The following is a 72,089-nucleotide window of genomic DNA, read 5'->3' as shown; positions in this document are numbered from 1 at the left end:
TATAAATATCTGTGCAGTTAGAACAATATAATAGGAAACACAATCTAATAATATATATGAGTATGTGTGTGTCTATAATTAAAAATTCCAGTTGCAGAAAGCTAAAATATATTAAGATTCTCCAAATAGCTAATTTTACCTCTTTTTGTCAATCCTGATTTTAAGCATAACTGGAAAGAAAAATTCATAGAAAATTTGATTTCCAGCTATTCATAGCATTTAGTCATTATTGTCTGTTTGTAAATTATCCATCAGGACATGTTTCTGGTTCAGTAATGATATTGAAATATTTTCAAATCAGTTGATCTGAGAATAGGATCAATAAAATTCTTTATCTTAAGATAGCTGTTTATATTGTACTCCGCTTGCATAGAGCTAAGATTATATTTTATATTTGGATAACCTATTTTTTGTTTGCATTTTGATGAGGGAATATTTTTCATGTCTACCTGGGGATGACTCAGTATCACCAGATGGTCTTTTACCATCCACAGGTTCCACTTTGCCTGTTTTGCAAGTTTGTGACAGCCCACAGGGACATGCTGAGGCATCCGTCCAGTCAATAATGTATCTGGGACAACTTTAATACTGCAAACATCTTTATGAGTTTAAACAGCATCCGTTTGTCCTATTCCAATAAAATCAGTTGCTATGATAAGGCATGGTATTCCATCCAGAAAGAATGCATTGTGCTAATTGCCCTGATCTGGGCAAGAGGATGGAATTAATTATCATCATTTTTACAGAGTTTTCAACTAAGACTAAAGAAACTCTTGTTTTATGTTGATTCTCAGCACAAGTACAGAAAATCATTTCAGTAAGATTAACCCGCATATTGGTAAAAATTATAATAGCAATGATTGTTATCCATAATAACTTCTGTCATTATTAGCAGTCCTGTTATTTTTAAAAATTAAAATCTATAATGTGATGTGTGCTGCATAGAACTTTTACCCTTTGATGAGTCTCTAGAGTCTTGTGCTATGGAGCAAATAATTTTCCATCTGTCTTTGGATTTTTCAAGTATCATGCTCTCTGATGACTTGAAATTTTCTGGGTTTTTCTTCTCCAAACTTCCAAAAAATGGAATTTTCCAGTTTACATAGAAAACAAACACACCACTTAACATATTTTGAAAGTAAGATTATTTTTATTATCTTACAAATTAATTTTGGTTCTGTTTGTAAATTTGTTCTTTAAAATGCCTTCTGAGACGTTATGCTTTAGGAATATCACTTATGATCTTTTTGAAAAAAATTTGGTTTTTGAATTTTATGGTAAATCTGACACTTATTCACTTCATGAAGAAGGAATGAAAGGTAAATACCCTGCTGAACACAATCAGTTATATTAAAACCCAAATTTAAATTTTGCTTGGTTATTGATTTTAGGCTTCTTCTTTATAAAATAGAAAGAAAAGTTGAATTCACAATGAAAAAATGAAGACATTATTGATGCTCACATTATAAAGTATCAAAGTATAAATGTAAGCATAATATAAAGTGAGTATATGTTGATCATTCAAAATAAAATGGGATTTTATTTTATATATTTTTTCTCATATATATTTTGTCATATCCTCTGTCTGCTTTTCTTACCTCATATCTCAGGAAAAGAAAAAAACCCTAAAAATAGATAATGAGAGGTAGGTTATTTCTGACATTCCTGGAAAAATATATATATTTATTTCTATATATTTAAATATAGATTTATATATATTAATATATAAATATATCAATATATATTAATATAGTATTATATATTAATATTAATATATATTTAATGCTTTGGCAAAATAAGAAACAGGTAGTATTTCCCATTATGTGAGATATGTATTTTAGGAATTCTTTAATAAGTAGATACAGAGATAGTCCTGCCAATTAATCACTTTTGAAGGATGTTGAATAGTGCTAAGTAATGATTCTCTTGAAAACTCATTGTTGAAAGTTCGCACAGATGAGTGCTATTAAAGTATATTATTCTAGATGTGATTTCGCTTTAAGCCAGAAAAGTGGACATTAATTTGTAGTTTTCTACATTGGTAATTTATCTACTTATGTAAGTCAATTCATTTACTATATTCTGACAGTTTGGTCTTAATGGAGCAAAAGCGAATACCACTTCCTTAACATATTTTATGAATTTTTAAAAAATTGAAAATCATATGATAATGTTCTTTTTAGTATTTCTTCTACTGAATGGCGTTTGGGGAGCAAAAGTATATGACTGGATAAAACTAAGTAATAGCCTTTCTCTATTGTGAGACTGGAGAATCTTTATTGTCATTGTACTAGCCCCCGGTTACTATCACACGATTGCAGTGTGACCTTATGGTGTTTAGACAATTATCAATGACATTCTTTTACTGTTGAAGTCTGACCTCTAGGTATATGTGTGTAGCTGCATATGAGAAGGTCTGTCCCACCCAAAAAAGGTTTATCCTTTTTCAATTCTTGAAAAAAGCCTCCTTAATTTGAGGATTTTCAAAGAGGGGATAAAATTAAGCTTGTACATATCTTTGAGAAAAAGCTAAATACTGCCTCTCTTTTTCCCAAAATACCACATATTTTAGCAAGTCCCAAAAGAACAATTTGTAGAAATTCAGTTCATCCCTTTTTAACTAACAGAGTCACTGTGAGAAAGAAAAGAAATAATAAAAACATATTGACAGTATAAAAACATAAGCAAAACATAGTTATTAATTTAATGATGAAGATTTGATAAGATGGAAGTGAAATGAGAAAGAATAGGGATCTGGTCCTGGCAAGTTGTTTGTTTGTTTGTTTGTTTTCTATTAGCATAAAATGTTTTGATAGAAACATTATGATAGAAATTATTATTTTTATAGTGAATATTTTCAGTGAGACAGTTGGGCATGGATTCTGTCTTTGTATTACTGATTTTTCTATTCTAGCTAGATTATATTGTAAAATAGAACACCAGACAAATTCTGCTGTGATCATAGGCACAGCGCTTTATCTGTCTGGGTCCGCTGCTCACATCTGTAATATGAAAGGGCTAGGTTAAATAATCTTTAGTTTTCTTGAAACTATGTATTTTAATGTATATCTCTTTAATATATCTTCTCTAGTCAGTTATGGAGATAAACTCTTCTTAACTCAAGGTGGGGTAGGGAGAGAGATCAAATATATTTAATGCAGTAACCAAAAAGAAATGGGCTATAGACACCCATTTGACTACTTCCAAGTTCTTCCCAGCAAAAGTCAAGTAGAAGTCAAAGTAAGTAAGCATTTGGTGCTTAGTGAGACAAATGCCCAAACTCAGAACAATGGAAGTGATTCATAATGAAGAATAGACACTAGGGAGATTCTGGTCTAAATGTGTAAAAATTATTCTACCTAAATCAGAACTCACACTTCAACATATGCTAGATGAGTTCTATAAATCTAAGCATGCCAGAAGTTTAAGGTAGTGGGAAGAAGATGGTATTACTGGTGTCTTGGCCCATGGACCTCTGGAGCCTCTGAAGAATGGTTTAAAATTATACAGATAAGTTATATTTTGTTTATTTTGATCTATTCCACCCCTAAAACTTTGATATGCCAATGCTCCAAAATTTGTATATCTGTTCCAGATATTTCTGTAGATCTCAGTATCTCTAACAGACAAATAAAAACATTGGTGACAATGATATTAAATACTTTCATAGGGCTTCTAATGTGCTACAATTTACTCAAGGTGCCTCACATATGCCAATCAATTTAATCCTCATGGCAACCCTTTGAGGTGGATACTATTATTTTTCCCATTTAATAAATGAAGAGACTGAGACCAGAGCAAGTAAGTCACTTGCCCCAGGTTACACAGGTCAGAGGAATCAAGATTTGAACCAAACAGTCTGGTTCCAGACTCTTTGATACTTACGGTTGTGCTATATTTTCTCTCGGCTATTCATACATCACTTAATTGCCATAAACACCAACTAAGAGTTTGACACTAAAAATCTGAACCTATAAAAGTCTGTTTCTTCATTTCTTATTGTCCTGGCAATCACATTCTGTTCAGTGGTCTTGCACGTAAACATAACTTACGTTTTCCTTATCCTCACATCTCATCAGACTGTGAGGCATTTCCCTCGGAAATAAATTCCTTTATCTGTCTCCTCCTCTTTTTTATTGCTTCTTCATTAAAAGCTTTGTGATTTCTCTCCCGAACTAGTAAAAGTTTTCTAATTTATCACCAGATACCCCCACTCAGTTCCTCCCAATCTACTTTCCATACACATGCTTAGGGTCGACTTTATAAAATACACATATACTCAGGTCATTTCCCTAATGAAACTTCTCCAGTGATTCACCTTCATCTTCAAGATAGTATGGACACGGGCGCCTGGGTGGCTCAGTGGGTTAAAGCCTCTGCCTTCGGCTCAGGTCATGATCCCAGGGTCCTAGGATCGAGCCCCACATCGGGCTCTCTGCTCCTCGGGGAGCCTGTTTCCTCCTCTCTCTCACTGTCTGCCTGCCTCTCTGTCTACTTGTGATCTCTGTCAAATAAATAAATAAAATCTTAAAAAAAAAAAAAAAGATAATATGGACAATGCATTAGAAGCTCCTGCTTGTCATTCCGAGGGCCATTTTTCCGAATTACCCCCTAATCCCCATCTCTTTCTTCTTCCTCAACCACACACACCCTCTCTTTCTAACCAGTCATCTTTTATTTTGTTCTTGGTCGCTTAACTCAAATGCCATCTCTCTTCATCCATTTAAAATGACTTATTGAGAGTGTATTAAGTTTCAGAAACTTAGCTACATATTAAGAATCCAGGGATACTCAACATGGAGATATGTCTTCTTTCCCTGAGTTTATGCTTTAGTTAACTATAAAGATGAACAAGTATTTAGAGTAAGTGCTGCAAGGTAGAAGAACCATGTTCTTTAAGCATGAATTTAGGAGGAGAAAATAAAGGCCTCCTGAAGTAAAGAATAATAGAATTGAGTCACAGAGTTGAGAATCTAACCTTCTGGCGTCAAAGACAATGTCTATAATGTTCTGGAGGCCTTTGGTGTCTCAGAGAAAAGATGAGTGCAATAGTGAAAACTGTCTACGAGAAGTTTCCTTGCACGCTCCTCTTCTGTGCTCTGGTGGGATGCCATGTTTCCCTCCATCCCGACAAAGTATCACTACCCGGACTAAATGCTTATCAACCCACTAAACCTAAAGCCCTCTAGGACAGGTCCTTTGCAAACATTCAGTATACATTGCAGAGATACACAGACTGATTTTTAAAGATATTGGGATCTCAGCATTGTTGTATGGTAATGAGGTTTTGTGTGTAAAGTTGATGGAGAATAAAAATAAAACCACAGATTTAAGGAGATTGAGGGGGTATGATCGATTCTGTGTGTCCCCATGTACAATAACAAAAATAACAAAATCACCACATAACCATACCATACAAGAAAAATGACCATGAGAGAAAAGCAGAGTGGTCGAGAGAAAGTTTCATTTACCATAAATATCTATCACACAAGGAACAGGGAACCAACAACAAGCTAGAAAATGTGTAGCAATATACCAGCTACTGTGGAAGGATAGAAGGGCGGGAAAAGACAAAGAAGTTCATGAAACATTGCTCATCCAGTTTACTCCAGGGGCTTACTGTTCATTTTTGGAGACACAATATCCCCCAAATAAATCCAGGGTGGCTATCAGCGAAATATCAGCAAGCTGCCAGAGCAAATGACCAGAAAATGACAAACCGTGGGTGTGAAGTCCCAGTCATTAATGAGCAGGCACTGAATATATTTTGTGATCACTTAGAGCTGTCACAAAAATGAACACCGAGCCTCAGAGAAATCTGAGCGGGCTCAAGGTAAAAAATAATCAGTAGAAGCCCCGAAACTTGGAGAGCAGAAAAAAAAGACTGGCGTTGGCAAACATGGTGTCTGTTGATTTGGTAGGTAGAATTACCTCCTCGACTCTGTGATATACGAGCGCTATTCAGTATTCACCCTTTCCTTCCGTGCTGACTGCATTTGTCTCCTCGTAATTAAAATCCCTCACTCTCCATTCACACATTACTTTATCCTGAACATTTTGTTCTCGACACGTGTATCTGTCTAAGTGTGCTTCTTTAAAGATCAGTTACCCAGAGGCCACACGTCGTTAAGGATTTAATAAAATAGATATTTTACGATAAAACGATTTCACTCCTCTTTATTTAGACTCTTTCTTGCCATAAAAATAAAATACCAATCTGTAACTCTTCAGTGTATGATTTTAAAGGTTCCTTTTAAACAAATCCTAGTTTATCCAAATTCAAGACATTCGTTAGCGCCGATTTACAGTGGAGTGTGTTTGAAAAGGGATGTTATATGCACCTGCCAAATGAATTCATTAAGGCCAGTGTGATTACAGTGAATGCTGCATGAATTAATAATAATGGGACCTCTAAGTGTTACTATTACTTTCACAGTGTGTTACTGTTCTTGGACTTATGAGCCCTGAGGATAAATGACACATATTACCCTCATATGTTAATTGCATCTGGATAATCAAAGGTTGTCCTAGGAATCTTGTGGGTAGTAAAATTCCTAGCCCCCTATATATGGAGAAATTACTATTATTTACAAGTTTCACTGAAGAGTGATTCAGTATTTTAGATTCCAATTATAAGTGGCATTCATGTGAGGTCTCCCACACATTCACTGAAATGGTACAGCCTTTAGACATATGTTTTCCATGGCCAGTATTTACAGTGACGAACTTAAATTGCTGAGGCCTTTTTCTGAGAGTTTGTATTTTCATTTGCTTGACAATAAACATCTTATTAGAGATATACATATGTACCTTTATGCTCATTTAATCTGAATTTTAATAGACGCGTTCATACAGGGGCTTACACATGGACAAACACACTCACTGTGGCTCAGTTCCTTGATTGTGGAATAATTTTATCTTTGACTGGATCTCCCTCATCAGCAAACTTATAATCATATACTTTTTAAAAACGAGCTTTGAAACATACAGCCATATAGAAGGTGTGCAACACCCCTCTTCCCTTCCATTCCTAACCCAGCTTTTCTTTCTTTCTTTCTTTCTTTTTTTAATTCTAGTGACAATTGTTTGAAATTGCAGGTGGTTAAGCTTTGGGATGGATGAAGAAGTAAGGGTTGAAATGAAAGAAAACCCATTTATTGGAGCTACAGTGAGGAATAGTGGATTTAATCCATAGAGAAAGTTTTCATAAGGTCCAGACTTTCAAAAATGGACAAAGAGAAAAATAAGGAAGGATCTATGAGAAAAAAAAAATAGGAAACTAGAATATGCTTATTCTTTTGTCTTGAAACATCAGTACCTAATGTCTTTTATAATTCTATAAATAGAAGACTTATTTACTTTTATAGTTCAATAAATAGAAGACTAATTTAAATGACTGAACATAGTAAATCTGCAGGCTCCTTCCCCACTCCTTTCTTTTTGCTCATTACTCTTCCATATTTCTCATTACTAACTAAGAATAAAGACAGTAAATATTACCTCTATTTCAGTGGTAGGTAGTCTTCTAAGAGAAACTGGATGATCTCGAAAACCATCGCTTATAATATTTTTTCTTTTTCTAATAGAAACATTCTGATTTTCAAACAAACAGTCACTTTACAAGCATCCTTGTGCAATGCAACAATTAAGAAATGGATACTCTTCTACCTGTTCAAAATTTCAGTCACTGCCTTAAGTGTCATTAATAGTATGCATCTCAAGTTTGTAGGTGATAGGAAGCTGTGACAAATAATTTTAATGATGGCAGCATCTAGATTCAAAAAGATCTGCATCAGTTTGAACAATAGGTATATACTTTAATAACAATAGATTCTGTCCTAAACTTATATTCATCCCACTCAAAAAATATTTAAACAAATCTCAGGAAAGAGTCAATGAAGCTTGGCAGAAATATTCATGAAAATTAATTTTAGTTGATGATAAATTCAGTTGATGATAAATTTAGTTGATGATAAATAAATTCAGCTGATAAATTTAGTTGATGATAAATGGTCAACTGTATGGTAAGACTAAAAATATTAATACTTTTGGACCATATTAATAGAAGTATGGTAACAAAATTAAGGAGCTGATAATCCCTCTTATACCCTAGTTTGGCAGGTCAAATATGAAGGGCTATACTCGGTTCTGAACATCCTATATCTGGAAGGCATTGCCATATTTGCTCCTTCCAGACAAGAGGTGGAAATGCTTAAGAGGGTTATGAAAGATGCCATGGGAGAAGTTGCCCTAGAAAACTGAGATGATAAAATTCAGTGAGAGAATTACAATGATCATCAAATACTTAAAGACCAAACATATGAAAGGGGAAAATGTTTAGTTTACAGTGCTCCAAAGATTAGAACCTCACCTAATAGGATACAGATACAGATTTTTGGCTCACTGTAAGAAAAAAAACTATTAGAACTGAAAGTAGAGTTGACTGTAATGTGAATAGATGCATTCATTACCTGTAACAGTCAAGTCCATGTTTAAATACCCCTGGGCAGGGAATCATAGAACATTACGTAGTGGAGTAAGGCATTACCTAGAATGGACAAGGTAGTGACTTTAATTTTTATTTTTTTTATTTTTTACTGTGACCCAGAGTAAGAAAGACATTTTACATTATGAGTACTTACACATATAAGTACATATAACTTAAAATGTTTACAAAAATACTGTCCTTATTACACAGAATTCATTCATATGTTCTCTGTAGTCTTGTTGGGTGAGTTTTAATTTTTTTAAGATTTTATTTATTCATTTGACAGAGAGAGAGATCACAAGTAGGCAGAGAGGTAGGCCGAGAGAGGGGGAAAGCAAGCTGAATTTTAATTTTTTAGTACCATTAAATTTTGTTAGATTGATTTCACATCCCAATAATGGATCATGTTCCCAGACTTGAAAAACACTGAACTAGATGACCACTCCCAACTCCAAGAGTCTGTTGTTCTGGTAGATACTATGGAGAGGGCTAAGCATCTGGATGCCCCCTATGTTAACTGACAGTTATAAGCAAGTAGATATCATTACTATGAGTTTTCTGGATCTTCACTCGTAATTTGTTTCAATTTAAATTCGGAAATGTAATCATGAGTAGAATACTTGGACCACTTTGTTACTCATGCACAGCCTACTTTGATTTCATGATCATGCCAGCAATAAGTCTACCACCTAAAAGAACAGGATACAACAAAGTTCTTACCTGTTTCTTGGTAATTTCACAGAATTCTATCTAGAATTCTTTCTATCCATCTATCTAGCTAGCTATTCTATCACTAACAAAGTAAGTGGGATACCGTGAGACGGCATGGCTGGTGACAGAGAAGGGTGCAGGTGAATGATGATTAGGGACCGTAAACAACTTGTATCTAGAATGAAGGATGACAGATTGGAGTGTAAGAGTTGAAAATCTACCTGTGACTTAGCCTGGCTACCAGCAAGTGTCTATGAGTATTGGATTCAATGACAACAATCCCACAAGGAGACTCTCAATGAGGAGGAGGCTTGCTGAAGCAAAGGGAGTTGTCCAAAGCCATGTAGTCAAAACTTGGTTTAATTGCTCTAGCATTAAGAAGATTATAAAAAAAAGAGTAGAGGCTTGGATGCATCCTTTATGGGCTTCAAGCCTCTGCCCCCAGCCCCACCCTTGGGATATAGAATAAGTAACTTTTCAGGTAGGAGATTTTTCCAGAGAGGGGGGAAAAGAACTAGAGAGGTGTTGCAGACTAGAAAGTTGGAGTCATCATAGTACTTAAGTACATCTTTCCAAGCACTTTCTATATTTGGTATTCAGGATTTTGAATGATATTTCTTTAAAGAGATAATTTTCAATGGAAACATTTGAAGAAACAAAATCCATACCTTATAGGGAAAAAAAAAATACGCAGGTTCCCAGATGCAGATAACTCTTAAAACATAACTCCCTCCCAAGTCACTGTGTAGCCATGGTTGAAGAGACTGCAAATCTGGACAGGTTGGTCTCTGTGTATAATCAATCAGATGTTCATACACTCGAGATGTTTATACCCTATAAATTTCAGTTGCTTCCATTCTGTAAATCAAATGTTTATTATATATTACTGAGAAACAGGTAGAGAGGAAACATAAAACAGTCATCTCTGCTTTACTTAGGATAATCAAATTTGTGCTCACAGATACCATATTCAGGTATTTATAAACTTTGTCCCTATATGTATTTATTTTTACTTATAACAGTAGACAGCTACTCTGCTCAGAAATGCATTTTTTATTCTTTCAGGAAACATGAGAACCGAATTGCTCTGGGTACCTTCCAGAGACTGCTGGTTTGTTCTATTAAGCTCATGCAACCCTGGCAGGGCCTGACCTTTTTGAGTCACTGGGAGATAGATTTATTCTCAGAGACAAACCTACACGTGCGGGGCTGGCCTGACAGTTCGGACACGGGGAATCCCTGCCCCACCTTTCAGTACCCCCTTATCTCTTGCTGGCACTTTTCACCTGGGGGCTTCACAGCTAATGACCTGTCCAGCTGCCCACACCTGGCTCCTGGCCTACCTCATAGAGTCACCAGCTGCCCTCTCCGGGCCAAAGAAAGAAAAGAAATTACTATAGCAGAGAATGACTTAGGGACTTGGCTGCAAGTGGTGACTTAAAGATTTGGCACCATGTTTGGCCCTTGCTGGTGCTGGCAGGTGCTAAGAGAAGGCAGCTGTTTTCAGATCACCCTCAGGGATGACTCTGGGGCCCAGAGGCAGTGAAGAAATGGGAGATGTCCCAACACCATGAAAGTAGATTTTCTTGCTCAGGCTCCAAGCCCGAAAACTTTCTCTTGGTGACAGGATAGGAATGAATTATTCCATCTAGGCATGGGACCGCTCATAATCATAAGCATCTCAGATATTTCCCTCAGTATCTGTGAGTTCACAGGGAAAACAGCAACTTAACTCATTGATCAGAAAAGCCAGCCAACTCAATGTGAAAATGAATTGAGCCTGTGATCATGAGCTCAATTATTGCAAGTTGTTGCTAGGGGGTCTAAGGACATGGGCGCCTGCAGCTTCAGCTACGGGGCAAGTTGGACATGAGGAAGAAGAGAAAAAAAGCAAGATGAGCAGCAGTTAGGTCCATCTGCAGGCTAAGCCGGTGCCTGATAACTTCAGCAGCTAGAGTAACAGGCCTATTCCTGGTCAGCCCTACAACCCTACTGGAATCCAAGAAGATGAGGGCATATTGGCCGAGATCTTGGGGCATCCTTGATTCTTAGGGGGTGACAGCATTCATATTCCAGGGGGACTCCATCAGTCTGATGCAAAACCTTATTGATAGGTGAAGCAAAAGAGGTTTTTAGGGAATGAAGCTATTCTGTATGACACAGGAGTGGTGGGTGCATAGTGGACGTTTGTCAACAGCCATTGGATGCATGACACCAAGAATGAGACTGTAACTCCAGTTGGTAATAATGTGTTGATTTCGGTTCATGGAGTCTAACAGATGTACCACACTGGGGCAGGATGTTGATGAGGGTAAGGCTGTATGGAAGGGGTGTTGGGGAAACCTTCCCTACTTTCTACTCAGGCCTGCTGTGGATCTAAAACTGGTCCAGGGGTACATGGGTGGCCCAGTCAGTTAAGCTTCCAACTGTTGATTGTGGCTCTAGTCATGCTCTCAGGCTCGTGGGATCGAGCCCCACAATGGACTCTGTGCTCAGCGGGGCACCTCTTTGAGATTCTCCCTCTCCCCATTCTCTCTCCAAAATAGATAAATCTTTAGAAAATTGATCTAAAATATAAAGTATAATATTATTAATAATTATTGTTATTTATAATTATAAAAGGTAAATGCCATACGATTTAACTCATATGTAGAATTTAAGAAACCAAGCAAACCAACAAAGTATAAAGAGAGACAAAAAACAGACTCTTAAGTATTGAGAACAAACTGTTGGTTACCAGAGGGGAGGTGGGGGGGGTGATGGGGAAATTAGGTGAAGGGGATTAAGACTATACTGTGATGAGCACTAAGTAATGTATCCAATAGTGGAACTATGTTGTACCCCTGGAACTAATATAACACTGTATGTTAACTGCCCTGGTTTGGTTTCTTTTCCCTTGGCTTTACTTAGTACAGAAAGTACTTACCTTTTGGGGGGCATAGACCAGGGGTTGGGGGCCCTGGCTGGTCTGCACTGTTCATAGGCTGAGACCACTTATAGCTTCCCTCTCTGATCTTCAGCTTCTTTGAAATGTGAAGGCCCCTTGGAAACTCTAATCCAAAGATGAATTAAACAGTATCATACATATACTAAGACATATTTTATAGGTCATGAACATTTTTCTGCTTTTCCCCATTTTGATGTGTAGGATTGCAAAAGCAAATGCGTGAAGTTGCCCTTAGAAAGAGTGATCTGCCAAGAACGAGATACCATCTCTAACTAAAGTGGATCGCCCATAAGGCAAATCATTAGGGCTTTTTTTCCTTCTTTCAGGAAACTGGACCGACCCAAAGAGAGAGCAGAATTCCCTGTAGCCCAACATGGGGGAGAGCATCTGATGTGGGGGCTCCCCTCTTATTTTCTGGTTCACCCGGAAATCTTTCTCCCCTCAAAGGCAGCAACACCCCCCTCCACCTCCCCAAATGCTCTGTCTATACCAGTGGGAACGGAAGTTTCTCTCCTACCAAGAGTTCTCCACTGAGATTTTAGCCCTGAAATCTTTTCTGAGGGCAGCTGCTGCTTTTCCTCTGCCGTGTCTGCTCAGAAGGAGGCAGTCAGATTCCTGAGAAACCAGCCCTTCCTGGGCTGGTAATGTCTCTTCCTGGGCTGGAGATGTCCTCAAGCAGTGGAGGGGACACCGTTTAGACCCTATTCTTGTCTAAGTTCCAACAGCATTTCCACTTTTCCTGCTGTTTAATCCAAGCTCTTAGTGACAAAGCAGGTTTCCCCAGAGCACTGGGCCTTCATCTTGCTGTAGGTTACCTGGTAACCTGAGCCACACGGGAGCAGGCATCGGAAGTGTTCACCGGGCATTTTCATGGTCTGCCCTCGAGGGCCTCACTGTCAAGTGCAAGGGAACCAGGGTAGCCATTCCATTGACCTGGAAGCACCCAACTCAAATTATCCACAACTGGCCCCCCTTTTGCTCCAGATTGCAGAATGCAGGCCCCTCCCCTCTGTGCCTTCCCCCCTTCCCCCCAACATGCACACTTAAGCCATACTTACTTGTCAGTCTTCCCTCCCCTGTTCTGCATTTCTTCCTTTGCTTATCTTACTCTTTCCTTATCTCCCTTTTTCTTCTTACTCTTGCAAACTAACTCCCTGGGACAGGCCCCTTCTGAAAGAGTAAGAGACTAATGCAGAAGGAAAAGGGACACTCTGCTGGTTTGAATCACTTCTCTAAGAAAAGAAGGAAAGGGAAGCTCTGCCCCTCACGCCCTCTCAACTTTCTCCTTCCGGCTCCTCCACTTCCCCCATGTCCTCACCATCTTTCTGCTGCTACATGACCTCCCCTTCTCAAGACCCAGAATTCAGGATAATTCTGGTAGCAGCACAGTTAGGTGCAATCCCATGGACTCAATGCACCTTGGGGCAACAGCCTAAGAACTGAGCCAGTTTTATAAGGTGGTGACATGGGAAATACCCTTCAAGTCGCAGAGGACCCAGTCTAAAGCTGGGAACAGCTTATAGTGCTATGTGTTTCTTTAATTTCTTTTTATTGAAGTATAGTCGGCATATATTACTATTAATTTTGGGTGTACAACATCGTGATTCAACAATGCGATGCTATGCTCGCCGATCAATGTAGTTACCATCTGTCGCCATACGATGTTGTTACAATGTTGAGTTTATTCCCCATATAAGGATTGCTTTTCATCCCTGTAACTTATTTTGTAACTGGAAGTTTGTACCTCTTAATTCCCTTCTCCTGATTTGCCTATCCTCCAGCGCCTTCCCCTCTGGCAAATATCAGTTTGTTCTCTGTATTTAAAATTCTGTTTCTGTTTTTTGGTTTCCTTGTGTTTGGGGGGTTTGTTTGTTTAGATTCTGCAGATGAGTGAAATTGTATGGTGTTTGTCTTTCTTTGACTTATTTCACTTAGCATAGTACCCTCTAGGTCCATCCACATTAACACAAAAGACAAAAATCTCATTTTTTGTGGCTGAGTAATATTCCATCATGTACACACACACACCATATTTTCTTTATCCATTCATTTATTACTGGACACATGGGTTGCTTTCATTACTTGCCTATTGCAAATAATGCTGCAGTAAACATAGAGGTGTGTGTATTTTTTCAAATTAGTGTTTTTATTTTCTTTGGGTAAATACCCAGTAGTGGAATTGCTGGATCCTGCAGTGTTTCTATGTCTAAGTTTTTGAGGAATCTGCATGGTGTTTTCCACGGTTGCTGCACCAATCGACATTCCCGCCAGCAGTATACAAAGATTCCTTCTTGTCTACATCCTCACCACCATTTATCATTTCTTGTTTTTTTTTTGTTTGTTTTTGTTTTGTTTTGTTGATACTAGCCATTCTGACAACTGTAAGGTGTTACCACACTGTGGTTTGGTTTGCCTTTCCCTGATAATGAGTGACATTGAGCATCTTTATACATGTCTGTTTGCCACCTGTATGTCTTCTTTGGAAAAATGTCTATTTAGGTCCTCTGCCTGTTTCATTATTTTATTTTATTTTATTTTGGCATTGAGTTGTTCAAGTTTGCTTTCATATATTCTGGATATGAACTCTTTATTTGATGTATCATTTGGAAATTTTGTCTCCTATTCATTAGGTTGTCTTTTTGTTTCATCAATGCTTTTCTTTGCTGTGCTAAAGCTTCCTCTTTCAGTGTAATGCCAATAGATTATTACTGCTTTTGTATCCCTTGCCTGAGCAGACGTCTAGAAAAATGTTATTAAGATTGGTGTCCAAGACATTATAATGTACCTATGTTTTCCTTAAACAGTTTTATGGTTTTAGGTGTCAAGTTTAGATGTTAATCCATTTGACTTTTTTTTCTTTGTATATGGTACAAAATAAGTGATCCAGTTTCATTCTTTTGCACACAGCTTTCCAAGTTTCCTAGCACCATTTATTGAACAGACTGCCTTTTTGCATTATATACCATTGACTCCTTTGTCATAGATGACTTAATCTTAGAAGTGTGGGTTGATTTCTGGGTTGTTTATCTCCTTATAGTTTTGTATTATGTTACAAAATCTGGGATTGTGATACCTCCAGTTTTGTTCCTCTTTCACAAGATTGCTTTGGCTCTTTGGAATCTTCTGTAGTTCCATACAAATATTAGGATTATTTGTTCTAGTTCTGTGAAAAATAATATTGGTATTTTGGTAGATAATCCTTTGAATCCTAGATTGCTTTAAGTAGTATGGACATTTTAAGAATAGTAATTCTTCTAATCCATGAGTATGGAATGTCTTTCCACTTGTCATCTTCAATTTCTTTCTTCAGTGTTTAATAGTTTTCAGAGTACAGATCTTTTCCCTCCTTGGTTAAGTTTATCCCTAGGTATTGTATTCGTTTTGGTACAATTGTAAATGAGATTGATTTCTTAATTTCTCTTTCTTTTACTTTGTTATTAGAGTATGGGAATGCAACAAATTTCTGTATGCTAATTTTGTATCCTATAACTCTACTGAATTAATTTATCAGTACTGGTTATTTTTTTGGTGGAGTCCATGGGGTTTTCTATTATACCATAGTTTCTGCAGAGTGATTTTTTTACTTCTTCCTTTTTGTTATTTTTCTTGTCTGATTGCTATGGTTAGGCCTTCCTATACTATGTTGAATAAAGTGTCAAGGGAAGACATTCTTCCCCTGTTTCTGATTTCAGAGGAAGAACTCTCAGCATTTCATCATTGAATCATTGAATATGATTTTAGCTGTGGGTTTGTCATCTATGGCCTTTATTATGTTCAGGTATGTTTCCTCTAAAACCACTTTGTTGAGAATTTTTATGAGTAGCTGTTACATTTTGCCTTTTATTTTTTTTGGGGGGGGTCTATTGACATGATTATATGGCTTTTATCCTTTATTTTGTTAATGTGATATGTTATATGATTGATTTGGAGATGTTGAACCATCCTTGCATTCCTGGAATAAATCCCACTTGATCCTGGTGAATGACCCTTTTAATGTATTATTGAATTGGTTTGCTAATATTTTGTTGAGGGTTTTTCATTTATTTTCACCAGGGATATTGACCTGTAGTTTACTGTTTTATACTTTCTTTATTTGGTTTTGTTTTCAGAGTAATGTTGACCACATAAAAATTAGAAGCTTTCTGCTTTCTTATGTTGTTTGGAATAGTTTGAGGAGAATAAATATTAAATCTTTCTTCTATGTTTAGTGGAATTTACCTGTGAATTTACCACCTGGTCCCAGACTTTGGCTTGTTGGGAATCTTTTGATTAGTGATCCAATTTTGTTACTAGTTAACAGTCTCTTCACATTTTCTATTTCGTCCTGATTCAGTTTTAGAGGACTATATTTTTCTAGGAATTTATCAATTTCTTCTAGGATGTCCAATTTTTTGACATATAATTTTTTTCATTGTAGTCTCTTATAATTCTTCGTATTTCTTTGGTGTTTGTTGTTGCTTCTCTTTCATTTCTGTTTTAATTGAGTGCTCCCTCTTTTTTCCTTGATGAGTTTGACTAAAGGCAAATCATTTTTGTTTACCTCTTCAGAGAATCAGCTCTTGGTTTTGCTAACCTTTTCTTTTCTTGTCTCTTCTTTCCTTTTCCCTTCCTTCCTCCTCAACTTCATTTATTTCCCCTCTGATCTTTATTTTTCCTTCCCTCTATTAATTTGGGGGTTTGTTTTCTTTTCTTTTTTAGTTCCTTTACGTGAAAGGTTAAAGTTTTTATTTGAAATTTCTTTGTCACTTGAGTTAGGCCTGTATTGCTACAAATTTCTTAGAATTGCCTTTGTTGTATCACAACGATTTGGGGCCATTGTGTTTTCGTTTTCATTTGCCTCCATGTATTTTTTTTTTTAAATTTCCCTCTTGATTTTGCTGTTGACCCATTGGTTGTGTAGTAGTATATTTTTTAGTCTCCATTTTTTTGTGTTTTCTTATTTTTTTTTTAGGTGGTTGTTGTTGTAGTGATGGATTTCTAGTTTCATACTGTTGTGTTTCAAAAACTTACTTGATAAAGAGTGCCTGGCTTGCCTAGTCAGAGGAACATGTGACTCTTGACCTCAGGATTGTGAGTTTGAGGCCCTTGTTGGATGTGGAGATTACTAAAAATTGAACAAATTTTAAAAAGAGATGCTTGATAGAATTTCAATCTTCTTCAATTTATTGGGACTTGTTTTATGGCTTAACACGTGACCTATACTCGAAAATGTTCCGTGTTCATTTGAAAAGAATGTGTATTCCTTCTGCTGTTCTGGATGGAATGTTTTACATATGTGATTCTAGTCTAATATATCATTCAGAATACTGTTTAGTTACTGATTTTTCTGCCTGGATGATTTGTCCATTCTGTAAGTGGGGTGCTACAGTCCCCTGCTATTATTGTATTACTGTCAATTTTTCCCTTGTTAATATTTCCTTTATATAATTAGGTGTTCCTATGTTGTTTGTGTAGGTGTTTACAGTTGTTATAATCTCTCGTTGGGCTGTTCCCTTTATTATTAGGTAATGCCCTTCTGCCTTTCTTGGGACAGTCCTTGTATTTAAAGTCTATTTTGCCAGATACAAGTCTTGTCACACTGGCTTTTTTTTTTTTTTTTTTTTTTGGCTTCCCTTTGCATAGAATATCTTTTTCCATCCCTTCTTTTTCAGTCTGTATGTTTCTTTAGGTTTGGCAGGGGTATCTTATAGGAAGCATATAGATGGGTCTTGTTTGTTATTGTTGTTCTTTTATCCATTTATTTGCCTTATGTCTTTTGATTAGAGTTTGTTTGTTTGTTTGTTCATTTTTCCATAGAGAGAGGAAGGCTGGTGGGGGGGGGGGGAGAAAATCTTAAGCAGGCTCCATGCCCAGCACAGAGCCTGACACGGAGCTCAATCTCACAACCCTGAGTTCATGGCCTGAGCTGAATCAAGAGTCATATGCTTAATGAACTGAGCCACCCAGGCATTCCTTGATTAGTGCATTTAGACCATTTACATTTAAAGTGATTATTGATAGGTATGCACTTATTACTATTTTGTTAATTTTCTTTTTTTTTTTTTAAGATTTTTATTTATTTATTTGACAGACAGATCACAAGTAGGCAGAGAGGTAGACAGAGAGAGAGAGGAGGAAGCAGGCTCCCCACTGAGCAGAGGGCCTGATGTGGGGCTCGATCCCAGGACCCTGGGATCATGACCTGAGCTGAAGGCAGAGGCTTTAACCCACTGAGTCTCCCAGGCGCCCCTCTTTTTTTTTCCCCCTTTGGTTGTTTTTGTAGTTCTCTGTTCCTTTTTCCTTTGCCCATTCACCATGATTGTTGACACAGAAATGCTTGTGTTCCTTTCTCTTTATTTTTTGTGCACCTTTTATAGGTTTTGGTTCATACATAACATCTTAAATATGTAGGAATCTAAGTTAATTTGATGGTCACTTGGATTTCAGCACATTCTGAAAGAACCTTATTTTAATACCACTTTTCTTGTTTTACAGGTATGTTGCCATATTTATGACCTTTTATTTTGTGAGTTCCCTTAATTAATTTCTTAGGTGTAATTGATTTTACTACTTTTGTCTTTTAACCTTCATTCCAGCTTTATAATGATTGCTCTACTATCTTTATTGTATGTTTGTTTTACTTGTAAAATTCTTTCTGTTCATAATTTTCTTACCTCTGGTTAGGGCCTTTTCCACTTAAAAGAAGTCCCTTTAACATTACTTTTAAGGCTGGTTTAGTCATGATGAACTTTAACTTTTGTTTGTCTGGGAAAATTTTTAATCTCTCCTTAAATTCTGAATAACTTTGCCAGGTAGAGTATTCTTTCTTGTAGTTTGTTGTTGTTGTTGTTGTTTCATTTTTTGTTTGTTTTCCTTTTCTTTCAACACTTTGAATATATTATGCTACTTTCTTCAGTCTGCATAGTTTCTGCTGGAAAATCAGCTGGTGTTCTTATAAAGTTTCTCTTGTATATAACTAGTTGCTTCTCTCTTGCTGCTTTTAAGATCCTTTTCATCTTTAATTTCTGACATTTTAATTACTGTGTGTCTTACTTGACGTCCTTGCATTCATCTTGTTTGGAGCTGTCTATGCTTCCTGTTTCCTTTCCTAGCTTAGGGAAGTTTTCAGCTATTATTTCTTTAAATAAATTTTTGGCTGCTTTCTCCTCTCATTTTGCACTTCTATAATGTGACTGTTGGTAAACTTGATGTTGTTCTAGAGGTTCCGTAAACTATCCTCATTTTTTAAATTATTTTTTTTTTCAGTCAGCTTGTGTGATTTCCGTTTCCCTGTTTTCTACATTGCTGATCCATTTTTAAGTATCCTCTAATCTGCTATTGATTCCCTCTAGTGTATTTTTCATTTCAGTTATTTCATACTTCGACTGTGATTGGTTCTTTTTCATATTTTCTATCTCTTTGTTGAAGTTCTTACTGAATACCTCCAGTCTTCTCTCCAGTCTGATGAGCATCTTGATGACCATTAATTTAAGCTTTTTGTCAAGTAGATTATTTTATTCCATTTCATTTAGCCCTTTTTCTGAGTTGTTTTGTTTTTTTTTTCCGCTTGTTCTTTCATTTGGACCATATTTGTCTGTCTCCTCATTTTGTGTGACTTTCTGTGTTTGTTTCTATTACTTAGGCACATCAGCTACTTTTTATAAACTTGAGAGAATGGCCTTGTGCACAGATGTCCCCTGTGTAGATGGTGTGTGCCTGACACCTTTGGCTGGCTGAGTGGAGCTATAGTGAACTTGGCTGTGGGGTCCCAAGGTACTTTGTGTTGGGGACATCCTAGTGGGATGGCTGGGGCCAATGCAGGAGCTGGGCATGGGAAGTCTTGGGGTGTTTTGTGCATGGCAGGACTTCTGGAGCCAAAGCAGGTACTGGCCAGGAGGTCTGTCGATGCTCTTCACATGGGAGGGCTGCGGCAGGATGGCTGGAGCTGAAGTGAATATGGGTTAGGTAGTCCCCAGGGTATTAGAATAAAGGACCCTCACTAAGTTGTCTAGAGATGAAGACCATATAAACCTGGCGTGCTCTTGGCTGTTTTGTAATGGGTTAAATCCAGTGGGTGCCACATGGGGGCTGCCTTAATGGGAAAGCTGGTGTGGTGTGAGCGGGAGAGCTGCCTTTGGGGCATGTCTGGAGGTGGTGTAGGCTAAATCCCAAAGCTCACTGGACCAGCAAGTCAGCTGGGACACCCAGACTGCTCCTGTCTGTGCTATCAGGGTGGAGGGAGAGTATAGACAGTGTCACATACCAGCCCCTTTGCCCTCAGCTCTGTGGCTCCCTCCCCATTTGATAGACCCTCACCAGCTGGCTCCTTTAAATTCCAGTTGGTCTTTTAATCTACGGTTTGTTTTTGTTTCTGTTTTCACCATGGCCTGTGGCCCAGGGCAGATGAATCTGTTCCCAACATCCCTTAGTACTATTCTGACCTGCTGCAATTTGCAGCCTTGGGGTGGAGGTTCCCCGTGTGACACTGTCTCTGTCTCTCCTACTGTTCTCCATGAGGTCTTTCCACCTTTGCTCTTCCACAGCTGTATAGTGAGCCCTCAGCTCTTCAGGAGAAACTGCTCTCTATGTAGGTAAAGACTCAATGTGTCCACAGAGGTGCTGAGTTCAGGATCTACCCATGTCATCATCTTGGACCCTCCTCTAATGCTGTGTGTATTTTGAACTGCTGTCTCCTGTAGTTAAGAAGTCAAGGTAATTCCCCAAGTATACTAAAGTATTGGACAGTTGTATATTTTGCTACATCATATTAATCTCTAATAACATCATAAATTTGTTTACTTAGCCTTGCCAGCCCGAGTGATGACATGCAATTGATCTTTGTCTGACAGAGCCTGAAACACTGGCTCAAGACAGCACACGGATGCAACTGCGGAAAAAGCATTTGGGGTTAAACATGCCAGGTGTGGGCCAGGCAGATGGCATAGCAGCGGTGCCTTGTGTTGTCATGCACATAATCTGATTTTCTGAAATGACCTCGAGACACCAATTTGCTCTGCTCGATATCAGGTGTGCTGTGAGGAGCCCAGTCTCTGGGGAAGGCTCGCACCACTTTTCAGCACTTCTCATCTGTGGGCTAATGGACAGCACTCTCATTGGAAATGGCACCGTTTGCTCTTCGAACAGGAAAAAATTGTTAAAATGCTGGTAGCTTTAGCAGGCAGCAGGTGTGGCAGTAGATCCTGAATAGATAATTGGAAAGATTTTTTTTTTTTTTTAGTTGCAACTTTGGCACCCTGCAGTAAATAAACAATAATACCATTAGGAGTTCCTACAATGCATAAGGATTTAGTTTAATTTTCGTTTGAACAATTATTGATATCCTCCACCTTTCTTTTCTTTTACTTTTCTTTTCTTTCCTTTTTTTTTTCCTTTTCTCTCTTTCCCTCTCTCTTCCCCTCTTTCTTTCTTTCCTCTCTCTCCTTTTCTTCCATCTTGTTTTCTAAACGTTGTTTGCTCTTTTTCCATATTAATCCTTTAAAAAATTAAATTGTGCGGTGATATACCACAGCATTATTTTCTGTTCAGTGAATGATAGTAATAATAATGACTTTTGTCTTTATTTCTGGTGAACTTCCTGTGAATTTTAATAGGACAGGTTGTATGAGAAAGATTTCTACTTTTCTTTTACGTCAGAAAACTGAGGGAACCAGATGCTGGAGCTGTCTAAATTTAATGACCCAAAGACAAAGGATTTTGCAAAGTACCAGAAATTCACTTAGGAAACCCAGAACAACTTTTCCAATTTGTCTTAAGTACATTTCTAGATTTTGCTTAAAAAATCCGATATCATGAAACTTTTAGCCAAAACTATACTTCTGCATCCTAAACCTAGTAGATAGAGAACCTCATTTCCTTCTCTGGATTTATGAGATACTAAAAGCACATTATTTTATTGGTTGTCAAACATTTAATAGTTCAAACAATTACTTTCAGTCCTGGGAATTACTGATATGTTGGTAAAGATTTTAAGTATTTAACAACTTGGCTTGCTAATATGAAGATGAGACTTTATTATTAGTGGAAATTTTCCTTAATCCTAGATCTTAAAGTATAGAATTTTAAACATAAATATATAAATAAGGATGGACTCAATAATTTTAAATTATTGGCTCTGACAATAGAGGACAGTAGTTCCCCTGAGATCCCTAGACAACCCATATACTTTAGAGATCTCTGGGTGTAGAATATTGTTTTGATTTATCATAAAATCATCCTAATTTCCTAGAAAAAAAATATACTTTAAATATTTGACATTTTTTACTTGATGATGTGCGTGGGGAAGCACTGCTTTGCCCACAAGTGGGATATGATGTTCATTTCTATCTCTTAATTTCTCTGTCTTAATTGGGAAATTGACACCTTGGAATATATTCAAAGGAAAAGACTGGGGTCATGAAAAAGCTGGGAAAAATTAGTATCTGAAGAATGCCTGAAGGGCGTAGGTATTTAGCAGGAAGTCAAGGGCTGGGGGCAAAGCATATAGGCTTTCAGGTATTAAAGGACAAGCCATGAGGAAAAGACGTTAATCTTAGAATGGCCCTGAAAGACAAACTTATCCTAAAGATTAGAATTGAGAGAGAGACAGTCTTTAGTTCAGTAAAATAATGAAGTTACTGATTCTTAGGACTACCACAAGTAGTGTGTGCTCTAACACTAAGTAGTCTCGTTCACTGTTACTGAAATTCCCTAATTCGCGACGGGAACCATTGCTGGAGGGAGTGGGAACCTGGGACCAGATCACCTTGAATTCCCTTTTCCAAGTCTGGATTCTGTTCTTCTAGGTGAATCTGTGCACGGCTTTTATCTTTGCATACACTTGTGTTTCGATACCCACTCCCGATACTGTGGCTCCTGGTCCAGGCTTGCACTCTTCTAGTAGACACTGCTCTCAACTCCTCTGTCCCCAGAGTTGATTCCACGGGCTGATTCATCTCCATCCCATGGAATTATTTATTTCTCCATGCTTCAAGTCTGGGGGTGGGACTGGAGAAAAGCTAAAGTCAACGCTTCTTGAAAAGTGTTCGGGATGAGAATGTTCCTTTTGAAAAACTGAGACGGTCTTAAGGAGTAGATAAGTTGCACGTGTGTCGTCTAAAATTACATCACACCAGCCAATGGCACACTATTAAATGCATCTAAATTCCCTGCCTTCTTTTTCAGAATCTGTTTACAAAATGATTCCTAAACACAGATGGAGCCTTTTCTGCCTGCACATATTAATTTGTGTTTTTATTTAGGCACTTCTGATCTTTGTGATGTTTGGTCCTTTAGCCTGGCACCAAGTCATTTTTTATGCATGTCCTGTGGAAAGGTGGTCGTTGCCCTGCAGTCCGCCTCGCAAATCCCTGACACACATGCATGCATTTTTTATTGTTCTCACATGTTGCTTAACAGCCTGCGTGATTACCGCTTTATAGCACGGCAGATGGGGTTCTTGCATAGCGGTGAAACAGATGAGATGCTCAAATCGATTGTTTTATCAACAATCAGTTGCAGATAAAAATCATTTTAATGAGAGAAATTAATGGTGTTTGCAAACATGATGTTAATTAAAGAACATTGCTTAGGCGGGTGTTTTTTGTTTTTTTTTTCTGCCTCTGTTTTTTTTTTTTTTTTTTCTACGCACAATTTTTTGTTACCCATGACATCTTTCATTATTGACTCATGCCCCAAAGAAAAGGCGATTAAAATCTGCTTTTGTTTGATGTAGCTTTTATTGAAGAAAGAAATAGATCTTTCTGAAGCTTCCTGGTGAGATGAAAGTCTAATTATCTCCACAAATGAAAGGAAAAGCTTTAATTAGGCCTGTGCTGAATCCGCGCACTGTGAATTTGTGCATTGTGATGGATGGAGCCCGCATCTCCTCCGTGGCTGCCGCTGATATAATGAAGGAAGAGGAGAGGTAGCCCGCTCCCAGGATTCAGCTGGCAGAGCGGGTCGGAGGCACACCTGGGTTGTGAGCCAGTGCCCAGAGCAGCTGCCACAGGCCATGTTTCAGTGCAGGGCACTGGGCTGTTTTAAGGTCTCCCTCTGAGCTTTGATCTCTTTTCAGACAGCAGGGGTCCTAACAAATCAAGCTTTTCATGTTTCACTCAGTTTCGCTCTCTTTTGCTTCGCCATTCACTCTGGAACTCCAAAGAGGATGGAGAGAATATTGTCTTTTTCTGAAGCAATTAATGATCAGCAGCTGACATGATTGAAGTGGGTCTTATGCCTTACAAGCAGGATTTTAAGGTGGACTATAGGGAGGAGGCCGGGGGAAAGGGATGAATTATTTATGTAACTTTGTCGTCGTTTACTTTGCCGGGTGTGAATTTCGCTCCCCGGTTGGGTCTAAGGCTGAAAACGTCGCTACGCTTCGGGAAGGGCGCTGAAATGTCCACTTGGGTATGGTTGGGGGGCGGGGGGGGGGACATTGTGCGATTGTGCGTTCTTTTAAACTCCTGGTCGTCCTACGGGGTCATTAGCTAAAAATCCCCAGGATGGTCAGATCCCTTCTGTTGTCCCACTTTTGCCCGGGTGAATGCGGTTTCGTCTGTTTTCATGTTGTCCCTCTCGTTGATGCCCGGAAGGTCAAACCCCTACTTGTTCTCTTGTTGCTTGCTCTTAATTTATTCTTTTCAGTGAATCCAAAAGCACTTCTGACATCAAGTGATGATTAGGATTATTTCAAATGCTTTTTTTTTTTTTTTTTCTGACCACAATTCACAAAGAAGTTAGATGGAAGAACTTGAACAAAATTGAGCAGCATGTATGTGGAATTTGATTTCCCCTTACTGCCCGCCCTTCTTGGGTTAGGAATTCCTATTTTGAAAGAATGATGAATATGTTTCCAAGGTTAAAAAAAAAAATTAAGCTGTCAACCCTAAATCACAGGAAAAAGGAAATTATGTGTAGAACATGGTGCTTCCAAAAACTCTACAAGGGAGGGTGAACTGATAGGTAACTTTGTGATCTAAAGAAAAAATAACTAGATTAGGCAGTCCTTTTTCTATTTTATAGAGGTCAAAATTGGGCAATAAAGTTGTTCAGTGAATGGAATATGGTTGAATTACCAAGGTAGGGTCTGGCTTGTTCTGTGGGATGGAAAATTTGAAAGGCGTGCTTTCTTGAGCGGTGTTTGTCCCTTTCCTAAGATTATGAAGTTTAATCTCTGTGGCCACAGTGTAATTTTTCTTAAACACTTTTGGTAATTGTTAGATCTCTTTGTAACCGTTTGTACCACGCCCCCCACTTCCTCCTTGGTCCCGGTTTTCCTCCTTTAGAGAAAGCTTGATAGCCTCTGTGTTTTGTCTTAGGGTATGATCGCGGCTGTTTATAGATGTCATCCACAATACTGACCTTCTCGCAAGTGGCTGGTACCCAGCAGGAGGGCCTTATTAAGGTCACAATAAGGAATCAGAGGGCTGGAAACAAAACTTGACAGCTGCCTTGCTCTCATGCCTTACTGAAATGATGTCAGTTATGTTCAAAACAGCACAGAGGGAGGAAGGAATTTACAGAGGTGCTAAGGGTGACAGATGATGTGAATTAGGGAAGAGGAGATGAAATCCAACAGTTCAGTCCACAGCCACAAAAGTGCCCAGACCGTCCTCCTGAAATCAGATGCATAGGGAAGGGTGGGAACCTTCGTAACTCTGTAATTTATTTCAGTGGAAGAGCGCATCAGAGTTAGATAGTAAAATACAGCTAAAACTGAGAGAACAGATGCGAGCAAACCCCCTAATTAAATGCTCACTTTCCTCCTTTCAAGCTTTATCTGCGTCAACATTCAATTTCAGTCTTTGGAGCTCAGCACATCTCCTCCATATGTGAGTTCAGTACTGATATAAATGTCTTCCGTGGGAGTGTGTACAATGCTTATTACGGGAAGTGGAAACAGTGACACGGTGGCCTCAAGGAACAACAAAGACTCTCCAAAGTTAGACCATGTTTATTGGTTGTTAACTTTCACAGCAGAAATTATTTTAAGTTGAGTTACCCCCCCCCCCCCCGTTTACAATCAGTGGGATCTTTAAGGTCCTTTAAAGCGAAAGCCATGACATTGATCCTTGAAAAAGGAGGAAGAATAATCCGAGTACAAAAAGGGTGGGGAGAGAAGTAAGCCTTTTGGAGATTTCCCTACTTTCTCCAGAGCTAGCTATAACTTTTTGCTTGGTTCAGCTCTAATTCTCCAGAGGGGTAAAAGTGTCTTGTAATAACAGCCCCAAAATAAATACTTCTTGGGGCGCCTGGGTGGCTCTGTCGATTGAGCATCTGCCCTCGGCTTGGGTCACGATGCCGGGGTCCCTGGAATCGAGCCCCTTGTTGGGCTCCTTGCTCAGCAGGGAGCCTGCTTCTCCCTCTCCCACTCCCCCTGCTTGTATTCCCTCTCTCATGATCTATCTGTCAAATAAATCTTTTTTAAAAAAGTAAATAAATACTTCTTATGAAACAAATAAAACCTATTAAAGTTAGGTAAATGATCACTTAGTAAACAAGGTATGAGTTGACTACACATTGAGTATTCAAATAAGCATTCAATAAATTAATAATCACATTGGAAAAAGGCAAGTAAATAAGTAAGTAAATAAATGTGTATGTAAACGGTTCCAGAATTTAAACATATCTGAGTAAAATACCCAAAGGAAGGTTCATATAATACTCTGGAAGTGAGGAGACAGAATTTCTGTGTTTAGAGAGGTTGTGACAGGGGCAGCTGGGTGACTCAGTTAAGCATCTGACTCTTGATCTCAGCTCAGGTCTTAAACAAAAATTAAATAAATGAAGACTTTGTTATGAGCCCTCCCCCACCAAAAAAAAAAAAAAAAAAAAGAAAAGTGTGATTCACTGGAGGATGAAGGCTAGAGGAGGAGAGAGCGTTTGTCCTGGCTTCCACTTGGTGAGCACTTTCTGCCCGGTCCATGCTCCGTTCCAGGGCTTGGCTGTGTTCCGGAGCCCTCAGGGTCTCTAGCTCTCTGGGTCCCATTTGGCAAGTTCTCTGGGCCTTTATTTTCTTACCTAGGAAAGGGGATTCTAAAATGCCTGGCATCTATGGTGGCTGCTGTGAGGTTTATGCATCGTAACCACGATTTCCGTGTTAAGTTTCTGTATGATATTCATGAGAATAGTTGTTGCTCTTGTGACTTACGTTGAGTCTGTGAGGTCATCCTCCCCTCCCTGTGAAGACTGTTCCCTAAACAGAGGTGCTGCTTTCTCTTTGATTCTGGAATGAGAAGGAACCAGTGAGTACAAGACATCTGCAGAAGGACCAGCCTGGGGACTGTTGCAGGAAAGGGGTGCCAGGGGACTCCAAAGCCAAGGAAGGTCAAACATGCCAGGAGTGGTCCCCAGTAGCAGGAGATCGCCAGCACTGGAAGAGGAATTCAGAAGGAAAGATAGAGACAGCACTGGCCTGAACACCAGGTGCTGCCCGGCTGTATTCTAAGTACTGATCCATGTGTCTCCAAGAGTGTGCTTTGGGGTACCAAGTATCACACCTGGTCCAGAACCCTTCAGTGAACTCTCTACCATCTTTGGGGTGGAGTTCAAAGTGTTCAGCACAGCTCTGCATCGTCCTCCCTGGAATCTTGTCTCCCGCTTCCCCACTATTTTTCTTTTTAAGATTTTAATCCTTAAAATTTATTTTAAAGATATTTTAAAGATTTTATTTATTTGACAGACAGAGGTCACAAGTAGGCAGAGAGGCAGGCAGAGAGAGAGAGGGAGAAGCAGGCTCCCCGCCAAGCAGAGAGCCCGACGTAGGGCTCGATCCCAGGACCCTGAGATCAAGACCTGAGCTGAAGGTAGAGGCTTAACCCACTGAGCCACCCGGGCACCCCTTCCCCACCATTTTTTATGGCTCACTGCTTGCCGTCAGGAGGCCGGTGTCCCAGCCACCCAGCCTCTACTTCAGACATGGCTTGTCCTTCAGGGTTTCCTCCTCCAGGCTGCCAGCCTTCCCCGTAATATCTCTGCCATGACTTTATTCTGTATCATTGTGTTCTGTTTGCCTAATGCCTCTCTTCGAGAAGACGTGTTCCCTAAAGCCCTAGGACTGTATCATTTTCCTCTACATTCCCCAGTCATAGTACAATAGCTTGCAGGTGACAGAAAGAAAAACATAAGCCTTTGTTTCCTTAATAAAATAGCACTCAGGAGTGAAGAAAGTTGTGGAATTGGTAGATTTTTCTATCACAGAAAGTGTGTGTATACGAATCGTTCTAATTCAGACCTTCCTGCTGTCTGTTGGTTGAGTGTGGTTTCCTCCCTTACATTTTAAATATGAAGGTTCATTTCTTTATAGGAAAAGCTCAGTGCTTATAAACATCTAAATTTGACTTCTTGGCTAACCCATTTATCACCCAGGCTCCCGGACTTCCACCTACATTCAAAATCAGGACATATTTCTGCTGCGATGTCTACGAACCAGATTGTCTATTGCACTTAAAAGTGTTTTTATAGGAAACAACCAAACATAAATAATAAATAGAGAAGTACATTTTACTCTTCCATCACGGTATTAATTTGCCCTCCAGTTCCTATGTAATGCACGAGGTGCACAAGTCTAGACTCATTTAGATTAGAAATCGCAGAGAATGTGGATCAGACACATATTTATCATCTTGATTTATTAAGGAGCAGCTGTAGAATGATACTAATTAAGTGTCTGTGCTTTCTTTTTGAGACTATAATTGTTTTTGGAACAAGCAGAAATATAAGGAAACAAATAGGCAGGGTTATTTGAATACATCAAGGCTCTGTTGTAAAGATGAGGTTCCCTTACATTTTCCTGAAACTTACATAGTTAAGAAGGATATTCCCATGGTTCCGTAAAAAGTTACATAGGGTAGGCACTCTACTCAAACATTTTTGTGGTATTATTGATACCATTTGTACCATTTTGAATCATTAGATCTTGAGTGTCTTCAACCTGCTAAGCTCTGGGCTTGGTTTGCTGAGCTCCTATTGCCATAATTAGTTTTAATCGAAGTGGTTTAAATATTACATGCAGGGGTAAAGTACACGTACCGTATGCTTGGAAAATATTGTTGTTCTTCAGACTTTCTGTAGAAATTATATATTCTGCCTTTATAGCTAGAAGCAGAGCAATAGTAGCTTCTTTTTTTGTTTGTTTGTTTGTTTGTTTTCTTAAGAGTAAGCAGATGCCCTCAGATGTTAAGGTCAGTTTCTCGATTAAGACTACCTAGAAAACTCAGCTAAAAGTAAATGTATTTCTTTGCATTAGTTATGCAATAACATACCCATAAAGTGAGAGAGTCATTCTAGTAAGTTAATAGTAGGTAAGTCTTATGTAAGAGGGGAAGAATAGGAGAGCTTTTCATTGAAAACTTCTGGCCTAATAAAGAAATAAAACAAATAACCCCAAATCCCTGCTTCCACATGACCCGCAAAACGATTTCTTTAAAAAGTTTAAATAAAAAGAAAATTTCACATAACTATAAAATATATAGGCTTTAGTATATATTCCCTGCATCTTATCCTCTTGTTTGCTTGCTTGTTCCTATAATTGTTCCTAATTAAAGGTCACGCTGTTTAAGCATCTCATGAGTAAAAGAACCCACAAACTAGCCACAAAAGGCAGGCCAGCTCTTAGTGAGTGGACTGTCCAGACCACAGCTTTAGATGTTTTCTTCTTTCATTCCCTGCTCTTTCCTCATAGAGAATATTGCAAAGCTGACTTTTAAAAAAAGTTTATTGGAAAATAATTTTCAGCATCAACTGAGAGATTTATATAAATATTTAAAAACAAATGGAATAAAGAAGGTACACCAGCAGTAATCCTGCCAACCTACAGCAAATAATATGTTCTTCAGCTGCAAAATGAACAAAGAAATCACAATTTGGGAAAACAGTAAACACTATTATTACTTTAGAAACTTGACCCAGATCAGGTTCTTGAAAATGAGGGTTTGACTCTCATTTTCAACTTAGACCTTTCCTGTATGTTCGGTGAGGGTATAGGATTTGTAATTCCATTTTTGAGGTGGTAGTAGCAGTGATTTTATTTTTTTTAATTTTAAGCTTTGGTTCACTAACTTATTCTGTGCCTCCCTTCTTAGCATCATCTTAAAATTTCCAGGTTTAGAGGAAAGGTTGTCATATATTCAGACATTTGACTTCTCTCTTCAGCTCAGGCTAATCTGTACTTTTGCTATAAATTTTCCTATAGAAAAAAACATGAAATAAAATTAGTAGCAAATGGTTATATTTTTTCCCCTGGTGGGGGAGGTAAGACAAATGTTCTATCTAGAGAATAGTTTTACATTAGATTATTTGGCTTTGCTGAGATTTGTGAAAAGACAATGTTTTTGAAGTTGTATAAAGTGTAACACTTCTAGACCCGTCAAGGACCTTGTTGAGTCAGGATGAGGGGTGTATTGGGGATGAGATGGGGGCTTCTGGTCACATCTGTCCTCTCTGGGTTGTTAGCTATGGCTGTCCTTGGTGGGAAGGGAATCCTCAGTTGTGTCACTATCTGTAGCAAAATCCAGGAAAGCCAAAAAAACCAACCAAACAAAAATCTTTCTAGAAAGGCAAACCCTGTACTTCACAATATTGATTGAAGGTAATGTATACTTAGTATTCTGACATTTACTAGTGCAAAGCCTGGGGCCTGGAAGACGCTAGAGAAAGATGAGAAACGAATGTTGAATGGACATTCTAGGCAACTCACTGGACATTTCCTATACATGATGGGACTGCTTTGGAAAGATCTGTCTTGGTTATTCCCATTTTACAGACGAGATAACTGAGGCCAAGAGAAGTGAAGTGAATCCCCCCATGGACACACACCAGAGTTAATAAGTGGCCAAGGCAGGGATGACATCTAAGCCAGCTTTCCCTTAAAACCAACACGTGGTTTTAAGCATGGCACTTTTATATGCATAACCGCATACAAACATCTGTATATAATATTCTCTGGGGCTCAGATGTAAAGTTCCAGTTCTCTTTTACTAAAGCGTGTGAGAAGTTTTAGCTGAAAATGAATAGGGACTTGCCTCTCTTCTCTCCTGGCCTGCACTTTTCTAATTCCATAGGTCCCACTCTGCTGTTTTTTTTTGTTTTTTTTTTTGTTTTTTGCTCTAGTCATTCCAGCTGGGTTGGGCTGGGCTGGAACTGTTCCTCTTGTGTGAGAGTTTCTAGCACTGACTGCACACCATTGTCCTTACTTGCTCAGTGCCCACCCTTGAAGTGGAAAGTTTCTATCAAGTGTATTTCTAGGGCTCTTCTCCACTATGCTTTGCAAAGGTCTACCTGTAACAACCCAAGAATGGTCTCTGTAGACACTGTCTCTTTCCCAGCACATTGCTGTCTCTGTGTTTGCTGTCTCTGTGTTATGCCCCATTATCAGTGAAGTCCCTCCAGAAATAGTGAAAAGGGGCTTTTTTGCAGGCACGATGCAATTGTGATTAGAGTTGAAAACAGATATTGTCAATCCACTCTTTAAAGTATGAAAGGCATGAGACTTCTCCTATGAGACCGTGAAATAGCCCTTGCAGTAACTCAGTGTTTGTGCACATCTCTGATTCCCTCTTCCGCTTTGTTTGCAGCCACATGATAAGAAATTGTCCTAAATCTCGTAAAGGATGTACCGTGATTCAGGGAACAGTTTCAGAGTTCCTTTTTCCTGTTCTTTCTCTGCACCACTGGAGGCTCCCATTCTCCACAAGCAAGGCTGATCATGAGCTGGCGGGCTTAAAAAGACAAATTCTGAAAACTGATCCATGCTACAGTCTCCTGGAGAACATTAATCAAGTCCCAGGGCAAAAACAGAGCAGGTTGGACCCCAGGCAGCCTGAACTTTGGGGTTTCTCGTTTTAGCCTGCAGAAAACCTAGTTACTCCTGGATCCTAAGGAGATAACCAACCCTCCTTAGATTGAATAGACCATCCCCCTGCCTGTCTCTGAGTGTGTCCAGGATTTCCAGGTGTCTTCGCACTCCTGAAGCTCTCTTAAGAGCTTCTGTTTGGAGATTCCATGTCTGGGTAGGACAAGGGTGAAGTGAATGAGGCACTCATCCCAGGCACAGAACTTAAGGGGCACCCACAAAAGTTAATAATCAGAATAAATGGTATCTGAAGGCGATAGTTTCAAAAATCAAAATTTGTACAATAACCCGTGGTAAGCAAAGGTTCGAGATTTTAAATTAACCCAGACTCAACATTCCTAATCATTTCTTTGTTTTTCCTAAGGCCCCAGTAGAGTGGTAGCCCCATGTTGCTCCACAGCAATGCAGAACTGGAATTTCATCTCATGGGGAACAAGGGTATAGACTGAACAGCCACACGCTTGGTCACGAACCCCTAAGTAAGAATACGGATATGTGCAGGCCTCTTACTGTGCTCCATCTTATATGTGTTCCATTTGACACATTGAAGTAGGTTGTTCTGTGTTCTCTATTTTATATATAAGGAAACTAAGGCTTGGACCCACCAAATAAGGGGCAGAAGGATTCAAATGCCTGCGGCCTGATCCCCGAGGTCCTCCACTCAAGCCCTAGTCGCTTGTGCACCAACTTGCCATTCATTCGTGTCAGCCACCTAAAAATCCCGGGTGTGTCCTCTGCTTTGCACACTGTAACCTAACAGCTGGTGAGCGGCAGTTATATTATTAACAAATAGAACTGGATGGAAACCAGGAAGTTGGAGAGAACTAAAAATGATCTTAGAGCCCATAAGAGAGAGAGGAAGACAAACTTGATCTTGAACCAGATAATTACACCCTTTCAACTCATGACAAGTCATTTATTTATTTATTTATTTAAATTTTTGAGGGATTCAAATTATTTTGCTCAGTTTTCAGCCTCTGGAATCACGTACAAAGTGTCTACATATTTCTGAATCATGTGTCTTTTCTAAATAAGCTATCGGGAAAGGAGACGCCCCCCCAGGGTCTGTAGAATAGGTACCCGTACGTTGGTACCTATGAAAACAGCATAGAAATTCATGTCAGCCCCTCACAGCAAGGCTATGCCCGTACAAAATGCTTTTGTTACCCATTATTACAGAAATGCTACAGAACTCAAGATACTAACCACTGCCCCCCCCCCGAAAGCTTTCTTTACACACACACATCTATTGTAGGGTTTACTCCTCTAGCACATTCCAGTTGCCTGACAATTGGTTTGTGCATTTATTTTCTAATAACCAGAGTGTTTTTTCCACTTCACAACTATTTCATAATAGTGCTGATGTCTAAACCGTAGGGAAAATCTGAATGGCTTGCCTACGCTATCCTGCGTACTAAATTTTCTACCACACGGGACTTTCCAAGTGATAATGGAATAATTTTCGACTTTTATCAAACGTGTTTTTGCATTTTGATTTTCCTTTTCAGTTAGAACAATATTTCAGTGTGGATTTCAGACTTTACCTAAGGAGCAAGCATTGGCTATTTTGCCATTTTTAATTAAGTTCTTTCTAGCATGCTCAGGTGTAGTCATTCAAAGCTATCCATCACACCCAAGCACATCAGGAGGAGGGTTTAACATGTGTTGAGTAGTAATCTGGCTGTATTTGTGTTCATCTGTTCATCAAGGAAAAAAAAAAAAACAGTCAATTTAAGGCAACATGGGAGTGGCAATCCTTGTCTTTAAGGCAACTGTTGTATAATTGACCTCCTTTAGCATTTAATTTCTCAAGCCTCTAGGAAGCTTAATTTTGAACATCAAAGAGGTACCTGTGGAAGAAACTGTTCCAGACTGGTGAGTAAACAAATTAGAGTTAATAGGGTCATTAGCTTTTGTGGTAAAAATTTAGGCTGGGTCTTCCTCACTAACGGATGCGTAAACTGTCAGCATGTGGGTTTTGTTTTTTTTTTTTTAAGCCTTTTAAAATATAATCAGATCTGGACTTTGACAAAATGTTATAGATTCTTTGCTTCATGCATTTTCCTGGTTTAAATTGGGCTTCGTTTTTGTAACATTGAAGTGTTTACGAAAATTCCTTCCTAGCCCTGTGTAATCCGTGCTGATAAATGTATTTCTGCGTGTCCATGAATTAGAGAGCTCGGCGTTTCCAGCTGCACAGCAAGAGTCAGACTCCACATCCAGGGTGCCGGCTATGTAACAAAATGCCCGGCTCCTAATTGCCCACAGCACAATATCAACAGTGATCTATTTAAACACAGTGAGTAATTCATGAAGATACAATGTGGGGGGGGAGGGGCAGAATTAATAAAACAGTTTGTTTTGCATTAAACCTCAAGACTGATGAAGGAAAGAAAAAAATAGATGTGTTTAACATAGAGGAAAAGCAAATATTTGCTAGCTTTGACAGAGGAGACTTACAGCAGCTATTTAGACGGGAAATCTGCAGCTGGGCAGGCACATCCAGTGGTAAACCACCTCCTTACTGTGAAAACTTATTGTACCAGCAGGATACGGGAAGAGAGAACAACAATGAAAGTGAAAGCTAAAAGTCAGAGAAAAATAGAGTAAGGCAGAGATCATGGGGTGCTCTATGTTTTAAAATGTGTGTTTGGGAGCGACATAATATAACTTAATTATGAATGAAGATTTTTTTTTTTTCAATGCACATTTACTCTTTCCCTTCTGAAGACAGAACTCATCAAAGCGTTGTTGTAGCTTTTCTGATAACTGGTACAAGTCACTTTTACAGTAAAATCGGTCTTCTTAATTCCCTTTGGTTCATCTTCTGTTATCTCCATCAAAGGAAAAATGTTTTATTTCCCATTACTGCTCGCATCAAAACAAAACACATATATAAAGATAAGAATAAAAGTGCCATAATTAATATTCCGAGTTTTTAGAGGGACACGATTGTGTTGGGTTTTATGCAGCACTCAGAGATAATGAGGGTGGGTTTTAATAATTCCGTGCTAATGGGTGATTATGTTAACATCAGTTTTATTCAGCATCAGTTGGTTTTGTAGTTACGGAATGAAGAGAGTTCATTACTTTTAAAGTCATAGAGAGTTGCCCTGTTTTGAATTGTTGTTTCCATATGGAGAAGGAGTGTTAGCCAATGAATTTCCAAGACTGGTACCTGTAGACCATAAAAGTCTAGCGCAGTAGAGGCTGGTGAGCTGACTTGAGTAAGGGAGATTTAGCAAAGCCTCTAGGACTGGAGCACAGAGTGTCTGCATGAACTCACTCAGCACATGGAAACTTTAGAATTGTCCAGTCAGAATTTCTGTCTTTGTTCCCAATATAGGTAGCAGTAAATACCCACCTGGAACTCAGGCCCGTGAGACTCCCTAGTGACTGATGTTCCTTCTAGGTCTGGGTTGGCAAATGAAGCATTAAGTGTTTCTAAATATGGTGCTAAAACCCCAAATCCTATACTCTTTTCAAGCTTTGCCATCCTTAGGGAGATAAACTCTGAGACAAAATAAGGGCCTTAAATTTACCACTTGTAAACAGCCTTGTCATGTCATGTGGGACTGACACTGACCGCGCCGGCAACAGTCAGAACATGCTGATGTGCTTTCTTTACTGGATTTATAGCCCGAGGTTTGGAATATTTCTACCCACACAACTCTGCTGTCACTCCTTCACCTTTGCACCTGTCACAGGGTACCCGGATGTATGAGTGTGTGCGTAGAAGGAGATGTGCGAGAGAGACTATTCTGTTATAGGAGTCAACAAATACCTGTGCATCCACAGCCAGCAAAACAAAAACCATCTTTTCTGTAAGAAAAAAAAAAAAAAGACAAAAACAAAAAAAGGAATTCCTTAAGTGGCTGTGTCCAAAAACACCTCAAAGACTATCAGGAAATAAAAGAATGAGAGAGATTAAAAAAAAAAAAAATTAATCCCGAGAGAGAAAGCAAAGGACTTCTTTCTTTTAAACAGATGGAGCTTTCTCTTTCAATATCCAACTAATGAAAATTATTTAATGGATAATGTTTGCGGTTCCAAATGCTGATGGAGACGTCCGTCAGTCCATGTTGAACACTCAACAATTTCACGACCCCCGAAGTTTCAAGCATCTGTGTCTTTTACCTAAATTAATCATGGGGCACAAATTAAAAGTAAATCATCAATCATCATTAATTATCTGTTCAACGGACGTCTGTACTTTCTTACACTTTAATCTTCATTAACATGTAGGAAAGAGAAAGCCCCGGAGGGCAGGCCACATGCCTTTGTGTGTGGCGTGTATGTCTCTCCAGAACACTCGACCGCGCAGAAAAATTGCTCTCCTCACGCTGGGAGCCCCATACTACCAGGGCTTTTCCTCTGAAGGCTTCCCGCTAAATCCAAAGGCTCCCTCTGAGCCGCCATGGGTCAGAGCAGGATGCAGATCTCGCTGAGATCGTGCTGTTCCATCCCTGGAGCACCTTCTCCAGCACTTGAATGTGCCCTGCGAGGCCGGCCGCTCCTCCTGGAGGAGCCCGACGGCTTCTTCCTTCCACCTGCCTTTCCCTTCCTCTGTGAGGAGCTGCTCTCTGCGAGCAGCAAAAACAACTCTTAAAGAATTCCGTTCGCTTCTTTCAGTTCGCGTTCAATAGACACGGGAGTGCTGTCTGGGGTGTAGAAATGGCTCACAGTTCGGTTCCTCGAAATAGTTTACTTGTAAAGGGAGAGGGAAAATGCAAAGCGGTTTTGATGAGGCAGGTAATGAAGTCCTGGTTTGCTTTGTGTTCTTTCCTCCCCCGAAGGATCTAGATGTTCTTGACATGGGCCATTATAACTCAATGACAAAAGATGGGATTGTCTACCACAACATCCGTCAACACGGGAACCACTTTGTCTTACATTAGCCCCGCTGCTGAGCTAGTCTCTCACTGTAAATTAGAAGCCGCCCTCTCAACAGTCCACTGGGTCCTCTCCAGCCCCCCTCCCTTATGCCATGTCAGTCATTACCAAGCAAGTATGAAATGGCCCATTTGACCCTACATCTGCCCAAGCAACCCAAGGAGCTCACGTGGGAAGAATATATTCCTTGGGCTAGCGGCTCTTTCTAAGGGGAACATATCGTTACACTTAAAATATTGGTATTTTATAATTGACATGATTTCACATCAATGAGGGTGTTTCCCAAAAATCTGAGGAGTAGTATTTAGAGCTTGAAGAAATTTTGTGCTTATACACATAGCCCAAGAACGAGATTACTTTTATTATCTGTCCTCAACCTTTTAAAATGTTCTGACATGATTAGAGTAATCCTAGGAAAATGATTCAGTTGCACCCTGATTAGTGAAGCTAATCTCCCAGGAAGAGCCTCCAACCTTTTCTCTAAACATTTTTTTCTTTTAAAAATGGTAATTAGAAAAACTGTTGCAATGTATCTTTTCTTAGTGACAGAACCGTGAACCCAGTAAGTCTTGTTGCAGTGAACTCGTATCAGAAAAACAGCCAATGGGGATAATCAGATAAATTCAGTGTGTGTTCCTCTGTGGGTGTGTAGAGGTCTCAAATCGCAATGCAGGGGTGGTTTCCTGAGCTGTTTTCCAGGGGTAAGCGAAGGAGGGAGAGAGTAAAAAGACTGGGGATAGGAACCCATCTCTGATTTGGTTGTAAATGCTGTCTTGTTGACAAATCAGTCCGTCTGCGCCATCAGAAAACGCGATTGTGCATTCTCTGTGCCTCCTCCTTCAGTTAGTTCTAGAACTTGGTTTACCCGTTCCCAAATGCCTTTGGCCTGCCACGTCTATGGCAAATTGGTAAACTAGCATGGAAACATATTTCCTTAAAGCAAGCTCTAACTGTGAGGAGAGTAAGATATTCTTCTCCCAAGGATCGGATGCCTTCACAGAGGTCCCCTCCGCACCACAAAGTAGTTTTTACCTTCAAAAGTACCAGCGTCCTTTGGTGTACTGAGAGCAAAGCTACACAGGATCACGTCCTACAGGATTCAAACAGTAGCATCCAAGAGCTCAATCATCTCTGAAGAGCTTTCATTTGACAAAGAGGGAAAAGGAAACAGGTCTTTGTTGGTTTCTCTTTTTTTTAAGAAACAAAAGGCCATTCAATTCTCTTTTCCTTTTCCTCTTCGTATTACACTCCCTGAATTCGACATGGTTTGCTGCTGCTGCAGAAGACAAAGGTGGCCAGCTCTTTTGTTATCCGCAAAACTCTCACCTTCTTAAAATCATGCAAAATTGTCTTTAGAAAGATCCACCTGTGAAAATGTGGGTGAACAGTACTTACGGTCATTTCCAGGGTCTTGTTGGTTTTAGGAGCATGGAATTTTTTTTTTTTCCACTTCTGCTTTATATGAGTCCAGATGGGATGGTGACTCATAGGTTTATCGCAGGACAAGTAGAAATCACGTCATATAAATTAGTGGCTCCTTTCCCTACTGGATTTGTGAGGACAGAGTTCCATTCCAGGAAAACCTCTTTCGCAGACATGGATGCAGTTAGAATTAAGAGGCAAAGTTGACAAAGGAGCAAAACTAAACTCAATATTCTTTCCTCCTTTTGGGGATGAAGTACACGTAGTATATGACCTGATTTAACTATGAGTAAAAAGGCTATTTGATTAATCAGTTCCTAGCAGGTTTAATGCATTAAATTTACTTTTACAAAATCCAAAAGTTATTCTTATCCATACCTCTCAGTTTGACTGATTAATTATCTATGGTTCCCCAGCACATACCATGATCACAGTAATGTTCTTTGGAGATATAATCATCAAAGAGCATCCCTTGGTTAGTGTGGTACATGAGAAGGGCATAAATAATGAAACAGAACAGGGGCCATTAATTCGTTCTGTTTTGTTTTCAATGCTTGGAGGTCGGTTTACTAGGTAGGGGGTATTGAGTAGATGGGTAGTAGGGGTGGGAGCCGGCGAATAGGGTTTGTGTATCAGAATTTTGCACTCTGCCTCTCAGCCAGTCCTTCTCTTTGGGCCATGAGCCCTGGAGCTCTGGCAAGCCTTGAGGGCTTAGAAGTTCTTAGTTTGGCTTACCAAGCTTTGGGTACTCCTGAGGCACGGAATTCTCATTTGGGGCTAAATATGTGCTTATTCAACATCAGATGATTAGAAGAAAGTGCTTGGCTCTGATTTACATGGTTTACATTTTAACCCATTGTGTAATGAAGATTTTAAGCAGTTTTTTTTTTTTTTAAATTTAAAAAGTTGGCATGCTATTGCTAATTAAGGATAAGAACAGAGGAGGAAAGCAAAGCTTTTAAAACCTGTGTGCCCTTTCTTTTGATGGGTTTGAAGTGCTGTTCGCTGAGTTCACTTGGTGCCTCTACTGTGCATCCTTCTTCCCAAATACTCCTGTTGTATAACATTGACATCAATAAATTCTGACAGTTTCATTCTTGGTAATATCCCTTTTCCTATTTACATCTTTTCCTTGTGTGTGTGTGTGTGTGTGTGTGTTTTCCAGGACATGAATGTTTCCCCTGTATAGGTATTTTAGAACAACATGATGGTTGGCCAGTTTATTGAATACTGATCTTTTCTCAAATGCAGTAGTCAAGGGCTGTGGCCTGGCAGGTGTTTTTACCGTCTGCTAATGGGAGCAGCTGGGTTAGTGCCCTCAGGCAGAACTGAACCTTGCACAGGGCCACTCCTCACATCTCCCTGTGGGTAATTAAGTGGTGTAGTGCTTCAGCCTGCTAAGGAAACGTCAGCCTTAGTCCTGCGTTAACTTTTTTTTTTTTTCCTGGTGGAAAAGAGAATGGCACAATAAATCTTAACCAAATAATGAAAGTACAGGACATTTGGGAGAGGCATATTTTCTAAGATCTCTGCATTTAGCTTTCCTGAATCTCTGCATTTAGCTTTCTAAACCCAAATATTCAATTGTTAGCATTACTCTAACAAGCCCAGTGAACAAAGTTCAGAGAATGGAATGCTACATTGTTATTTTCCTTTGGCATAATCTTGAATTTAAGTGGTTGGTCCGTTTCCCTGGTTGAAGGAAACCATTCTTTCCACCTTCTGGAGATTAAAAAAAAAGAAAAAAAAAAACCACAACTAAGAAATCTAATCATGTTTGCTTTGTAATTTGAAAATAATTGCAAAGCAAGTAAGGGTGAGGGAACAAACCAGTTTAAAGAAATTGGTGAGTTGGTCATAAGGACCCCACGGAGTCCAAAATGTTAGATCTACCAGGTCTGACCCCATCAAATTCGTATTTGACAGGTAAAGCAGAATGTTAGTTTTTGTTTTTTAGTTTTTGTTTGTTGTTGTTTTCAGGTATAAATTCCAATTCAGTGGACTTACTTAATTTGTAGCTGAAACCAATTGGAGGTTTTACAATGTGATCCCAAAGTAAAGCTCCACTGACGAATGGGGAATGGGAACAGGTTTTGTCGGGTTGCCAGTTATTATAGGGCTTTTCTTGTCTATTCCTCTGGAGTACCCCAGGAGTAAAGGTACCCCTTGTTCTTCTGCACTTTGGGCAACAAGTACTTCTTAACAGTGATCTGAGATTTTGGTGGTGATGCCGCTGGTGGTGGTCGTGGTGTCTACCGTTGGTGGCTGGGACTTGATTAACTAAAAGATTGGTGGAGAGAAACTGAGCAAGTATTGTGGAGAGGGCAGTGTATAGGGTAACTATAGTTCATTCTCCCCCGTGTTCTTTGGAAACCCTCTTTCATACTTTCTCTCCTGTGCGTCTGTCTCTGCTTCTCTCTGTCTCTCTGTCTTTTGGGCTCAGACCTGATTCGCCTATCTGCATCTCTGTTTCAGTGGTAGTAAGAACATACTTGTGTAATGATAATCCGGTGCCGAAATAAGCACTAAAATTAAATCCGTGGTCGATTGCTGCCTCCTTCGTAATCTGAAGACCTTCCGTGGTGATGCTCCTTGCTCAAGAGGCTTAGCTCAGGATTCCCAAGTTCACCCTTGCTGCAACTCTTTCCTCTGACCTCTTCCGACAGCCCTGTTGGCCCAGAGAGCTCAGCTGGTGGGGCCACAGTTGCTGGGGGTTCCAGTCTACAAGATGTGTCCCTATTTCCATGAAGGTCTGTTTCATTTGGGAAAAGTGAAATGTGATTTTCCAAGTGAAAAATTTTAGAAGCGCCTGACCAAACTGTTTTTCTAATGGCTTTGTATAAGTGGATTCACTGTAAAGTGTTTTGTTTTATCTATCTGCAGACGAAATGGGTTAAAAAGCTGAAATATTCTGTAGAGGGCTTTTTTTTTATTATAAAAATATAACATCGAACATTTGCAAAACAGCCGTATAGATAGAAATACGTGTCTTCAGAAGAAAATAATAATAAAAATATTTTTAATTCTCCCACCAAGAAAATTGCATTATACATTGTGGTACACTTGCTTGCACTCTTTTTTTTTTTTTTAATGTAATATATATATATATATATATATATATATACCTATACTAAATATTTTAGTCTATAAAGCTATTTGTAGATTATCTTCCTTTTCATTTAGCCTTAGATCATAAATACTTCTACACGAAAGTAAACTAATGGCTGAATGATATTGCATTGTGTGACTATACCACAATGTGCTGAGAATTTATTTTTAGACAAAGAGGGTTAAAATGACAAAACTTGTACATAAAGTTTCATATATATATATATGAAAAACTATATTTTTCCTTCCTAATCCTAAAAAAATAGGATTCTTGTCTTTACTAAAAATATATATCATAAGTTCTACCTTGAGAGCTAGAAAAGCTAACTTCCAGCATGGTGCTTGACTTGAGATAAATTTTAAAAAATTTAGTAATAAGATCTATGAACTTCTCATATAAATGTGCCTCACAAAATATAGAAAACTCTAAATTACTGCCTTTCTTATTATGTAACAGCACTAATAATTGTTGATACACTGAATTCCTACTAGCATCAGACACTGTCTGAAGTGTTTTATGTGTGTTAAATCATTTAATCCTCATAACAGTCCTGTGAGGTAGAATGACTTATTCACCCCATTTTACAGATAAGGAAAGTGAAGGTCAGGCAGGTGAAGTAACCCCCCCAGAGATACCCCACAATGCGGGGAGGGACAGTATTCACTCCCAAGTCTAGCACAGGGCACCTGCACCCTTCACCTGCACACAACGCTGCCCCCTAGCGTGAGTGTGGGTACACACTGCGAGTGTCCATGTGCCCAGGGGCTGCTCATTCAGAAATGACCTTGAAAGGTCTATTTTATAATACAGCAAAGAGCTTATGACCAAACACACACACACACACACACACACACACACATACTCACACACACACACACGTGCGCATATATGTATAACTACATATGTGTGTATATATTTGGCATAAATGCATGTATGTTTGACTATATAAGTAATATAAAAGAAATATTTATATATACACCTATGTATGCATATATATAAATAATATATATACATATATGTGTGTATGTATATATATAAAACATTTACCATGTTTAAAGAGTTTTTCTTACATTTTCCTGTCAATGAGGAAGACACAGCAGAGATTACTAACCCATTTTGCAGAGGAGAACACAGGCTTGGAGAGGTGAAAGTAGCTCACTGCAGGCCCTTCTGGGAGGAGAGGCAGAGCGGGGATTCAAACCGGTAACCGGGTCCTCCGCCTGTCCGTCTAGCTCTCCTTTACACCAGCAGCGCGTCTCCCCAAGCGTCCGAAGACGTGAGCAGAAACCAATGGGAAATAAGGGCCAGGACAAAAGATCTGCCATTATATAGTCTAGAAAATTCTAGAAGACAGCAGGGAAAGGAGGAGCAGCTCTCTGAAGATGAGAGTGTCATGTTAACAGAGAACGGAGAAGGGAAACCGACTCATCTTTTGCTTCCATTCTCGGCAGTAAGGTGGATTAACTTCAAACAGAAAACTGAGAGAAGATAGAGTGAGTGATGTAAATACTAAATGCATAAATCCTTCCGGGAAACAAGAGAGCCTACAACGGACAGCCTCAGATAAATACAATCACATTTGGTTGTGGTGTGTGTGTGTGGGGATCATTGTTATTAATCTCAGGATAATATAAATAATTTCTAATGGCACCTGTCAGATAACCGGGCGCTGCTCCACTGTGTCCCCTGGAAATGAAGACGGTGCTCACTGACCAGATGACAGAGGCCACAGCCATCGCATTTTCACTGAGTCGCTCACCAGCCTGTTCAGCATCCCTTGTGGTCAGGGACAAACATTTGCGAGGCAGGCACTTGGGCCAGAGTTAAGTTGGCGCAGTGCTGTGTACATAGTAGGTGCTTGAAAAATATTTGCTAAACTAAGTAGAGTTGGAACCAGGTAGAATTGGAACTCTTTCCTGAGGTAGTTCATGCACAGAAATCCCCTTTCTCTAAAATACCGCCTTCCTACAGGGCCTTAAGAAAAGGCCAAAGTCGGGGCGCCTGGGTGGCTCAGTGGGTTAAAGCCTCTGCCTTCTGCTCAGGTCATGATCCGAGGGTTCTGGGATCAAGTCCCACATCAGGCTCTCTGCTCATCAGGGAACCTGCTTCCTCCTCTTTCTCTGCCTGCCTCTCTGCCTACTTGTGATCTCTGTCAAATAAATAAATAAAATATTAAAAAAAAAAAAAAAAAAAAGAAAGAAAAGACCAAAGTCACTCAAAATTTGTCCTGAGACAAAGAAAACGAATAATCTTTACAAAAAGACACATACAAAACCATTTGGACAGCACAGAGACTTGCTCTTCTCTTAACACTCTGATCTTGGGAAGATAGAATCATGACTGTGTACAACTCCATTTTAATTTATGCTCCAAATGAAAAAGTACTTTTTAAAAAAAAAAAAAAAAGTAGCATTTTAAGTGTCAGAGAAAAGGCATATTAAACTATTATTTCTTTCTCGATGATCATGAAAACATGCATTCTGAAATCAAGACAGCTAGATGCTTAGAAGCCCTACATATAGGGTAATAAATAAGATGAATGAATAATTGAAATTTTGCATTATGTGGCACCAATAGATTAATTTTTACAAGGGAACTTATTTCCAGTAATGATCTTAGGAAGTGATCTCTCATTAGTAGCTGTCAGAGAATGGAGGAGGTGGCCGGCCTTTACTACATAAAATGAAGCAGCGGAGCTGAATTCACACAGATTTCTCTCAGAAGAATATTTTATGGGTAACTCATACCCACTCTAACAAGCCAAGCTGATCCTGAGGTACATCTTGCTGACAGAACATAAAAAGCCTTTCTATTTTTTTTTCTTTTTCTTTTTTTTTTTTTTTCATTGCTACCACGCATAGAATTGGTGAATTCAAGCAACTGTTAATGAGTTTTAAGGGGACACTGAAGGCCTAACATGGAAAATAATGCATCTTCGTTTCCAAATTCTGTAAGAATTCAGTCCTCAACGCAGACATAACTATAAAAATGAAGCGGATCTTTAATGGGTGTTGATTCAACGACAAAGATACTGCCTGTTCAGACGTCAGATTCTTTAGAGGAGTAGATTTGTTGTGTGTGTGTACACACATGAGCCTCTGTGTGTGTGTGTGTGTTTTGTATTCCTAAAAATGGGCACTGGTCTAAGAAGTTATAATTCCCCATAAGACCTCCAAATGCCATGCCCATTCGTGTTTTGCGAATGAGAAGTGATTCTGCTATTCTCTCCCGGTCCCTCCTCCCCCCGCCCTCCGCACCCTCCCCCCCTCCTGCCCTCCCTTCTTCCGTCTCTCCTTTTATGTCATCCTTAATTGTTCAGGTCTTACTCTGGTAGCGTTCTGACTCTGATACCATGACTTTCGGAGTGTATCCTGCCTTTGTATCCATGATGAGTGACTATTAGCATCAATTTTTGTTACATTCAAAAGAGCCATCAATTTCTCCTTCAATTACATGTTTCGATGTCATGTGGTTATTTTCTGCCTCGTGGATTAGATAGTAATCAGAACCAAAGTGACTTTAACTTGAACTGACCCATAGAATAAAAGTGACCTGAATTATAGAGAAAAGAAGTGGGAAAATAAATATTTACAGTGATGGTCTGAGAAGAGACAGAACAGGTCGGTGCAGGAAAGGCTTTCGGAGACGAAAGTGCCAGAGGAAAGCTCTGTCTTCCTCAATTCTTGTCTTAGCCTTGGCACGAAGGCAACCATCTACCTGGCAAGTATCAAGAGACTTATGCATACATGTCCAAGTCTATTTTTGCTGGGTTTTTGGCCCCATGCTCTTTCTATCATGGGCTCTACCTCTTTCAGAAGGGAGCACATTAAAGGCCCCATGACATTATGTTTTAAATCACAAGTTTACACACAGGTTGTGAACTGTAGCAAATTATTTGAGCACCCACCAGTTCCAGATACTGTTGAAAGCTCTGGGAATACAGCAAACAAGACAACTGGGATTCTTACTTTATGGGGCTTTCAGTATAATGGGGGAGAAAGACATTAAACAAATAATTGCAAATGTTAAGTGCTGTGGAGGAGAAGCCCAGGCTGTGATGGAAATGGAACATGGAGGACACTTCCAGGTGTGTGGGAATCAATGTATTTGGGGGGGGCAGTTGGTATACAGAAAGCTTCCCAGAAGTGCTGTCACTGAGGCAGAAACCTGGGGGAAGCAGAGTTGTTAGTACTGTGCCATTGGTGTTCAGTTCTGAACTCCAGAACATGCCATTCACTTAGACCTTGAAAGAAGGATAGGGACCACCCCTGTGGTTGTACCTGGCCAGCTTTGCATGATCGTTCCCTTGTGTCTCTCAGAGTTAGCTAGCTGCCGAACAGAATCAGATGGGGAGGTGTTGATGGGAAAGAAAAATATTATAGAAAGAGGAGTATTATGTCTTTGACGTAAAAGAAAAATGTGTCCTAGAAGTAGACAATGGCTGGAAAAGAAAACAAGGACCCAGTGGCTAAAAGGTGCACCCAATGCTGTGGCTTTATCATTTTGTACTAAAGAACTAGAAAGCCATTGGTATGAAGTGCATTGAAAATGTTACTCAGAATTAAATTCTAAATTAAATTGCAGGAGGGCAAAATGGGATGTGGAGACTAGGGTTTAGACTTTTCTAGCAGTTACAGTGAGAGCAGACTGTGGCCAGGATTATAACCATGGAAAATTGCAGCCATATTCAGAAGTAGAATGTACTGTACGTGGGTGTGGGAGGAAAGAAATAGGAATGTCAAGGTTGACATTGAGATTCCTGGCTTGTACCATATCTTGAAATAAGGTGTAATGGGGTCAGTTTTTGAGATGTTGAGTTTTAGGTGTTGATGGGACAAATAGATGGAAATATTGAAAAGGAAATACATTAAAGTCTTTAACAAATGGTTCTCATCCCTAAAAACAATTGTAAGGAAACCATCAAAGAAGCAGATATTTATATACAAAACGAAAGGGTGAAAACATGTTGTAGGCTATAAATTGAATAAATTATAACATAAGGGACAGGTTTAAAAAATGTAGCACATGGAAAACTACATAGAAAAAAATTTTTAAAAAAGAAAACTATATAGTCATTCATAATCATTCTTGTTTAAAAAAAATTACTACAATATAGAATTTCCTCTCCACTGATGCGGGCTTCATGAAGCTCTTAAGTATTTTAATAGTACTGGTTTCTAATCCCCTTACTTTTGCTCAGAAAGTCTTGATCTTAATGTACTCAAATACAGTGTTTTATTCCAAAATTTATATCTCTAACCAAGATCTCTCTTCTTCCCTCCAGAACTAGCCATTGTTTCCTTTGAGTATAGAGGTATACTCAGAAAGTCTTGATCTTAATGTACTCAAATACAGTGTTTTATTCCAAAATTTATATCTCTAACCAAGATCTCTCTTCTTCCCTCCAGAACTAGCCATTGTTTCCTTTTCAATATTTCCATCTATTTGTCCCATCAACACCTAAAACTCAACATCTCAAAAACTGACCCCATTACACCTTATTTCAAGATATGGTACAAGCCAGGAATCTCAATGTATTTCCAGAATTCTCTGCATAACCACTTTACTAATTGAAACTACTAACACCATTATACGAGCATGTGAGGCAAAGACTTTTTAGCCCAGGGTTCTAGAAGAGAGGATTTGTGACCAAGGATTTTACTAGAGGTGATCTCTCCTTTTAAAGTTTCTTTATTCCTGGAGAACTCCAATAACAGGGTACAACCCTGAGGGGAAGGATCAGGTATATGCGGCTCGCACAGACAATTCCTATGGGTCTCCCTCCTGCCCAGTATCCTTCCTTTCTTCTCCAACTATCCCAAAATACTAGGCACAAGAGAGTCTTGAACTACTGCCAAACCTACAGTGTATTTCTGAAATACTGTTTGAACAACCTGTTTGCAGTTTACCCCTCTGCCTTTATGAATTTCCTAGGCATAGACAGACCTTTGCTTGGACCCATTCTTTCTTGTTTTTTACATCTGTTCCAAACTCTTCCTCTTGGGTCTACTGGCACAACCTCTCGTCCTGGGTTTGCCATTATCCCTGACAACTTTAGCCAGTGTTGTTATCACAGATAGGGACAAGAACCTGAACATAACCCCAAGCCCTGGGACACAGGGAAGCCAGCTGGATCACAGATGGTCTAGTGCATGCTCCAAAATGATTCTGAGATTCACACCAAGACTTAGAGTGGAGAATCAACTAGTTAACTTTAATTTAGAAACAAGGTTGTATACGTGTAACAGAAGTGTGAAAATAATTGCATTCAGGATGTTTGTAGTTACAGTTACTGGAAATTGGTATAAATCTTTTTTTTTTTTTTTTAAACACATAATGTATTATTTGCTTCAGGGCTACAGGTCTGTGAGTCATCAATCTTACACAATTCACAGCACTCACCATAGCTCATACCCTCCCTAGTGTCCATCACCCAGGCACCCTTCAGTGGGAAATTGGTATCAATGTTAAACCAGAGGACTTGAACTCCTTACTGGAAGGGGCCAAATGTATTTTGTTCCTTTAGTGGCCATATGATCTTTGTAGCAGGTGGTGACTTCCCCTACAGTCATTTTTCTCCCTGTGATGCCTCTCCTTTCCTGTCTTGGTACCCTTACCTTGGCTGTTTCTGAAACAAGCCCCTTGGCTTGAGCAATGTCTACTCTATTGTTTGAGTTTAACTGTCAATTTCTCGGGAGAGTTTTCTAAAATGCCAAAAGTGGGAAGGATTTTTTGAGGTATACCCCCCAGAACCCCTGAGTTACTTCATCACACTTGCCACAGAGATTAATTTAGACCAGAAACTGTGTGCAAATACTCACTCTCCAGAACCCAAATAAGCATGTGTGCGTGTGCGCGCGCACGTGCACGCACACACACACACACACACTCTTAAACTTTTACTGTTTTCCCATCTTGCTCAGTTGAATCTGCCCTCTAGTCTGTGAAGGATATCCTAGGCAGTCCCATAATTTCTCGGACATTTTAGATACTAAAACTCAGACCAGTCCTTGAAACTTCCAATCCTGGATCTTACTGAAAACTTCCCTCCCTCTCTCCCCTGGGCTCCAGCTGTCTGCTGAAAATGAGGGCCTTCTGTTTGTAGCAGCTACGGCTTGTCCACTCTCCTAGCTGGTGATTTCTGCCTCTCTGACTTACCCTACCCAGCTGCCCATGTCTTTTGATGACCTTACTTCAAGTGTCAACTCTTTCGTGGGATATATTTTTGGAAGTTGTGTCTGGGGACAGCCTCCTGTAGTTGCTACTGTAGTTGCAGAGGATACACTGTCTCTCGTGCACCTCCTCTCTCAGCTTAGCTGTCAGTCAGTAGTGAATTGTGTTTCATCGACAGACTCTTGCTTCTGAGGCTTCCTGTGTACCAGAAGACCTTCTCAGGAGCTGCCGGTGGTGGTGTTCGATATCAACTGAGGTTTGCCATGTCCATGTTAGGGACTTATGTAGTCATGATGCACCACGACATACTGGCCATGCAGCTTGCTCCTTCCCACTGCCCCTCCAATGAGCTTGTCATTGACTTGGCAATGTCTTGTCAATTGCCTGTTCAATGATCAAGTCATTGTCTTGATCTTTGTCTTGCACAAAGACTGGTCAACATCATGACCAAGCTGTTATGGCTCTCCTAGACTCTTGCAATTACCTCCAACTGGCACCCTTAGCCCTGCAGTCTATCTTTACCAAATAAGCAATGTGATACTGTGTTAATGGAAGATAGATCACCCTAGTACTCAAAATCCTTAAATGAGTGTTTTCCATCTCATTCCAAGTAGAAGACATACTTTTACAGGGCTTACAGGGCCAAGTGATTCAGCCTCACCAATTCACCAGCTGAATCTGCTCCCACTTGGCTCTAGCCACATTGGCTTTCTCGTTGCTCCTCAAACCCGCTGAGCCAGTCCTGCCTCAGGACCCATGCACTTTGTTTCCCCATCTTTCCGGATATTCTCCTACTACCTTCTTGGCTCAACCCCACTTCCTTAGACTCTGCTCAAACATCTCCTTATCCTAAGTACCCTCCAACAACCCACATTAAATGTCAATCCTCTGAGCCTCTCAAGTCCTTTATTTTTCTTTGTAACGGTTATCACCACTTGACATATTATGTGTTTATTTCCCATCTTTATGACCCACGTCCACAACAACGCATAAACATATAAGAAAGTTAGCTTCATACGTGAGGTCAGAGACTTTGCTTTGTTCCTGTTGGTATTCTCAATGCTTAGAAAAATCTCTAGCAAGTACATGGTAGGTATTTAATATTTAGTTTGGATGAATGAATAAATAAGTCCAGTAATTAATAATTAGTAAATCTGTTCCCTAAGTAGATATTTGAAACAGAAAATGGAATGCCTGCCTCCCCTTTCTGCACAAGTCACACTAATATACACCTGGCTTGAGAGAGAAGGACAGCTCGCCCTCTTCCACTGGGGAGCACGGCATTCCCCACAGGCCAAGGATCCCCGACCACCTTCTTGTCTGCCCAGTTCTCTCCTTACATAGAGGGGGATGAGTCAGTAAAACAGGTTTGGCAGCCTCTTATTAAATCCTGGGGGAGGGAGAAGTCTGACTCTAATTGTTGGCTCGTCCTGGAGCTACTTTTTAAATTAAGGATATTTGTCCCTGTAATTCTCAACTTTGGATATTTAGCTATATTTCCAGAATAACAAAGAGAAAAAAAAATCCTACTCAACATCTTATCACAGATTTATAACTAGTTGCATTATGTCCCCTTTAACTCGATTGTATAGACTGTGAATTAAAACACCGTCGCTGACTTGCTTGTGCTGCATCCCCCTCCACACTTGTTTGCACTCGAGGTTTCCCGCGTGCCCAGCAGGGGTCCTAGTATGTATCGGGTGCTCCGTGAATACAGTCTTCTGAGCCTCCCTACTTCACATCAGTGATCTTTCAACTTCTGCCAAGTAGATGCTCCATCTTTGGCTTTGTTTGCTTTGTTTCCATGAAAGTCACCGCTGCCTTCTGGATGGCCTCTGCACTTCTTATTCCTGCATGACGGGTAAGTGGGATGCTTAGCCACTGTGAAGGTCTCCCTCCCTCCTCATCTTAAGGGACAAATTCTGCCACAGCGCTCCGAGATGACATTACTGCAGTGCCTCCAAGAGAAGAGCTTTCTAGAATTTCATCATGATTGATTTACATTTTCAAAAAATATAGACAGGAGAGTCGGAGATATTGTCACATCAAATAAAAAAAGGCATTCCATCCTATGGCACCATCTACTGCCATTTGAGTGATAGGCAGTTCTGATAAGAAACTGTTAAATTAGAAATAAATCTTCATCTTTCCATTTGAGGAAGTGGTCAATTTCTTTATCTCTGCCATGTCATTAGTTCTTTAGGCACTGGGGCCACTGAATAATTTGATTCGTCTGGGACACTCCATGGCATTAGTAGTTAATACATCTTTGAAATAGCTTTCATATTCTGTACTACTGGTAGGTTCTAGTCACAGAATTATTCAATAAAGGATATCTTTACAGAGTAGGCACATGAATTTTTTCTCCCCAGTGGATTAAAAAAGGGCAGTGTTTCATGAAAGTACTGAATTAATTTGTGATAAGAAATATGGAACGAGGAAATAGGAAGGGACCCGGTGAACTCTACTCTGTGTTACAGATTGCCTTATAAAACCTTAATCAGACCTTCATCAACTTACTAACTCCAGATAGGTCAACGGGAAGTAAAACTTCCCTTTAACAAGCAAAGAGAATTGTTTTAAAGGTAATCAGACTTTATATGTATAATCAGACTTTATATGTGTATATTGGTCTTTCTGAAGTGGGTTTGAAGTCCTTTATAAACCGCACGGTCCTCTAAGAGAGGCAGAGAAAAGATGAGCATTTCCCAAAATATGAAGGCGCAGCCAGGTTGGGCTTTGGTTAAGAAAGGAAGTCTACAGCAGGGTTAGGAATTGCTTTCAAGTTTCCTGACTCCTGGTTCCATGGTCAAGTCAGGTTTTATGTTCTGTTATGACTACGGTTTGCCCTGGGAATTTAACCAAGTGTTTTTCGAGAAGAACTTCTACATGAGACATTCTGCCACTACATATGCATTATAATTTACACATGTAAAATAAGCTAGAAGAGAAGAAATTGGCAGAACATTCAGATGCTTGTAAAAATGTGAACAAGTCTGTAAATTTCACTAATTGAGGTCCATTAAAGGAAAGGCCAGTCTGAATTCATAAGACCAAATTCTGAAATCTTATAAGTAAATTGGGTTAAAACTTCAAAGTATACCAAGAGAAAAGAAGGAGCTGAATGAGTCCCTAAGCATAGTTTATATTCTAAGCACTATATTAGCATCTTTGTCTATGAGATTTAGTAACATGTAACCTCCATGTGATGTAAATGCTATCATTGTCATTTTTCAGTTTAGGAAACAAAGGATAGAGAAGCTAAGTGAGTCCCTTAAGCTCACACAACTACTAAGAGGTGGTGGCTAAGAAAATTTGTCTTCCGCTGCCCCATACTACAGCTTTCCTATTTCTGGTAACACAAACATTGAGGTTAATCAGTGCAGCAAAGACAAAACCCAATCCTTGTCTACATCAATTTACCCACACTAGCACATTTACAATTAGATTTTTATACATAAATGCTTAGTGTAAAACTACTTGGAATATTGCTTATGTTAGGAACTGGGAATATATTCTTTGTATATTAAGGGGCTAGAGGCAAGGGAGATTCTGGGATTGATATACCTGGTGAATTTTTTGTCTTAATCCATTCTGTGTTGTAATTAGAAGAATCAAGATTGCAGGGCATGATATTTTCACTTTTATACTTGCTGGATCTTCTAAGAAATAGATAGAAAAGGAAAAGAGCCCTGATATCATGAAACCTGATGTTTGAACTGTTAAAACTGTTCTTTAACTCTGTGTCTACCATGTTTGTTTTCATACTGGATCAATTGGTCTACTCATTTAACAAGGCTGGTGCCTGGCTGAGAGCACGCCTGAGGTGAATAAGCTCAAATCCTTCATTCCTCCATCCAGTCCATTATGTCCTTAATGAAACGCCCATCTAATCAGTGCACTGGCAAGCATTTGAATGAATACAAAGATGAATGAGACAAATATTAGAGTTCACTGTAAAAGGAATGGGATGGCGGCCGAGCAGGCAGTGGCTCATAGAGTGAAAGGCAATCACGATGTAGTGTGAAGGACTCTTCAGGATGAACCTGGAGCATCTGATGGTTCCAGAAAGTAAAGAGACACTAACAACAAAGCAAAAGTCTATCATGAGGCTATATGAAGGCCTTTAGGCGCCAACTAAAAGTGGTCAAAGCTGGAATAATTTGAGCAACAAAATAAAGCAATACAGCAAAGTAATATTGGATAATACCCCGAAGTATAAAGTATATACCCATGAGTCATAGAGCTATTGGTAAATGACCAGATAGATAGACTCATTGGTAGATAGATAGATAGAGATAAATCTCCTCTGAAGAAATTTATAAGTAGTCTAAGTAGTTACTCCCCTTTTAAGGAAGTAAAACACAATGCCCCACCCTCCAAGTGTGGGCTGCACAGAGACATTTTCAAAAGAAAAAGAACGACTCTGCGATAGGCAACATTAACAAGCCTATGTTAAGCCAGGCAGTCCAAGTTAACATCAATAGTGAGAAGTCATGGTAGCATGTACCCTTGCTAGGATATGAGGAGAATGGCACTTCACCTCTGTGGTCTTCTTTCCAAAGAACATTACCTCAGTCTCCTGATGAGAAAAACAACAGACAAATCCCAGTTGAGGGAGATTCTGCAAAATACCTGACTACAATCCTTAAAATTGTCATAGTCATCAAAAATAACAAAATTCTGAGAAACTGTAACAGCGAAGAGAAGCCTGAGGAGACATGATAGCTACATGTAATATGGTGTCCCAGATAGGATCCTGGAACAGGAAAAGGACATAAGAGAAAACTGAGGAAATCTAAAAAAAAAAAAAAAAAAAAAAAAAACGTCTGGCCTGAAGTTATAGGAAGGCATCATTATTGGCTCCTTATAATGTGGGATACTTGATATGGGGTATAGAGGAACTCCCTGTAGTATTTTAACAATAATTCTGTAATTCTGAAACTGTTCTAAAAACATGTTTATTTTAAAGTTTGTGTTTGATAATGCTTAAGAGAAGAATTTATTTAAAATATATGAATTCAAAGTTCAACATCTAGAGCCATCGGACAGCTACTCTTGCTTAAAATTCACTGGTCAAAGACAAAATAGAATTAGAAACCTGCTCTTGAGTTTATGTTCACTGCTGATTGATGGGGTTCACTCTGAGTCATTCAGCTGTGCTTTGGTGTATGATTTGGTAATCAGAACCCCACTATTAAGAAAGATTAATCGTAATAATCAGCCTCATTGTGTCCCTTTGCTACAGCATATGGGAGAAGGAACAAAATGTCAGATGGCAAGGATGAACCTCCAACCGCTGGTCTGTTTCTCTTGTTCTTTTAGCTACTCTCTTTCCAGAAACCTTAACCTCTGGGTTGATAACTAATGGGATGTATATCAGAACATAGTTACTATATATTCAGAACACAAGCTTTTTCCACCATGCAACATAGTTGCTTGAAGGATTACTTTGGCAAGAGATTATTTTACCATAAGAAATAATTTTAGGACTCTAGCTCTAGGAGAAAAGTCTAGATCCCCTAATTACTTTCTGTTTGCTGCAGTTTCAGAATAGCTATTTGTCTGGGTTTATAAATTACATGTTTGATACTTAATATTCAAAGATCAGTCCTCATAGAAAAACGCCACCTGTCAGTCATTTGTTGAGTATCAACTACATGGCAGACATTCCTATAGTTGCTGAACAAAGGAGACTTATAAGTCCCTCCCTTAAATTTTGGTGTGGAAAGACAATAATAATGTAAAGCAATAGACGTTTTGTATTATTATGGATACTTTGAAGGAAATAAAATGGAAAGTAACTTTGAGTAAAGGCCTCAAGAATGGCAAGTAGGCATCCAGACAAGGAACTGGATGAAGAATATTCCAGAGGAAAAACCCAAGGGTGCCTGGGTGGCTCAGTCAGTTAAGCATCTGCCTTCAGCTCAGGTCTTGATCCTGGGGTCCTGGGATCAAGCCCCTTGTCAGGCTCTCTGCTTGGTGGGGGGCCTTTCTCTGGCTCTCTCTGTCACTCTTTTTCTCTCTCATGAATAAAAAATAAAATCTTTAAAAAAAAAAAAGTGCAAAAACCAGAAAATGGGGACTCACTTGGTATGGAGAGCTGAGATTCAGGGAGATAATTCTGGTCAGTTTGCAAAAGTAGCATCTAAATCCTACATAGAAGGTCCCTTGGGCCACGGTAGACCACTTGGGTTTTACCCTAGGAATAGTCTGAAGCCAGTGGAGGATTTGAGCAGTAGACCTGATTTATAATTGTGAAGGAATGCTGTCAATTCTGTGAAGAAGAGGTTATAAGGGAAGACAGGACCACATTAAGAAGCCATTGACGTTGCTCTGGAAAGGAGACAGCAGAGAGTTAGATTAGGAAAGTGCAAGTGGGATGGAGAGAAGGGATATATTTAGAATTTACAGGATTGCAGACAGATTAGGTGTGGTAAATGATGGAATAAAGAATAACTCCTAGGTTTTAATTTTACCTGGAAAAATTTAATTAACTGGCTTTGCCTAGATTTGGATGACTGAACCCAGTAATAGCAGAAGAACTGATTCATTGAAGAGCACGTCCAAGGTCTCCAGCCTTTCATCTCCTACTAAAAGTATATTCTCTTTTCATAGCAAATTTGAAATATCTCTGCATGTTAGGGTAAGGTGAAACCATCTGGGTATTATGTTGTGAAACGCCTTTCATCGTTGAAGAACATCAGGGGGGCCACCATCGCCTACCTCCAGCTACCCATCAAACTGGATCGCCCATAGACTCTGTACTGTCTAGCACCCCCCTCCCTCCTGGCCAGCTCTCAACTGCACTCAAATTCATTTGAGGGATTGTGAGTGCAAGCTTCAGAAGACTACCTACTACCAGATTTGGACAAGGCAACTGCAAGATTTGATATATCTGGAGAGTTAGAATACCCAAGATTTTTCCTAGATTTGATCACATAAAATATATGCCCCATTCTCTCTCTTTGTTTCTGTCTCTTTCTCTTCATGTTTTTCCAGAATTTCTTCATTAGTATCCACTCAAAGTCTAGTCCTCATTTAGCTTGGGATTGGGCATTTAGCTTGAGATTGGGAGTGCAGAGTTTTGGGGATAAGTCTGGGGCTCCCAGAGAATGGCAGCCCTCATTGTCCACCTCTTCTCTAAGAGGTAGGAGGGGCCAAAACAGAGGAGAAGAAGGATGGGAAGAAAGGGAAGAGTAAAAAGGCTTTAAGATGTGGATTTAGGCATTGTCTCAGCAGCTTTTCATTCAAGGTACTACCAGAAAATTTGATTTCTTAGCCCAAAGCTCTTTCTGACTTAATGTCTGAAGGATTTCTTCCTGCGCGATGACCAGCTCTCTCAGTTTGCTTTGGACTGTGCTTTTCTGATTCCATCAGTGCTCATCCACAGCCTTTGTCCAACGACGCCCTGCTTCCAGCCACCTGCTGTAGGTCAGGCTTGATTTGGACTTGCCTACTGCCAGATCTTACCCATTCAACATGTGGATGAGAATCGGTTCTAAAACAGGAATTGGCACCCCAATTTTCCCAGTCTGACTCCCAGAGAAACAGAAGATTTTCATAAACTAGTCTTTAGTGTCTTTTTATTTTTATTGTACTGGCAAAGTACAAGTGATCATGCCCACCATTGTTTTATGGCTACAAATATATATGTTCTTTCTTAACCAAAGTATATCAATAAAAATGTACACAACAGGATATATAGAAATATATTCTGAATATATTAAAATACTTACTATAATTATACATTCTGCTTAAATAATAAAAAAAATGTGAGCTTCCTGAAGTTCCTGTTTTAGGGTGGCATGAAGGCTATGCAGTCAAATGAATATTTAAACATTCTTTCAAAGTGTGGCAAGAACAGAAATGAGGAAAGTCAATGAAGTGACTTAATTTTTTTTTAAATAGATCAAGCAAATTAGTTCATTATTGCCTTTGGTTCTAATCCTGATACACTGGGATACCAAACTGGTATCAAAATTGGCTAATAGCCAAACATGGTGAACCATTTCTTGACCTCATACCAAGATAAAAAAGAGACATCTATTCTATAAACAATAAATTTGTAACTATAAATAGCCACTTCCCAGGAGCCTTTCATATATTTTTCTTCTAAAAATAAACAAATTTCTGATTCATAGCTGATTAGTTAAGTTAAAACGAAAGTCTGGCTTTTACTTAATATTTTTAAAATATGGCCTTTTGCATTAATAAACTTCAAAAGGATTTTTTTCCTTTAGGATTAGAAAAAAATCTAATATTATATGTAACTACGTCTCAATTACCCACATTTGGAAAACTCACACTGACAATTCTTCATACAAATGTTTAATCCCAGTCTAGCTTACCTCTGCCACCCACTTCTGGGTTGCACCCTACTGCTGTCATTTGGCATGTGCTCAAGGAATGCAAACATATTTTAATATTAGTTCTCGCAAAGCATTAGCAGGGAAGTGAACCTCCCAGGGAAAATTCACATAGTGTATTTGAAAGTCAAATATGAAATGGTTTTGGATTATCAGTACCACCCTGGGTTTCCATTCGGACGTACAATTGAGACTTGCCTGTAGTACTGTGTTCGTAAGCTGTGGACTGCACGTGGTTCATGGGGAAAAAAAGAAAAAAAAAAAAGATTTCTGAAATACAGATTAAAATAAGGAAGCCAGAAAGTGTGGTAGAAACAGTGGATCTTTCTAAAGAGGGAGCTGGAGCTGACAAATGTTTTTACTTTTTCTTTTGCATGAGAAAATGAAGTTTTAAATGATATGCAGCTAGAAGCAGATGAAATTATAGCTCTCAGACACTTTATAATTCTGAAACAGATATGTGATTGATTGCAAGGTGGCATCGCTCCTGGCAGTTTTTGTCGGCACATTCTGATGATACAGTTTCTTAGGTGAACTTCAAGTGCATCGGTGACACACGCTACGCTTTAGACACGTTGAATGATTTTGAAGCTAATAATTTATGAGAGCTTTTGGGCCAAGTTATTAGATTCGAGTCAGGAGAGATTTATTTTGTTTAATCCTAGATTTCTTGCTGTGTATTCTGTTGATCTCATCTTATTTTGCTGGTAAACAAATCTGTAAAACTTTAATGTAGATGTAGCCTCTCTCTCACAAAGCATCATCCCCCGAAGGATTTTCCCCATTTGGAACACGTCTGCAAGTCAGTGGCTTGGGAACTGCTGTGTTTCTTGAAAAGCAGGATGGATAGAACAAGACGTCTTAAGTTGGGATTCCATCAAGGGGAAACTGATAGAGAAAAGGAAATTATTTGTCCTTCATTAGGAAATGAAAGGACCATCTACCATGGAATTGATCATATCCCTGGTATTTCTATTGGAAGTTGAGGATAATAGTAGATTTTTAGAAAATGAAAGTAGATTTTAGAAAATAGTAGATTTTTAAAAAAGGTTCTTGTGAACCTTTTGGGGACTGTAAATGCCAAATCAAGAGGAAATGCTAAAGTGTTATGAGACAAGGTCTCAATGTTCTTTTTCAGAATCTGCTGAAAATTCCGTATGTCAAATTTCATTTAAATTAAGGAAAATTTAAATTATTTTTACATTGCAGCTGGCTTGAAAAGAATTCCAGGGTCTATAAATCTATTTTATGAAAAATTTAAAAATCATAATTCTGCTATATTTTTATTGTAGTGTGTGGAAGAAAGAAGCGTAAGTATGTGTTGCTATGTTATTTTTCATGTATCTTTCGGCATTGTTTTGTCTAAAAAGACCCATGGCGAAGCAGCTTCGTTCTTCAGAAAAAGTGCATGTATGCACAATGCATAAATATGGTGATGGGACACTCCTCTTCACCTGGTCCTCAGAGTACACAAAGGAAGTCTTCACACATGGCCTGTTATTGCCATGGTTTGCCTATCTGACATTTTCTCTCCAGTGACCACTGCAGTGTTCCTATGTTTCTTATGCCCTGAGCGCTGGTCTTCTCTCGGACCGTGATGGCGTGCGTGTGAATGGCCCCATGAGGATTCTCACTCCATTGGCCCTTACTGAATGCTCACATCTTCTTTTCAGAAAACTACTGCTGCTGCCTTTTCTTTCTTTGTGTGGTCCATCCAAATGTACTAAACTGTCTACGAAATGTATGCACAGTAGAGTTGCATAGCCGTCGTGAAAAACTAGGCTCTGTGTGGTTCATTTACTATCAAAGACACTGAGGACTTGAAGGTTCTTTTCATACAGAGCTATTCCAGTGAAACGATACCACAGACATATTTAGATTATTGTAGACAGAGGTTAGATTCTACATTCTTGCTTTTTTCCCCAAGTATCTTCAACCTGCCTTTTCACAGGTTTTATTTGGGGGTGGGGTTAGGGCAGGGATGGGGAAGAGTTAGGCTGTTCTTGTCATTTCTCATTGCGTTTTTCCTGAACATTTTTTGTGGCAGCAATATTCTTTGAGACATTCAGACTTAAAATTGTAATCATCTGTCTGTCTTCCCTCCCCTTTGCCATCCTTACTGATGCACCAAATGTTGTCAATTCTTTCCTCAAAAGCCTGTTTTAAATCCTTGTTTTCTTTTTATCATCAATAGACTCTCTTGGTTCAAGACATTAAATCTGACGTGGGAGATTGCCATCTTTTATTTTGGTAGATTGCGATAAGAAGTGTATTTTCAGTCACGTGTTTATCCTTTTTGAATCTTATGCATACTAAGGAGAAGGGATGCGTTTGTTTGTTTTGCTCTGTTTCACAGACAGCAGCATTGAGAGAGGAAGAGCAGAGTCACTAAGGGCAAAAACAATCTGGAACGTAATTCTGACCTTACGTTTCTCATCCGTATACTTTAGCTCAAACTGCCAACTTGTTGTATCTATCCGTAAAGATGTTGATGAGTTGTTTGAAACAGTCCTTTGATTTGTTGTGATCTTGAAATAAGATCATATTTAAATTAAACCCTAATAAAGGGCCGGATGCATAGAAATTGCTTAATAAATGATCACCTTACCACTTGAAAAATTCTTTTGTAGGGATATGTCCTGATGTCAACCCTCCCAAATTACAAATGTATTTATATTGTATACATATATATAATATATATTTATATAAAATTTTAAAATAGCTTTATCTATGTATGTACCAGACATATTTGTATCATTGCACTCTTGTCTCCAAATTATCTCAGAAAAATTCTTTTCCTATGGGTTCCTCTTACCATTTGTAAGAAAAGATAACTAGGATTCATATAGTAGTACTGTTTTGAAGCACCTGTCCTCAGAAAAAGGCAAAATTTCTCAACAGGAGTCTTTAAATACCTGAGCCATGACCCCTATAGATTTCAAAAGAGGCATTCATTTATATGAGTAAGAAGTAGACCTAACAACCAATGAGAAATGGTTTTAAGGTGGAAAGCAGATGGAGACATAATAATTTGTTCATCAGAACTGAGGAAATGAGAGAAAAAAGCTTTGGAAAGGGGGACATCCTGAGAGAGCAAGCCAGTTAAAACCTCACAATTCTACGAATGCCTAGCGATCTGAAGCACCAGGTTTCGTAGTTGGAAAATCTACACAAAAATCAGTTAGACCCTTCTCCGCCACGCCCCTCTGCATTCTCCACAGCTGAACACTTATCGTAGGTGTCTGCATTAGACAGAGAATGTGGACTAGAGTCTCTCTAAGCAGGAGATACCGTGCATAGGAGAAAGCAGGATTGGGCTCTTGGACTGAAAACTGGGGAAGAGCCTTGCGTTCAAGGCTGCTCTGAATGGTGAACATGCGTCTCTCTCCCAGCGCTGGGCACCAGCTGTCTTCCAACTCTGGAACAATGCACTGTGCGAGCCTTGTCTAGGAATGAACAGGCTCACATATCTGTAGGAATCCTCCAACTGAAATCATCTCTGTGACCCATCAGTCTACGCAGAAACCCACCCGTCACCAAGCCCTGGCCATGTGCACAGAGAGTTTAATCCCTCTTTTTTTTTTTTTCCCCTAATATTATTTATTTATTTGTTTTTTGCTAGGGAGAGAGAGAGAGAAAGAGAGAGCATGGCGGCGGGAGGGGGGAGCAGAGGGAGAAGCAGACTGCCTGCTGAGCTAGGAGCCTGAGGTGGAACTGGATCCCGGGACCCTGGGATCATGACTGTGCTGAAGGCAGACTCTTAGGAGGGAGCCACCCAGGGGCCCCAATCCCTATTTTTTATAGCAACTTACTCTTAAATGTAAATAAACAAAGATACCAAAGCATTTTAAGAAAGCCTCTTAATGTGAAAGACAGAATATAATCCTGACACAAACTAAAACCAGAGAAAAGAAAAAGTACAGGAAGCAGAATACTTCATCATATGATAATATTTTCAGGAACAGAAAAGATAATATTTTACAGAGAGAGAAAGAAATGACTCATAAAAAATATCACAAGTTTTAAGTGGACGGGTATATTTGGAAGAGGGAGTTGAAGAAATCTCAGAGAGAGAAGAGAGGAGGAAGGAAGGAAGGAAGGAAGAGAAGTAGAATAATCTATGTTATTTGGAGGAGACGAAATGTCAAACTAAATAAAATTCCAAAATGATGAAAAGAGAAGAAAGAATGGAAACTTTAAAAAAAAATGATTTAAAAAAAATAAAAAAAACATGCAGGAATTGAAGGATACCCCCATGAAGTAAAACTGTTTTTGAATTTCTCTATGCCACAAGTAAAGAAAATATCCTAAAAGGTTCTAGGGGGTAAAGACCATTAATATGAAAGACAGTGAAACATCAGATATTTCCACTTGATACGCTGGACACTAAGAAAGTGGAGGGATTTTTTTTTTTTTTAAACTTCTAATTCAATGTCACTTTTAAATGTTTATTTTTATTTTATGAAGGAAATACATAGTTTAGAAGCAATTGATGGTAGGTCTCAAAAAATAACTTCCTATACACCTTTCTTGGAAAGCTTTTTGAGGCTCTGAATTACTCAAACAAGAGACTAAACCAACAGAGAAGGATGAATAGACGGTCAGCCTCAAGACAAAAGAGTGATTCCAGAGTATGAGGAAAGAGGAATGAATACAAGATGACTACTAGAAAGTTCAGCATTTACAAGTAAAAATTTAAATTGGAGATGGAAATGAGAGTAAACATGATTTTTGCATCAGTAAAAATATGAAGAACGTTTCATAAACAAGGCACCATACTAAAACATGCGTTGAGAAACAAGCTGTGTTTCAGGAAATGTGTAATACTGAGTGTAAAGAAAGGTATAAGCAGGTGAATGGTAATATTCTTTCCTGGAACCGGAGCCTGAAGGAGCATGGGTCTCCGTGGCAGCCCCAGAAGGAATCCAGGGAGAGTGGGCATCTATGCGATGGCCCGACAGTTATAGAAGAATGTTCACACAGGCGCCTGGGTGGCTCAGTTGGTTGAGCAGCTGCCTTCGGCTCAGCTCATGATCCCAGACTTCCAGGATCGAGTCCCACCTCGGGCTCCCAGCTTCTTGGGGAGTCTGCTTCTCCCTCTGACCTTCTCCTCTGTCATGCTCTCTCTCACTCATTCTCCCTCACATAAATAAAACTCTTTAAAAAAAAAGAATAAGACTGTTCACAAAGTTCCATTCTTCCCACAGTGACACTGAAAATCCTGGAACTTCAGCCTAAATCTTCTTCCATCCTCCCCTGTCCAAGTCCCTTACCCCACACCCCTCCGCCCAGAGAGGCTCCTCTACCAAAGGTCCCTGAAGAGAACTGGTACCTGAGATGAATCAGGTACATGACAGGAAGACAGGAGACAAAGGCTCTCTGGACCTGTTGCCAGAGGGGACCTGAACCCTCTTAATTCTCCAACTTAAAGATAGGACCATATAAGGGGGTAGTTTTTATTCATTAATATTTTAATAGTTTGGCTTGCTTGCACCTTACTTCTAGAAACAAGACAGCACTGGGAAGCTAGGCAGGATGAATCAGAAGTTACCCCCCACACACACACATGTTTATGATTCTTGGAATCGTCACCATGTGTCAGATTCTGGGCTGAGCCCTTCAAGGCATGCGGATATGGATATGTTTGTTTTTGTGCTTGGATGTATTTTTTTTCCTAAATATGGACCATATGGTATAGTCATCTTTTCGATTCTTTCATTTCCCCCCCCCATACCTAAAATTCTTTAAAAAGGGCCTGACTTATTTTTGGAAAACACATGCTGGGCTCCAGCTATCCTCAGTCCCTCTAGCAGGTTCTTAGAAATGGTACTTTGATTAGTCGAGTTCAAATTATACCTGATGCTGGGTAACCAGATTCAGAAATGTAGTGGTGTAATTTTGGGCAAAATATTCTTGTCCTGGTTTTCTCAGTCTATGAAATAAGGAAGCTGGACCAGATGCACTATAAATAGCTCCCCAGCACTGACTTTCTCTGATCCTGGGACACCTAATACCCAAATGTGGTTTTTAGAAATCACACGCTTTTTTTTCTTTTAACAACTTAAAGATATAATGCGTATAATGTGTCTCGTCAGCATTTCCCATGGTGACAAGAGTGCTTGGGGTTCATTTTGCACTTCTGGTTTTCCAATAAAGTGTTAGGTAGCACTTTCAATTGACTAAGAAATGTGGTAACCTAAACAAAAGAGTTACAGGGTACAGGAGACAGTGTGGTTTAACTGAAGAGACAAAGTGTCTTATAAAGTCCATAGAAGGGCTGCAGTAATGTTTATAAAAAATAGACTCCTCCCCCCACAACATGGGATTTGGATAATAAGAATACTAATTTTCTGAATTGAATTTAAATACTTTTCTTTTGAGGCATCTAAATTCTAGTTCCTGAAAGTCTCTTGATTAGATCATAGCAAATGACTCGTACCATTTATGTGAAGCAAAATGATAATAATGAGTCTCAACTAAAGATGGCATTGAATTGGAACCCAACTTCTGACACTTCTGAGTTCGGTTCCCCTCCAAGGGAATTGTGGAAAAGCCTCTCCCCAAAGAACTAAGTGAGAATGTGCTCTGCAACTGTATTTTTGTTATTGAACGCTATACATGATGATGGCGAATTATTGACTCTGTCTCAAATTTATTGCTAATGTCCAGCGCATCCTCACTCTGATATGCTGATACATACTGGATACAAAGAGGGTAGAGAACCCAAAAACGTGAATGTGAAAAATATACCTTAATACCACCAAAGGGCTGCCGAAGGAGGAAGAGAATGGATTTTTAAGAACAGCTTAGTCTATGCCTGAGCCTTTTGTATGTTACCAGATACAGTCCTGAGCATTTCCCTAAGCGGGTACTCAGTACTGCCCCAGTGTCATAGACTAACTCCTGGAATCCAGGAGAGACTAATGGTCTCCGTGTCATGGGAAGGTAGGACAAGCAGTGTTAGGATTTGCATTCAGATCAATCTGCCACAAAATTCCAGGCTCTCTACAACCTCATATCCCTGTGGTTCTCAAACCGTGTCCCTATTCCTGTGGGTGTGTGAGCTCACCCTTGACCTTTCTGATGACTGGTACTATTAAGAATCCTGACATTCCACGGTAATACCGAGAGTCAGTTTCTCTGTAGGTCAAACAGATCTCCTTGACTTGACAAGATCACTGGACACGAATGAAGAATTTTCCTGGGAAGCCCATTATGGTGGCATATTTCTATTGCCTCTTGACAGTCCCAGAAACAAATTCTTAACAGTAGGTATTGAGTTTCTTCAACTCCATTATCACTGGACCAAGTAGGACTGTATTTTGTCTCCACTCTGTCTTGAAAACCTAACACAAACTCCCTGGGTGGTGAAGATGCATCCTTAGAATGAGCATTTGTTTTCAGAGCTAAAATTCATAAAGGTCTTCCTGGAAATGAACGTTGCATGGTTTTCCGGGGGCGCACACTCAGAAGCCGAAAGGTCTCTGCGGCACGTTCACGCGATAATGTGAACGTGGGCTGGTACTTAGGCCTTCCTGGAAACGTGTTTTGATCCTTTTTGATCACACTAATAATACACTATGAGGTGTTGCTCTGTGGGATGTAGTTAAAGCTTATTTGAGCTTCGGCGACCACTGGCACTTTCCTGGGGGGAAATATCAGAACATTTTTATTTTTATCTCAATCACTGCAGAAAACTTCACTGCAGAATAGTCTCTGTCAGTGATATAGGGCAATTGCTGTCACAAATCGTATTTGAAAAGAGACGGTCTAAATAGCCAATACACTGTGCTGGAAAGGGGTGAATAAAGAGAGTCGGTGGTAAATGTCTAACCTGCCCTTGATCGGGAGCTTCTGGGGGGGCCAGGAATTGTTACTGTTTTGTTGTTGCTGTTTTTAGAATGAGGTTGTTAATGTATGATTTTGTCCACCGTCTTCCCAGCAAATGTTATTCTAAAAAACTCTTAGTTCCCCCCCCCCACAAATATTTAAGATACTTTTCCTGATTCTTGGCTCAGATGGTTAGGTCATAAATTATTTGTATGTGTATGTGGGTGTGTGTGAGAGAGAGAGAGAATCGATGTCCTTGAATGGGAAGAACTTTAATACACGCCTTAAAGTATAAAAACAGTACTTTTATTCATTTTGTCAAAGAGTGGGGTAATAAAATATATATTCTAGAAAACATGGGAGAAAATACAGTTTTCCTAAATTTATTTAAGAAAGACGTTAGTCATACTAGGTCTTTCAAAGAGTCAAATTGGTAGAGTTGTTCTTTGACAGTTGAGAATGGCATGATTAAGTCTACTGAAGAGAACAGATTAAAATTACGGCACACCATCTTGTAAGCATTTCCTGTGTCATGATTGCTAGCAGTATCTTTCCAATATCTCTTTCTTTATTGTTTGAAAGCAGGGGCGCGCTGGAAAGCTGATTTACTCATGCATGCAAAGGCTCTAATCCCCGATTCAGAGCCATCCTGAGTTCCTCCTGTCAGACCTTCCTCAAACCACTCACTAAAGTCCTGTCAGAGCCCTTAATGATTTTCTATAAACCAAAAGCTACTATGAGTTATTATTTTGAGAATGTGCCATATCGCAGGCTGTAGCTTTAGCTGTGTTATGTTTTCTGAATTCTTAGTCACCGGGGGAAAAACGGACTTTATGATTGCTTTCTTCTCAATGGTTAAGAAGAGAAAGATTTACTGTAGAAGAGATTGAGGGAGAAAAATCGTGGGAGCGGGAGAGAAAAGGACTGCCAAATCCCTTCCTTAGAGCAAACTGCAAAGGTACTGAAGTATTTCATTTTCAAATTTGGGTTTCCCCAAACTGGTTTGTTTACAGCCAATTTGCTGGTTCGTTGGATTTTGGAATTTTGGGAGATCCAGCTATACAGTGGCCACAGGTGGATCAGCAATCCCCCACACCCCCCCACCCCCCATCTCTCTGGTCCTCCAGGTTGAGAGGCTGCGGGGCGTGGGTGGCGGGCTCCCTCACGTCCCTTCTCTTCCTCTGACGAGCAGAAAGATCTCCATGCAATCGTATTTGACTTGTTACTGAAATTTACTTGATTTCACGCTTGAAGCTTTGGGTTTGTTGTGTCTTTCCTCCCGCAAGACACATTTTTGTTTGTTTGTTTGTTCTTAAATGGGTGGTCTTGGGACAACACCCTGGTCTCTGTATCCTGGATCCTAAAGATCTAGAGACCTTTTAGGGCATGTTTCAGTTCTTCATTCTGCAAAGTCTGGTTGCTATTTTGGTCATTCTCTCTCCCTCTCTCTCCCCCTCTCTCTTTCTATGTGTCTATATACTGAGATCTACGTCTCGGCAGAAACTAGATACGGTTCTTGTCTCCATGAAGTTTAAAATATGGAGAGGCATGTTGTCATGGAATTAGAGAAAGAAGAGCTGAACGAAATGAGAAGAATTCATAACCCAGCTGGCTGGCCTGAAGTTCATGGCCTTTCCCTTACATGTGGTCCGGCGTCACACTGCAGCCCCACCAATCAGTGATGGCGACTGATTCCATTGCATCCCCACCAATCAGTGATGGCGACTGATTCCATTCTCTCCTCTCTCCCTGCCTCCCCCTTCTCTCCCTTAGCTAATGACCTTGCTTTGCTTTTTCACCTTTTGTCTCTCATGCTGCTCCAAGTAGGTAGAAACTTGAAACAGTCTAGTGAGTGTTTGGGAGGGGAGAAGGAGGAGGTGACTGCTACGGCAGGTGCAAAAACAGGCAGAAGCCAGCCCACAGGAGGAGGTTTAAGTTGGTTTTAGAGCGCCTGGGTAGCTCAGTGGGTTAAGCCGCTGCCTTCAGCTCGGGTCATGATCTCAGGGTCTTGGGATCGAGTCCCACATCGGGCTCTCTGCTCGGCGGGGAGCCTGCTTCCCTCTCTCTCTCTCTGCCTGCCTCTCTGTCTACTGTGATCTCTCTCTGTCAAATAAATAAATAAAATCTTTAAAAAAATATTTAAAAAAAATAAATAAAATAAATTGGTTTTAATTATTACAGTAGAGTGAAGTCTTAATCACCCTGGGATCTTATTGTCGCAGTGTCACCCGGACAGCCATGGGTACTTGTCTGATATGTCAGTCATGTCGGGGGAAAGAGAAAGTGGACAGAATAAGCTTCATAGGGTGGAAGAAGGAACGTGCTTCCTACTTGTAACTTAGTTGAGCTTCTTCTATGCATTGGTTATGTTGCCATGAACAGTTGCCTGTATAATTGATGAACTTTTAGAATACAAGTGAGGTCCGGAGCCAACCACCAAGAAAGAATTCTTGAGTCATCTTTGGTGCAGAAAGGTGATTTTATTGAAGCACCAGGGCAGGACCCCTGGGCTAAAAGAGCTGCACTGGGGTCCTGAGGAGTGGTCTATTGTCTACCTAGAAGTTGGGAGGGGGAGGTAAGGAAAAGGTTTCAAAAGAATTTTCATATGCTAGTGGGGGCCTACTAGATACCAGAGCCCTTGCCCCCTTCTAGCTAGGCATTAATATTAAGATAGCTGGGAGATTTGGGAAGAATTTCACACATGACCCACCCTGGAGTGGGGCTGGGGGGGTTGCATGGTGTCAACTTCTGCTTTGTCCTCAGCTTGCCTTCTCTCCCTCATCATGATGATACTTTGATGAGGAGGAGAATAATCATATGCTGTCGTTATTTATAATGAGAGTACAAGTTGAGAAGATCCAAGGAAGATCTAAGGTTCATCTCTGAACCCGAGAAATGTCCTGCCTGGAATTTTATTAGAATAATACTGTGTGCATGATATATAATGTGTGCATGATATATAATATGGCATATATGTAATATATAATACACAATATATAATCATGCATAATATAATGCAATATTACATACATATATAATATGACTATCAATTCAAACCAGACATTCTGCCCAGGTCCAATGCCTACTTTCATTTCTCTCATTGAATACATTAAATCCCCTATTAAACTAACCTTCCGGATTGTTCTTATTTATTTATTTATTTATTTATTTGACAGAGATCACAAGTAGGCAGAGAGGCAGGCAGAGAGAGAAGGAGGGGAAGCAGGCTCCCCGCTGAGCAGAGAGCCTGATGCGGGGCTTGATCCCAGGACCCTGGAATCATGACCTGAGCTGAAGGCAGAGGCTTTAACCCACTGAGCTACCCGGGTGGCCCCGGATTGTTCTTGAAAAACAGTGTGTCAATGAGAGGAAAAAGCTTGAGGCATAATAATGAATCTCAGACTTTTAGAGTGGAAGATGTTTTTATTGAAGTTAACAACCTGTTGAAGAGTTACTTTGAAGTAGTCTCCTGTATGGAATGAAGTTATGTTAAAAAAAAAAAAAAAAAAAGACCTGCACTTCTAATATCTAATCTACCTCTCAGGGCTTTATGCCTTTGTATTTCTATCTGTTATAAAATTTGTTATTTTGAATCAGTATTGTGTTGGTTGTTTACCTTAACCAGATTAAATGTCGTCACTTAAAATTGCTACGACAGACTTCAGTAGTATTTTTATCACTCTCCACGGTAGAAGATCTTTTAAAGTATGAGCCTCTTGTAGTGTGTTAGCTTTTATTAGCCATAACAGCTCTAAGCACTAACACTTCATGAGTAATTCCTATGTGGCAGGCAGACCAAGTACTTTAAATGCACTGCCACCTTTAATTCTCATAACCATGGAGGCAGGTACTGTTATTTTCCTCACTTTATAGTTGAGAAAATTATGATTTGTAGAAGTTTAGAAACTGGTCCAAGGTCACATAGCTATTTACTCCTTGAGCTGGGATACTAATTGAGTTCTCTTTCGTTCTAGAATATATTATCTTACCCGCTACAAATTAGTTGCTTCTCATTCTAAGTGGGCAGAAAAGTACCCTTCTTAAGATTCTGCTTCAGCTGTCATAATTCCTATGGTTGATTTATTTAAGGTATAATCAATACACAGACATTTGAAGTCAAATTTGAATAACTCAATAAGAAACCACATTTAATTAATAAAACAAAGAGAAGTATCCAGTGTAAGCAATTTAGTTTATTTACAGTTTTGTATAGAAAGTGACCCCTAGTTTTAAACTGGGCTTTTTCTTACGTATAATCAGATTAATCTGTCTTTGTAACAAACATCCCTAAAATCTCAACTGGTTAAACATAGCAAAGACTAGTTCAAGTTCTGGTTAAAGGCCGCTGCAAATTTAATCCAAACAAATTTTCTGTTCTATGGATTTGTGCCGCTCCCATCTCCTAAGGAATAGGAGCACAAATACATAGAACAGGACACAGGAAGTGTCCTCTGTATCCGGTGCATTTGGTCAGACGTTGGGTGAAAAGAAAGAACGGGGAAGACCAAGCTGGAGAGAGCAGGAATTGGTGTACGTGACTTCTGCCTGTGCTACTGACCAAAATCAGTTACAGTACACCTGCCTGGAAGGAGAAACGGTGATATGGCTTGGTGGTGAGTCTGGAAGCAAGCGTGTGAATACTGGTGAATAAGTAGCCGGTGTCTGCCATGCCTTTACCGACTTTAATGTACACTGACTGACAGATTCAGAAAGTGAGCAGGTCAAAACACATCCTCAGATTTTCATGTTTACTAGTACCTGACAGGTGATTGGTCCTTAACATGTTTTCTCTCAGTTATAAGTCTGTAGACATTGTAAGGTGTGCTGCCAGGACCTGGGCTGATAATAACCAAAGAATATTTAGATTTAAATATACATTTAAATATAGAATTATTTTGTATTTTTTTCCTTAAAATTACAGAACTTTCGGGGGGCGCCTGGGTGGCTCAGTGGGTTGAGGCGCTGCCTTCGGCTCAGGTCATGATCTCAGGGTCCTGGGATCGAGCCCCGCATCGGGCTCTCTGCTCAGCAGGGAGCCTGCTTCCTCCTCTCTCTCTCTGCCTGCCTCTCTGCCTACTTGTGATCTCTGTCTGTCAAATAAATAAATAAAATCTTTAAAAAAAATTACAGAACTTTCCATGTTATTTATCCCTACATATATCTTCAGTACTGTCAGAGTTTTGTTTTTATTCTTGTCATAGTTCTTGTGAGAGCCTGATATATGGAAGTTCAATTACGTACCTGATGGCTTACTAATTGGGTGTTCAGTGGCACAAATATGTGATTTTACATATATACGTGTGTGTGTGTGTGTGTATGATCTTAAAATATGTATATATTTTAAGATTTTGAAAATTTATTTGAGAGAGAGACAAATAGTGCCAGAGACAGCAGGAGAGAGCACAGGTGGGGAAGAGAGGAAGAAGCAGGCTCCCACTGAGCAGGGAGCCTGACCTGAGCTGAAGGCAGCCACCTAACCTACTAAGCCACTCCAGCAACCCTCAGATTTGTGATTTTTTTTCCAAATTGAATAATATTTAGTATATCAATTTTACAGCATAACTTTATGAAGATTTGACAGTAATTAATCAATTTTAATTAACATTAACATACATAAACATGCGCTATCTTAACAGTGAGTTAAGAAACCAGATGTTAAGAACAAAGCTTTTTTCTATTGTTTCAAGACTTAGATTAGTTTTTATTGTATACTGCAGATATTTTTCTGTCACCACTGATTTTTAATATGCATTCATAAAAGACGTTACTCATCATACAAAGGTAGCCGTGTGAATATGTCTAACTACTTTCTTTATTTCTCTCACCCTCCCTCAATATCTTTACTTTATTCTCATGGATTATTTATTTTGCAGTGTTGATGCATTTTTGATAAAATTAATCTGTTATTCTTTTCTCAATGGGTCATTACCATGAGACTTCGTAGCGTTTTTCATTTGCTCTTCTTTGAAATTTTGCATTGTCTTCATTTATTAAGTTGAGACTTTATAACTTGCAACATCTCAAGTGCATAGTATACCACATTTAGTATAATGAGAAGATGTAACCTTTTTTACCTTATGAAAGTTCTCCAAGACTCTATGATTTCAAATAATATTACCTCTTTCCTCTACAGCCTCAATGTAAAAAATTCTCATTACTAATGATGTCATAGATATATCTTTGAAATCTGACTCCTTTGTTAAAAATCCTACATGCTAGCCTCTTTTTCGCATTAACTCTCTTAAAGGAAGTTTAAAATATATGTGGCCAAAAGAATAATATTGGAGAAAGTACCGTCATGTCCTGCACAGAAACTAATGGGCACAGGAGATCATTTGCTTAATGGAATAAATAAGAATGAGGAAGTGTTACTCTGTGTGTACTTAATTGTCTCTAATGTCTGTTCAAGTAACAAAGCCAAGGGGCCACAATGTCAGTGTTTAGAAGATGGTAGATTGACCTTTGATTTGTCACAAAAGGCCAGTTTCTTCTTTATAGGCTGTAATATATATGCCATCAGGTTGAAATGAATAGATCTCTTTTTAGCTTTTACATATCAAACTATGCTATATATAAATGGCATACTGAAAATATATAGAATTTTTTGAGTAAGCTAAAATGTTTGAAGGTGCTCCGTAGAAACTCAATGTTATGGGGGGAAAGCTTCCAGCCCTCTAAGTATTTAAATTAAAATCAAAATTTGGAAACTATACTTAAAACAAAGATTTTCACAGGCTTTGCAGAAGTGAAGACATTGTAAGCAAGTGGGGAATTTTGAGTGTATCGAAGTTTAAGTGCTGGTTTGTTTATTCCTCCAGTGATACTAGAGTTACCGCTGTTCTTCACATGACAGGCTGTGAATTTGCTCTGTTTAATGGTTTCCAAAGCAGTTGGAAGATGTGACCCTCCAGAGACTTTGAAGGGATTTGATTTTTGATGCCTAAGTACTGCTGAAAAAAGTTCAGGTATTGAGAGAGTGTATAAGAAAATCTATAGGGGGGATCAATTTCATAAGTACTTTGTAAAACCATCAGACAAGAGTCTCGCTTGACACAGAATATAGAAGTTATGTGCCAAAAATTTGTCAACACGCTTGATCTTGCAGACAAAAATATAGATTTGAATTTACAGAGTATGATGTCCTGTCAAAATGCTGATCACTCCACAACTGAGTTCAACAATAAATTCCAAGAGGCTTGTGTAACCCATCACTGATAGGATTCCTAAACATGAATAAACAGTTTGTCCACAGCTCTGCTAAGATGTGAATTTGGATCGCCACATGGGTAATAAATTAGTATATGAACTATTCCATA

Source organism: Mustela lutreola, chromosome 18 (genome assembly GCF_030435805.1).
Source record: "Mustela lutreola isolate mMusLut2 chromosome 18, mMusLut2.pri, whole genome shotgun sequence".
Classification (NCBI taxonomy): Eukaryota; Metazoa; Chordata; class Mammalia; order Carnivora; family Mustelidae; genus Mustela; species Mustela lutreola.
The sequence above is the reverse complement of the archived record's forward strand: the minus strand, read 5'-3'. Positions refer to the sequence as shown.